The following is a 67,025-nucleotide window of genomic DNA, read 5'->3' on the forward strand; positions in this document are numbered from 1 at the left end:
CCCAGACTTTGCTGTCCGCTGGATGTAGCCCCATGGAATCACGGAATTCTGTGTTTGGAGGAGACTTACAGTAAGCCCAACCACACCGCGGACCCAGCCGATGCACTCGAGGCACGCCGTGTCCGGAGGGACCCCAGGCAGCCGGGCAGGGTGAGGGAGGTGGGGTGCAGCACGTCCCGCTCCCTCACCCCGCATCTGGCTGAGATATGGGGCCAGATGTGACAGCGAGGGGTGGGGCACGGAGGAACGAGCCCGCTGGGATCATGGAAATCTCCCCAAGGAAGAGCTGGGGCAGAATCCGGCCCAGCCCCGCCTGGCTCCGGGGGCTGCCCTCGGCTCCTGCCTGGACATGCCCGCCTGGGGGATGAATCAGCCCGGGCTGGGCGCGGGACCCTGCCCCGGGGAGGACGAGGGGGAAAAGCCGTAATTCCTCAGGATGCTCGATATTATCAAGTGCTAATGAGGCCTGGATGGGGCTGAGGTGCTTTGCAGGCCATTATCCCAAATTAACCTGACAATGAAGCCGGGGAGCGGTGTCTGAAGGGCGGCTCGGGTGTGTATTGGCTGTCTGGGCTGGGGACTGGGGGATGCTGTCCTCTGCCTCCCCCCGGAGCACAAACCAAGGGCCTGGGGTTTGCTGGGGGAATTTTCCACTGCATGAACACAGAATCATGGAATGGTTGGGGCTGGAAGGGACTTTGAAGACCATCTCGTTCCACCGCCTGCCATGGGCAGGGACACATTCCACTGTCCCAGATTGTTCCAAACCTGTCCAGCCTGGCCTCGGACATGTTGAGTGGGCTCCTGGGGAGGTTTGGCAGGCAGGAGACAAAATGAGGTGACAGGGATGGAGCAAATGGGGACAGACGTCTCTTCAGGCCAGCGTTTGGGACGAAATTCTTCCATGAAACTCGCATGTTCCTAACTTCTGTCCATCTCATGCTGCTACTGACACCGGGCTCTGGCAGGGGTCCTTTGGGGGTGGCCTGCCCTTGTCACCTGGAACCCGGGCTCCCCTTGCTCTCCAACCCCCTCAGAGTGCAGGGTGCTGCCCTCGCTCCCATTCTCACCCAGTCTGGGGCTGTCGGTGGGACCCTGCGCGGTGCTGAGGATCCAGGAGGTGACTTGGATCCTCCTGCAACAGGACAGGTGGGATTTGCCAAGAGCAGTCGACTCCAGCATCGTGTTCTGGAGCTCCCTGCAGCCCCCCGGGGCCTGGCTGAGGGTGACAAAGCTGAGGCAGGGTGGCTCCTCGGCACCCACTTCCAGGTGCTCCCAGCGCACAGAGCACCCACGGTTATTGCTGTTAGCCAGAGGAATTTATGTTTTCTGGGCGTTACGGTGAAGGAACAGGAACGCATCCGTTACCCTCTTTGGAGAAAACCTGTGCTCCTCTTCTCACGGCAAAGATGGATCCCCACTCCCCCCTGCCTAGAGCATTCCGTGGGATCCAGTCTGGAAAGGGGCAAATCACCAGCTCAAGGAGCCACGGGGTTTGAGGACATTCCTGATTGCCCATTACTGGTTTATGGATTATTATTTATTGGTACTGTGGATTAGCACAGGAGAAACCGTTGCAAAAATCTGACATGAGGCCAAAATCTGGTGCTCAGAATCCCATTTTTAAGGCAGTTTTCATTAAAAGACATGAGCTCAGGATTTCAGCCCACTCAGGTTGGTGGTGCCGGGCCAGTTACCCTGATGAGCAGGAGCTCGGCAGCACCGGGAGCCCGGGATCCATCCTCCCCCTGACTGAAAGGATGCTCCCGATCCAGGCGGTGTTTCCCCGCCGGCAGGAGGACTCACGCCTCGGATTACAGATGCACCAAATCCCCGTCACGTTTTCGCGTGTGCTTGCTGTGGGTTTGGGGAAATTTCCGCCACCTCTTTCGCCCCGCTGGGATGGGTTTGCGGCTGGAGGAGGGATGGAAATGGAGCCGGGCTCTCCTCACCGGCGGAGAGGCGAGGTGTGAAATTTCTCATGGGCAAACAAGTGAGAGCTGCGGGGTGCCCAGAAGAAGGGGGACAGAAAAGATGAAGCGGGGAGGGGGGGAATGAGGAGGAGGAGAGAAAGCAGCAGCCAGGGAGGAACAAAAATCCCTAAAGCACCAACCTGGATTGAAGAGTGGGGCGTTTTCTATGGGGGGATTGTAAAATGCGCTCTCTCTTTCCCCTTGGCAGGGGGGAAAAGGGCCCCCCCTCTATCTGATAGTCATTAGCATCAATTAGCCCCGTTTGAAGTAGGCAACATCTTTGTCTCTTTGCAAAAAAAGAAATAAAAAAACCTTTCAGGGAGCCCATAATAACATCTGGAGCAGGAGAGGCTGAACTCGAGTTCCCCACTTTCATCTCTTGTCGAGGGACTTGGAATGTTAATGCAGCCTCATTCTTTAATGGAGTTATCAGGAAATGCTTTTCACCTCCTTCCCTTTGCTCAGGGGGGATGTTTACAAAGGGCTGGGGGCTTTTTGGGGGGCTTTTTTGGTTGTTGTTTTGTTGTTGGGATTTTTTTTTTACCCCTTCCCTAAGAAATTCCTCCTAAGAGACTCTCCCTCTGCCCCTTTTATTTTCTACATTCTTGAAAAACAAAACGGGAATAAAATATAATGAATAGAATACAGTGAATAAAATAAAATAAATAAAATAACTACCACCAAAAAACCCAAGAGGATCAGATCCCATCCTTTCATCTCCCTTCTCTGGAGGTGCTGGGGCTGGTGGCTGGAGCTGGTGTGGGCAGGGGAGGTGGGGGTCCCGGCCCGAGCCCCCCGCTCTGCCTGGCTGCTGGGTGCTACATTTCCCAAGTCATTACCAGCGGGTGAAAAGTTCCAGCTTTCCCACCAAAATGCATTAGCTGAGCACACAGCACTAATGGGAAACAGGACGCATCATTAGGCAGCGCCTGCGGCCGAGCAGGAGAAGCCGAAGGGAAAAGTCAGCTGGGGTTTGGCTGGTGGTGCATCCGTCTGTCCACCCCAGCGACTCCCTGTCCATCCCAGCGGCTCCCTGTCCACCCCAGCGACTCCCTGTCCATCCCAGCGACTCCCTGTCCATCCCAGCAGCTCCCTGTCCACCCCAGCAGCTCCCTGTCCACCCCAGCAGCTCCCTGTCCATCCCAGCGACTCCCTGTCCATCCCAGCAGCTCCCCGTCCACCCCAGCAGCTCCCTGTCCATCCCAGCGACTCCCTGTCCATCCCAGCGGCTCCCTGTCCATCCCAGCGGCTCCCCGTCCATCCCAGCAGCTCCCTGTCCACCCCAGCGGCTCCCTGTCCACCCCAGCAGCTCCCCATCCATCCCAGCGGCTCCCTGTCCACCCCAGCGGCTCCCTGTCCATCCCAGCAGCTCCCTGTCCATCCCAGCGGCTCCCTGTCCATCCCAGTGGCTCCCCATCCATCCCAGCAGCTCCCTGTCCATCCTGGCAGCTCCCTGTCCATCTGTCTGTCCACCCATCCTGCCAGGGGGATCCATCAGCACCCCTGCCCTGCCCTGCCCGCCCATCCCAACAGCCTCAACACAGATCCTTTAACAACCGCAGCAGCTCTGACATCACTTTCAGTGGGAGTCACAGCACCAGTCAGGACTCATTATAATGAGCAAAAATCATGAATTGATTTAACAAGCTTTTAATAAAACAACCCAAAACCTCATCTAATGACACCAGTGTTCAATCCCACACACCCTCTGTGCCAGCAAAGCCAAGAGCTGTGAATCTCCAAGGATTTTTTTTTCCAAGGTGTCTTGTTTTTTGGGAGAGGCTTCAGCACTCGCCCAGCTTTGAACGTGTGATTCCAATTAAGGCCGTGGTTCCACGGCAGCAGGATCAGAGCTGCCTGTTTGGATAGGGAGCAATAAAGCAGCAGCTGTATTTATTCACTTATTTGGAAGCTGCTGGGGAAGACAGGATGCTAAAAGGCAGGAAAAAACGTGTTTTAAAGGCAAACTTAAGGGACTCTTTTGTCTCCTGCAGGCATCCTCCTCCCCGAGGATCCTGTAGCCATCACCAGGGTGCTTCCTCGTGAGCAGGATAATCCTGCCTGTGTATTCCCATCTGCTTTGAAATGCTCAAAAATACAGAGATTTTGATAATTATTTCTATGGATTGTGCAGGGAAAAGAAACTTTAAATGGCATGAATCCCTATTTAAAGCAGGATTTACTGGATATGGCTCGTGAGCCTGTGCATGCAGGGATGGTTAATGCTGGGTTATTAAACCACAGGGGATTTTTGCTCTGTGTTTATTAACCTGGAGACTCCGGGATTTCTCTGTGTTTGCAGACGCTGGAGTGAATTTCCAGTGAGAATTTGTTGGGATTTGAGCAGGAATCCCACCTGGGAGAGGTGTCTGTGCCATCCACAGCTCCCCATCAGCCGGCGCGGCTGTGCCTGGCTCCGCGGGTGTCACACAGGGACGGCACCAGTTCCATTTCCAGAGCACAGTCACCTCGGACCCTCTGCGAGCTCCCGAGGTGCTTGTCCATATCCCAGATATTCCGACACACTCCGGCACACCTGGACAGGTACAGACACATCCCCCTTGGCACAGGGGCACGACGTGCTGGCACAGCGCGTCCTGGGGCCCATGCCCTGAGGAGTGTGGCTGGGGGATGGTGTGGGGGCTCCTGTGAGGCCTGCGGATATCAGGGCCAGTTTGGGAATGGGGCCTGGGGGATACCGTAGGTGTCCCTGTGGCTGTCCGTGGGGAAGGAATTGGTGCTGGTGTGACGTGTCCATTGGGAAGGAGGTTGGGTGTTGTTTTGGATGTCTCTGAGGAAGGTATTGGTGCGGGGGTCCATGAGGAGGGAACCGTTATCCGTGGGGCAGCCATGGGGAAGGAGGCAGTGTTGGTGTGGTGGTCCACGGGGAAAGAGCACAGGTCACTGTAGGGGAAGATACAGGTGTCCACATGGTGACAGTGGAGGTGACAGCAGGGAAAGAGGGGTGTCCATGGGGGTGCCAGGGTGGAAGCAGGGGTGTCTGTAGGGTGTCAGTAGGGAAGCAGGGATGTCAGTGGGGAAGCAGGGGTGGCTGTGGGGTGTCAGCATGGGAGCAGGGATGTCAGTAGGGAAGCAGGGGTGGCTGTGGGGTGTCAGTAGGGGAGCAGGGATGTCAGTGGGGAAGCAGGGGTGGCTGTGGGGCGTCAGTAGGGGAGCAGGGATGTCAGTGGGGAAGCAGGGGTGGCTGTGGGGTGTCAGCATGGAAGCAGGGGTGCCTGCGGGGTGCTGTGGCAGCCAGCGGGGTGTGCGCAGCCCCCGCCGCCCCCCCGCCGCCGCTTTGCATAGGAGCGCGGCTGTCCCCGGCCCCCGCCCTCCATATAAGCGCTCGGGGCGGCGGCGGCCCCACCGGCCCGGCCATGCTGCAGAGCCCGGCGCTCCCCCGGCCCGGGCCGCCGCCCCCCAAGACCCCGTTCCACATCGAAGCGCTGCTCGCCCGGGAGCCGCCTCGCCGCGGCCCCGCCGCCCCTGTGAGCCCCGGGCCGGCCCCGCGCTGGCCCGCGGCGGGTCCCGCACCGGCCCCGGCCCCGGCAGCGCCACCGGCAGCGGGGCTGGCGCTGGGGCCGCTGCCCGGCGCCTGGGGCTGGGGCTGGGGCTGGCCCGGTGCAGGTGAGCGGGGTCCGGCCGGGCGGGGGTGCGGGGCCGGGCGCGGAGCGGGGATGCCGCGCACGGGGAAGGGATGCGGGAGCGGCCTCCGGGAGCTCGGCCGGCACCTCCCGCTGGGAAGCGACGGGGTCGGGGCCGCCGCAAAGCGCTGCGTTCCCCCGCTGCCGCTGCAGTTCAACTCCTCGCAGCCTCCGGAGCAGCCCCGAGCTGAAGCGCTGGGCTGCGGCTGGGGGACATGGAGAGGGTGGGGGAAAACTTTCCTTCGAGGTTTTTTTCTCCTCTGTAAGTGATCAATATAGCGGGACCAAACAATGAACGTTTTATCTGGGGGGGGTTGTCTGTTTATTTGGGTTTTTTTTTTATGTTGCGAGGCAGTTTCTAACACACCTGATGTCTCTGAACACTGAGAAAGAGCCTGTGGTTGATTCCTAAAGACGCGACGGGATTTTACTAATCCATCATTCAGTCCCCAGCCCAGAAACTGGTGCAGAATATCCAAACTCACTGTTTATATTTGAGATGGAGACAAAAACTTGGACTAGATTTAATAGTAAAGTGACAGTAAAAAGAGTATTCCAGCGCCTGGGCTGGTGGAAGGTGTCGGAGGTTGGAACTGGGTGATCCTTAAGGACCCTTCCAACCCAAAGCAGTCTGTGATTCTGTGAGGTTTACACACACTGGCATTTATTTCTGCTTTCATACATCAGGAAGGCACTTCACTGACAGACTTTTAATCAAAACCCTGCTGTAATTTCCCAAACCCTCACTCCAAAAATTAATTTCTTCACCTCTGCTGTTGTGTGGGTCCCTCTTCTCCCAAATTTGCCCTGATCCCTCTCTAATTTTCCTTTCTCTGCAATTTTTCACTCACAGAAGTGAAACTGCCAAGTGTTTTGTGGCACCTGGCTCTCAAAACTTCATATTTTTAGTGCAGAATCATCTAAGGAAAAATGTGTTTGCTGATCTGTGGGTAAAATTTACAGTGTGGTGATGGATGATACTGCCTGATCCATCAGGCTCTATTTTCATTGTAACTTTGTAAAGACAACCATCAATTGATTTTAACAAAATATCTCTACTCAGAGTATTTTTTTTGAAATTAAGTATTCCTTTTTAGCATTCAGAGCGTGATCTTGCTGTTGTCCAGGCAAAACCTGCAGCCAGGCCCATATTCCATATGTATAAGCAACTCCAGATTTGATCCTGATGCTACAGTATTCAGATACCAAAAGTATTTGCTGATCTTTTATTAAGTACTTAGCACAACTATTTTATATATTTCTTTCACGAGACAGCATCTGCAGAATTGTGTTAATCTTTGTATTATATCAAACATACAGGTATGAAAACACAGTTAAACAATTCACAGAGCTATTTCCACTCAGCATTTCATGTTGGAAATTACACTTGCCATTATCCCAGTGTTAAAATAGAAACAAAAAGTGATGGGTGAAATGATTTTAATGATGAAAATAGTTTTAGGTGCAATTACAGCTGTTAAGCTGTCAGGTCTCCATCCCACAAATCCTTAAACACACGCAGAACTTACACCCAATTAATGAAAATAAGTAGGTCAAGGTGCAGGTTTGTGCCTGGAGAACGTGACAACGTCAGTCATTAAAGGAGAGATAAGTAGCAGGTGTGAATGGGGATCATTATGTGCAGTATTTCCATAAAATTTAGAGCAACCTGGCTGGCCACAATATTTTGGAACAGCAGAGATGGGGAGCCCTAATGGCCTGGTGCTGCCAGTGTGTTCGGTGCTTTCCACAGGGAAAATCCCACCGGTTCTTATTAGTGGATTATCTTAAAGTGAATCTGTGGTGCCAGCAGTGGTGGCCTTCCCTGCCTCCTAAACCCTCCACGCTGTGCTGTGAGCCCTGGAGGAGTTCTCCAGCACAATCACCTGGGCATGGCATCAGAATGCTTGGGCTTGGAAGGCATCTTCAAGGGCCAACCCCTCTGCAGTGAGCAGGGACATCACCTGGATCAGGGAGGATGAGGGATCGAGGAAGGGGAGACGCCACTGCTCTTAGTCAGGTGCCAGCTGGTGCCGAGGTAGTGCTGGTGTTGGATTGTATGTTAATTTATGCTAATTACGGTTATCCTCAGGCCACAGCTGGAGAGGAGATGGAGGCCAGATACACTTGTTAGTCCTGCTAAATCCTCAGCACGCTGGGAACTTTATTGGGAACAGAGGTGCAGGATGTGGTCCTGCATGAACGCTGGATCCTGGACACTGAGCCCATGTGCCAAGGGAAGGGTAAAATCAGGGGACAGTCTGGGGTAAACTCCCCCAAACTTTGAACATTTGTGATTTGGGGCTTCATGAGACAGAGATGGGATTTTTGTTCTGCAGCTCTTGATGCAATTTATTATCCTGTTACAAAGATCCTGAGCAGGCAGAGGGCAAATTCTGCCCACCTCACTGAGTGCAGATTTCTTTGGGTCTGGTGGCATGTCCAGGACTGTCCTTGGTGGACCCTGAGGGTAAAACCATAGGACAGACCCTCAAAAGGTCTTCTGCTCCAGCTTTTCATGGGAAAGGGAGCCTAGATGAGGTTATGTAGGCAGGGACAGGGCAGGGACATCCCTGCTGGTTTTGCTGCTTTCTCCCAGCTCCTTTAGTGCAGACCCCTTCAATTTTTTCTGCTTTCTCACAGGTCTGGAGCTGTCTCACTGTGTCGGGACCAACTCGCTGGGCCCCGCTGGGCCTTGGAGGTCGGGGGGGCCCTGCAAGATGAAGAGGGTCCGCACAGTCTTCAAACCAGAGCAGCTGGAGCGGCTGGAGCAGGAGTTCCTGAAGCAGCAGTACATGGTGGGCACGGAGAGGGTGGACCTGGCTGCAACTCTGCATCTCACAGAGACTCAGGTAAGGGATGTGGGAGCTGGGCTGGCGAACTGATCCTGGGGCTGCTCTGTGGTGATGTTCCTGCTGGGAAGCGCGGTGGGAGGAGGACACGGTGCAAAGTGACCCGTGGGACACCCTGCTGCCAGGTGACATTGAAGAGTTGTGCCTGGAGTTTGGATGGTTTCTGGATAAGATTTCTGAATCCATGAAGTGGAACAAAAAGCATCCAGGAACACAGCCCTGCTGTGCTTTAGAGTTCGAGCTGGGTTGGTTGATGTGTCTGCATTGTTACGATCCTCTGGAGACTGTGTTTCAAGGGTCCTTTCATGACACTCGATATAATTATTTCCCTGCTCTTCCCAAGGAGTTCCTGCTCCTGCCACAATAAACTGCTTGTTTAGTATGGAAAGAACGAGCCAGGTGATCTTCCACAGCGGGACCTAAATTCAGCTGGGGAAAAGGGAGAGCAAAGCAAGGCCAGTTCTGGGGGGACAAGGGATAATTTTCGGCGGTCTCATCATGTCCTCTGGCAGCTGCAGTCCTGGGGATGGGTTCAGGGGCTCCTTAGGGAGCTGCTGCCTTCACTTCCCTGGCCAGAATCTCCTCAGTGCAGCTGCATCCCCCTCTCCCCTGATCCTTTCCAATCACCGCTCTGCCCTCTGTAGTTTCACCTCCTCCTGTTCTCATTCACTATTCCTTGAGGGAATAATGCATGTCTCCATTTCAAGGAACTCTGCTTTTTGGGGATATCCACCACAGAAGCATGTGGTATTGGAAAAGGGTTCCTGGAGCCCTTGGATTAAGCTGTCGTGCCTTTCTCATCCAGGTGAAAGTCTGGTTCCAGAACCGGAGGATCAAGTGGAGGAAGCAGAGCATGGAGCAGAAGGCAGCAAAGCTTTCACAATTTGGGGTGATCCAGCCTGCCAGTGCCGACTCCACGGACAGCAAGGAGCACGAGGAGGACACCGTGGACGTGGAGCTTTGAGCAGCCGAGGAGATTGGGCTGGTTTTTGATGCCTGGGGATGTGTCTGCGCTGCTTTGGTCCAAGCGAGACTCATCTGAGAGCTGGAGCTACAGGACTAAACTGCAGCCAGCTGGAGGGAACCCCCCTGAATTTCTTCGGCTGCTGTTTGGTAGCCCTGTGCTGTAACTCCTGGGGCTTCATCACTTGATGGCAGGTGATCTCCTGTTTGCTCTTGAAGCACCAAGACACACAAAAAAATTCCAGCAGAGAGACTGGGGTGGCAATCAGGGTATCTCTGGTGCTGGGGTGACAATCAGAGGGTGACTTTGATGTTGGGGTGATAATCAGAGAGTCTCTGATGCTGGGCAGACAATCGGATGCTGTCTCTGATTGCTCTGAGCACAAGGGCATTTAAAACCAGGGTCACATATGTTATGTGTGGCAGTGTGCTCTGAGGAGTGAGGAGAATCTCGCTGATTGCTTTTCCTTAACTTGACTCCCGTGTTTGATGCTCAGAGCAATCACAACCAAAAACCCCCAGACTGGGGAGCCCTTTGCTCCCACCCGCAGACCCGTTGCTCCTGCAATGCGATGAGCAGGGTCTGATCCTGCCCTGGAGCAGAGGTGCCTCCTCTTGTCAGTGCCTTGGTTTACCTGTGCCTTTTTTACGGCTTCCCAAACCCAGATTCAGAGCCCAGTGGTCTCTGTCCCCTGGCACTGCTGTCCTTGCCCGAGGTGTGTACGCTGCTGCTGCTGCTGCAGGGACCAGGCCCCGGGCTGGCCGAGGTGCAGGGAGGGAGGCTGCTGTAAAAACCAGCTTCCCAACACCTCTGCTGCTTCAGACGACCCCCTGCCCCGCATCCAGATGTGCCATTCTGGCCAGACGGCAGCTGCTCTGTTCTCTCCTCATTATCCGTGCAGGTGCCCTGGGACACAGCACCTGGAGTGCTCGGAGCACATCTGCAGCGGCCCGATGCAGTTACCAGCTGGATTTCTGGGGGGCAGGGAGGGCTTTGGGGGGTCAGGACTAAGGACTCAGGCTGTCACCTTGCCTTCCTACGGCTGCTCAGGGTAGCAGCCACCACAGCCCATCAGCTCAGGATAATTCTGTCTCTTCCTGACCTAGAACACTGTATATCACTCTACTCTTATATTGTTATTTATAGAAATATCTTCTTTTTTTTGCCTTAATAAGTGTCACTTATTTATTTACCTTAATAAAAATCAAGTTAATTTTAAAAAAAGAGATGGAATGAGTGCCAAAAAAAAAACCAGAAGGAAAAATTTCCAAGTACTCACTTTAATGTTCAGTTGAAATTAGTAAGAAAAAAGTGAAACCAAATGTATTTTCATCCTTCTCAAAAGAGTTGGAGGATTTTTTTTCTTAATAAACTGTTTTGGACAAAAGATATACTAAAGATCTTTTTTTTCAATTGACTGATGACCCCATATCAAAGTAGATGAAGGGTGTTATTATCTCTGGGCTGGTTCCTGCAGAGATAAAACTACATTTTCATTAAGACAAGTCGTGCCCGGTGAGTATGGGGTGCTCAGGCTCCTGGAGAACAAGGACCTGTGTCTGCAGGTGGATGTGGCCAAACCCTCTCTGCAGCTCCTGCTCTGCCAGCCTGAGGGGCTGGAGTCCAGGAGGGGAACAGAGCTGGGAAGGGGCTGGAGCTAGAGCGAGTCCAGGAGGGGAATGGAGCTGGGAAGGCTCTGGAGCCCCAGGAGCGGCTGAGGGAGCTGGAAAGGGGCTCAGGCTGGAGCAAAGGAGGCTCAGGGGGGACCTTGTGGCTCTGCACAAGTCCCTGACAGGAGGGGGCAGCCAGGGGGGTCGGGCTCTGCTCGCAGGGAACAGGGACAGGAGGAGAGGAATCACAGAATTACTGAGGCTGGAAAATCCCTCCAGGGTCATCGAGTCCAAGCCGTGCCCGATCCCCCTCTTGTCCCCAGCCCAGAGCACTGAGTGCCACGTCCAGGCCTTCCCTGGACACCTCCAGGGATGGGGACACCAAACTTCCCTGGGCAGCCCCGTCCAATGCCCATCCCACTGTTTCCATGAAGAAATCACTGTGGAAACGGCCTCAGGTTGTGACAGGGGAAGTTTATATGGGATAATGGGGAAAATTCATTCACAGAAAGGGCTGTCCAGCCCGGGCACAGCTGTCCAGGGCAGTGGTGGAGTCCAAATCCCTGGGGGGGATTTAAAAGCTGTGTGGATGTGTCACATGGGGACATGCCTCAGCTGTGGCCTTGGCAGTGCCAGGGAACACTGGACTCGTTAGTCTTAGAGGGTTTTCCCCACATAAATATTCCATGACTCCCTGAGGATGTAATGGGAACAGGAGTCACGGCAGCATTGTCCCACCTGTGCCTTGTCCTTGTCGCCCCTGCCATGGGCAGTGTGATGGAGAACAGCCTGCGCTGGCTCCACCGGCGCTGGATCCCACAGCACGGCCAGGGAGCGTGGCCCTGGCAGCCTGTCTGTCCCTTGTCACGCGGCCGGGTGGCCGCAGCAGTGTCCGGCCCTGCGGCTACGCTGTGGGTCAGTGTCCAGTCCTGCGGCCGTGCTCCAGCTGCTGTTCTGGGCATGGAGGGGGCAGCTTCAGCCTTGTCACCCGGTGTCGTGTCCCCGCCACGAGCCGACAGTGACATCTAGTGACACCAAATCACTCCCCAAAGCCCCGAATACGGAATCGTCCCAAATTCCCAACCGTGCTCCCGCCGCCTGCTCAGCAAGGCGCGGGGCTCAGCCTCAGCGCTCTGAATTAGTAAATACAACCAAACAGGCATTTCCGTGGACTCCAAGGCTTTGCAGACCCCCAAGCAGGAGGTAGCGAGGGCAGACTGGCCACAGTAGCGTGTTTTGAAGGCTTTTTTGGGGAAAGTCGGGCCAGTTTTGGGTGCGCAAGGCAGTGGGCGATGCCTCCTCTCTCCACGAGGGGAGACCTCAAGTGAGGGGGCAACTTGTGTTCCCGCCTGACAGGGCTGTGACGGCTATTCCTCTACCATTAAATAATAATTAATAATAGGGGAGAAACAGCAAACTCTTGTACGATTAGGGGCGGCAGTGGGAGCGTCCCGGCCCCGTTTTGGGGCGTTTTGACGGTGTTTTCAGACGGTGGCAGGGGCTTTGAAAGGGGGGGCCAAGATGGCCGCCGGCCCCCGTGCGCCCCGGGGCTGAGGGGGGCGATGGCGAGCGCGGGCCCCTGAGGGGCGCAGGGGGCGGGGGAGGAGGAGGAGGAAGAGGAGGAGGAAGAGGAAGAGGCGCTGCCCGGCGGGTCAGGGCGGGGAAGTCGCCGCCCGAAGATGGCGGCCGCGGCGGGGGGACACGCCGGGGCTGCGGCGGAGGCGCGGTTCATCAGCAGCGCCAAGGTGAGCAGCCCGCGGTCTCCCCTCCGTGAGGGTCCCTCCCTTCCCGCCCAGCCTGGGGGGACAGAGGGAGTCGAAGCCCACAGGGTCCCCTCGGGATGGAGCGGTTCCCTCAGCCTCCGGGTATGACTCGGCTTCGGGCGCGTCCCTGACCCGCGGTTGTCCCTCGACAGGGGAAGGGCTTGTTCGCCACCAAAAACATCCGCAAAGGGGAAACAGTGTTCGTGGAGAGGCCGGTGGTGTCATCCCAGTTCCTCTGGAACGCCCTGTACAACTACCGAGGTGAGCGGCTGGCGCTGGTGGCACGTCCCCATCCCTGTCACCTGTCCTGGTGAGGTGACCGCGGGGCCCCAGAGGAGCTGCCCTGTACCAAGGGAAAGGTTCGGGTTTGTCTTAGTACCTCTGTAAAGGTGGCCCTGCTGCCTTTTCTACTTTTGCACGAAACTGTTGACAAGTTCAGGTGTTGTCTGAGGGATGGTGACTTCCACCAGCTCTGGAAGAATGTGTCAGGTGCCATCATAGAATCTTGGAATGGATTGGGTTCGGTTGGGTTGGAAGGGACCTTAAAGATCATATTCCACCCCTGCCGTGGGCAGGGACACCTTGCCCTAGCGCAGGTTGCTTTAAGCCCCACCCCCTTGTTCCTCTCTGATGTTGGTACCAGTCTTGTTGTCTTGCCCTGAGTTCTGGCCTCTTTCCTTTCCAAAGGCTTTCCTGTGGCATGTGTCTGTCCATCCATCCATCCATCCATCCATCCATCCATCCATCCATCCACCCACCCACCCATCCTTCCTTCCTGTCTCCCCACAGCCTGTGATCACTGCCTGCGGGCGCTGGAGACGGCGGAGGAGAACGCCCAGCGCCTGCTGGGGAAGAGCTCCCTGGTGCTGCCTCACCCGGAGCAGTGCAGCATCCGGAAAGACCTGCACCAGCAGTGTCCCCGCTGCCAGGTACGGGACTGCCTGGAGCCACCATGGTCTTCTTGGGATCGTTGAGTCCTTTCCATCCAGCCAGGCTCTTGTGCTGTCTGCCTTTCCATGCTATGGGCTAAAGAACCAGGGCTCTGCTGGTCAGGGAGGGGGCACAGCTGGCTCTAGGAGCCCCTTTTCCTGCTGCCACAGCCAATGCCGGTGCTGTCCCTCGCTCTAGGTGACGTACTGCAGTGCAGAATGCAGGCAGGCAGCTCTGGAGCAGTACCACCAGGTCCTCTGCCTCGGCCCATCGCGGGACGACCCCACGCACCCCCTCAACAAGCTGCAGGAGGCGTGGAGGTAGGGCCTGACCTGCCTGCTGCTCCACAGCCAGGGGAGGTGGCTCTCCTGGGCTGGCTGGTTGGGTGATGGGGTGTTGGCAGCCCAAGGGTTTGGACACGCAGCTGAGCACTCCTTGTTTTTCTCCCAGTCAAGAGCTACAAAGCACTGAGCTGCACATCCCTCACTCCTGCCGTTTCATGGTGCTCCTGCAGATCTCCACCCTCTGGGAGATCCTCCTTGTAGCGTCTCATGGGCCCATAAATTTCTGTCCCTGCTTTCAAAAAAAAATGGCCTCAGAGGGGATAAGCAACATCCCTGACCCAAACCTTGTCCCAAGCCCCAGCTGAGTTACCAGCATGGAAGGGGATTGTTTGTATGGCTGGAGCAGGAAGGTGGCTGCAGGTTCCTCTCCACTGGATCCCCACACAGCGGTGCTGCACTGACCACTTTGGTGTGATGGATCAGTGCAGGCCTGGCCACACATATAGCAGCTGCCTCTGCCTCCCTCCAGCTTTTCATTCCCATGCCAGCCCTGACCTGCTCATCTCTTCTCCATCCTAATCCCACAGAAACATGCATTATCCCCCGGAGACTTCCAGCATCATGCTGATGGCCAGGATGGTTGCCACCATCAAACAGGTACAGTGGGTGGTTTTGTTACCTGTTGTGGAAGTTATTCCCAAGGCTCTGTTTCCTTGGCCTGGCTTTCTCAGCATTTATTCTGACAAATCTCCCTCTCTCTGGGCTGTGGAGGAAAGTGGTGTTGGTGCAATGCCTCTGCTTGATTCTTTTGTCAGGCTAAAGACAAGGAGTGGTGGATCAAGGCCTTCTCCCAGTTCTGCAGCAAGACAGCGAATGAAGAAGAGGAGATTGTGCACAAGCTGCTGGGGGACAAATTTAAGGTAAGACCCAGCAGCTCTTGAATCCTTGAGCCTTCCTTCTCCTGCCTGTGTCTGTGAGCCCACAGGTGCAGAAGCCTCATTGCAGCGGGGATGGGAAACACTGGGAATTCCAGGCTTGGAGGGAGGGCCCTGCCAGTGGGGAAGCGGGCTGCTTAGAGGGCTTTGGCCTTGTGGTGCTCCCATGGGATGTGCTGCTCCTTCCTGTGGGGGAGATGTTCCTGCAGTGGGCTGGAACAGTGTGATATTTAGCTGCTGAGTAGGTGGCTTTTGCTGCTAAAATGGGTGGATTTCACGGCTGTGAGGGCAGCAGCCTCCAGCCGTGCAGGGCAGGCCGAGGAGCCTGAGTCCTTCCGGAGCCTCTGGCCTGTGCTGGGCTCAGCCTCAGCCCGGGGCTGACGCCCACAGCACCTCCCACCCTGACCGTGCTGCCACGTCCTGCCAGGGCCAGCTGGAGCTGCTGCGCTTGCTCTTCACCGAAGCCCTCTATGACGAATATCTCAGCAGGGTGAGTGCATCTGCCTCCCAAATAGCCCAGGAGCATTGGCCAGGGCTTGCTTCCCCCAAAGCTCCCTGTGGCATTTGAGGCATTGCAGAGCAAGGTGCTCCTGCAGGCCGGCCTGGACTCAGTTCCTTTGTGCTCTCCCTTGGACAGTGGTTCACTCCAGAAGGCTTTCGATCCCTCTTTGCCCTCGTCGGGACCAATGGCCAAGGCATAGGAACCAGGTAATGGGGCTTTGTGGGCGCTCCTTGCAGGGCAGTGGAGATGTGGAGTGTACGTGGCTGGGTTTAAGAGAGCGGAAAGGAGAGAGAGACTTAAAAACTTCATCCTGGCTGTGTCCCACCCTTTCACGCCCCTCTGCCAGACCGTGGCTGCTCAGACCCACCTTGGATCCTCTCTGGGAGGTCCAGCTGTGTGCTGACAGCACTGTGGGACTGTAACAACATCCCACTGCTCCCTGACAGCATGATGGGACTGTAACAGTGTCCCACTGCTCCCTGACAGCACGGTGGGACTGTGATGGGTCCTGCTACTCCCTGACAGCATGATGGGACTGTGATGGGTCCTCCTGCTCCCTGACAGCACTGTGGGACTGTAACAATGTCCCACTGCTCCCTGACAGCACGGTGGGACTGTGATGGGTCCTGCTACTCCCTGACAGCATGATGGGACTGTGATGGGTCCTCCTGCTCCCTGACAGCACTGTGGGACTGTAACAATGTCTCACTGCTCCCTGACAGCACGGTGGGACTGTGATGGGTCCTGCTACTCCCTGACAGCATGATGGGACTGTGATGGGTCCTGCTGCTTCTGACACCACTGTGGGACTGTAACAGTGTCCCACTGCTCCCGACAGCACTGTGGGACTGTGACAGTGCCCCTGTTTCCCAACAGCTCCCTGAGCCAGTGGGTGCATGCGTGCGACGCGCTGGATCTGCCCATGCTGCAGCGGGAGGAGCTGGACGCCTTCATCGACCAGCTCTACAAGGACATAGAGAAGGGTGAGGCTCTGTGGGAGTGCAGGGACAGGACACGGAGCCTTGGGATGTGAATCTTTGTCCTCCATCCCCTTCCAGTGGGAGGGAAAGGCTCTTGGGAAGTCACCCTCCAGCACCCAGTCCCAAAGCAGTGCTGGCTGTGGGTGTTCCATGCTGATGGACATCCCTTTGTGCTCGTGTGTGGAAGAGCTGGAATGGACTATGCAAAGCTCTAACCCCTCTCTCTGTGCTGCAGAGTCGGGAGAGTTCCTCAACTGCGAGGGATCAGGGCTCTACGTGCTGCAGAGCTGCTGTAAGTAACACAAGGACTGGGAGGAAAACCAGTAGTGAGGGGGGAAATGTCCTGTGCTAGGCTGGCTGTCTTTCTTACAACCCCTGGAGAAAGGGTTTGTGCGTGCCATCTGTGGGATGAGATGGGATGGAGTGCATGTGATGGGTGCTGCTCCCTGTGTCCTCTGGCACCTTGCCCAGCTGTGGAATGGCCAGTCCTGCCTTGGATGCACTCAGATGTGATGTGGGTTCCAGGAGCCACTTAGGCATTTAGCAAAGAGATTGTATTGCCTGTAGGTAACCACAGCTGCATCCCCAATGCCGAGACATCCTTCCCAGAAAACAACTTCCTCCTGCATCTCACTGCTCTGGAGGACATCGAAGCAGGAGAGGTGAGACAGCAGGGCCTGGGTGACATCACACTGTGGCATCTCCCCTGTGTCCCCTCCATCCTCCATGGACCCCAGCCCCAATACCTCCTGTGTCCAGTGTTGTCCTGGCAGAGGAATTCAATCCCCATCCTATGTAGGGGCTGCCAGACCCCGTGTTTCTGCCTGCCTCTGAGAGGGACTGGAACAAATCCTGCTGCTTTGGGATCATGGGGAGTGGTTCTGAGCCCAGCCCGTTTCTGTTTGCTCACAGGAAATCTGCATCAGTTACTTAGACTGCTGTCAGAGGGAGCGGAGCAGACACAGCCGCAACAAGATACTCAGGTAGGGGCTGCCCGGAGGTACCTGAGGGGGAGCTCACACCCCTTTACACCCCAAACAGTCCATCAGGGCAGCACCCCCACCCCGGGCTGTGTGTGCCTTGGGGTGTGGCTGTGCACCAGCTGTGACCTTCAGTGGGCTTGTGACGAGGGGTGTGTGCAGCACATGGTGCTTGTGGTGCTTTGAGCTCCTTGTAAAGTGTTGTAGCCTTGGGGACCAAGGATTTGGGATCCCCCCCTCTCTGCAGGAGTGAGCTGCAGAGTGGGGTAAGTCTCAAGGGTTCTCTGCCCCTCAAGGGTAGAGGTTCCTGCTGGTGGTCACTGTCCCCATGTCCATCACCCTTGTCCTGAGCCAGCAGGATGGAACCCCAAACTCCTCTGGGTTTGACACATTCAGCCCCTTCCTGGCTGTTCTCTTCCCAACCCCCTGCCCAGCAGCAGTGTGGGATCGTACCTGTCTCAACACCATCCCTCTGTCTCCTCCTGCCTGGCCACTTTCCAGGGAGAACTACTTGTTTACCTGCTCGTGTCCCAAGTGCCTCGCACAAGCCGACGATGCCGATGTGACGTCGGACGAAGAGGAGGAGGGCGAAGGAGAGACAGACGATGCCGAGCTGGAGGATGAGATGACAGATGTGTGACCCTGGCCCCGGGCAAGAGGAGAGGGAAGGGACAGGAAGGGAAGGGCCTGGGGGTTCCTCCAAGAGACAGCAGCTTTAATTCTAGAACAGGGTTGTGTTGTGGGGTCGGGTGGGCGCCACGTGCCGGAGGTGCCGGAGTGGGGCAGCCGGGAGCCGGAGGCAGGCCCTGCTCCCGCCTGTCCGTGTTGTCTGTGTGTGTGTGTGTCAGGCTGTCCCCCGTCCCTGTGAGGACAAGCTGTGAGCTGGTGGCCCTCCACCACATCCTAGTTCCTGGCAGGGCTGGCTGGTGCTTGCAGTGGAGGCTGGAGGACAGTGGGATCCAGCCAGCCCCTGGACACCTCGCTGGTCACCTTTTGGCCACTCTGCCGTGTCTGTGCCGGCCGTGGATGCAGAGGAGCTTGTCCTTCCCACCCTGCAGGGACCAGGGGAACGTGTGGGTGTGTGTCTGTGTGTCTGTGCACAAGGGGTACTATTTAATGTCTATATTAGCACTATCTACACACACTGGAGCCGGGGCCCTTATATATCCTCCATCCCATGCCTTGGCCAGCACGGAGGGGCAGGGGGATCTTGCAGGGGACCCTTAGAGGGTGGCTCAGAGCTCAAGTCCAGCAGGGAGAGCGGAGCTGACCCTGCAGGCACCTCCTTCCCAATTCAGCCTCCTTCCACGACACAGAGCCCCAGGCAGCGACTGCAGGCCCGGCCCGTTTGGGGATGAAGAATGGCCTGGAGCTGACATGGGCTGTGGTGTCATCCAAAACCCAAAAGACATTCTGGGTTTTGCAGAGAGGGAGTTGTCCCTCCCTCCAGCCGGCTGTGGGATGAGGATGTGCCCTTGTGGGAGCAGCCATGCCCAGGGATGCTCCATGTGCTGGGTGCTTCCCTGTGCCCGGTGGTCCCACACGGAGATGTGCCAGCACCAAGTGGTCCCGCTGGACATCCCTTGTCATCCATCCCATGCTGCCACCCTCAAGGCCACACCACGCTGCGGTGTCCCTGCCTGCAGACCATGTGGCTGGAGGGCCAGCACGGCTCCCAGCGACAGACAGGCAGCAGGTCAGGGATGCACCCGGGGTTCTTTCCTTCCTCCGTGGATTCTGGGGAGCTGTTTTCCTGCCGCCCTGTCCATGGCAGCTGGATTGTGGGACCGAGGGTGGCACACCTGTGACACTGCTATCACTGCCAGCCCTGCCTCCCACTGCTTGTCCCCAGCCGTCCCGGGGCCGCGTCCCCTTCGGTGTTCGCAATAAACTGAGACTGGTGACAACTGGGGCCCTGTGCTTTGTACTGGTAAACTGGAGGGTGCTGAGGGCAGAGAGGGCTGTGACCCTGGGACTGGTCCCAGGGGGACACAGGTCTGGGGACGAGGGAACAGACACCTATGGAAGTGTGGGCTCTGGATTTGTGACCAGCTCACCCTTGGGGACAGCTGCTGGAGGCTGTGCTGTCTCACGAAGCTCTGACTGAGCCCTGCCCCAGCTGCAGGAGGCACTTGGGAAATTTTACTAGGAAAAAGTTTGAGGATGAGATTTATCCCTTCATCCACTGACTGCTGGAAATAAAAGAGAAACTTCCCTTTCTCTAAAACTTACTCAGACTTCATTAGCTCAGACAAAAATATACAGACAACAGGTGAGCCCTGCTGATACAGATCAAGCCTGTGTCACTCTCCCCCCCATCCCTGCCAGTCCTGCATCCCTCCAAATCAGCAGCACAAGGTCAAATGTTTCCTGGGAAGTGCTGGCCTGCTCTGGGCCTTCACCTCCCTCCCACACAGTCACGGTGCAGTGCCAGGCTCAAGGCTCCCCCCTGGCACTGGTGTTTGCCCTTGGCCACACGCTGGTCCCAGCAGAAAGATCTCCCCGTCGCCGAATCCAGCGGGATCTCTGGAGCACGTTGGGATCCTTTCCTCAAACCTGGTCCTTAGGGTGAGATCCTGGGATCCACCAGAAGTCCTCAATCTGCCACGGCCTCTTGCTGCTACCAGAAGGTCCAGGGGGGCTGCATCATCTCGTAGGTGGGAATGCTGGTGACGTTGACAGGAATGGAGATGACGGCCCAGGGGAGCCCGTGCTGCTCCAGGGAGCGCCTGATCATGTACCTGGAGGGAGGAAGGGGTGACAGGTGTTCCCAAGCTGCCAGGGCTGGGAGTGCAGCCACACCTGAGCACAAACCACAACTCAGCTCAAACTCTGCCAATTCACCAGGACTGAATCCCTGCAAAATGTGGCTCCCAAAGCCCGGCAGGGCCACGCTGATCACTGGGACCTCCCTGTTGTGAGGGCACAAGGCTGGCACCCGGCCATTCCTGTGAGCTGTCCCACCCCAGGAAGGCAGCCCGGGCACGTACCCATCCCTGCCCAGCAGGAAGAGCGCGGGGATGTCGGCCGTGCGCCGGGAGCTGTCCTGGATCATCTCGATGTAGAAGCTGTCGTTGTCGTAGGCGTTGTCGGCGATGATCACGGCCCGCCCGCCGTGCTCCTGGATCACTCGGGTCTTGGACAGGAAGGAGCAGCCCCTGTGGCACACGGTGACCACACAGTGACCAACCTGTGGTGGCCACACGTAGCACCAGAGTCTGCACGTGCCAGAGCTTGCCTGGAGAAACCCAAACGAGGGATTGTCTCCCTGATTCCACACCTCTTCCAAACCCTGCTCCTCTGAGTCTGTATTTTAGGGAGAAGCTACCCACGCTCCTAAAAAAATACAAAATCGTGGAAGGGTTTGGGTTGGAAGAGACCTTAAAGCTCATCCAGTTCCAGCCCCTGCCATGGGCAGGGACACTTTCCACCATCCCAGGTTGCTCCAAGCCCCATCCAACCTGGCCTTGGACACTTCCATGGATATGACGCATCCAGAATTTCTTTGGGCAACCTGTGCCAGGGCCTCACCACTCTCACAGGGAAGAGTTCTTTCCCACTGTCCAATCTAAACCTACTCTCTTTCAATCTGAACCCAGACAGGGTTTCTTCCACCTTACCACAGGCTAAAAGATACAAGATGAAATGCTCCAGGGTAGGAACCCCCTCACATTTTCTTTGTTTACCCACATGGGGAAAGCCACAGGAATAATCTGGAGGTGATGGGGAGATGTGCCCAGGGCTCCCCTCCTGCCTGAGGGTCCCCGCAGCAGCTCCCATGACACCAGACCTACCCCCTCTCCACCAAGGCGATCTGGTCCTGGATGAAGACCCCATTGTTCAGCTCTCCACAGGCTTCCGGAGGATCCGCTGGGACCAGGTGGATCTGGTCGTACCTTGTGTTCTCCGAGGAGACAGGCAGGGTGAGCCGGGGGGGATTGGAGCTGCTTCCCCTCCCCAGCCCCATGCCCTGCTCATCCCTGAGGGGGCTGGTTTTGGGGAGATTTTGGGCTCCCAGGTCCAGGGACGCTTGGAGCCAGCCCTGGGGCCAATCCCTGCCTCTGGAATCCTGCTGAGGCCAAGGATGCTCATGGAAGAGCAATGAGCTCCATTTTTATCAAAACTCCAGATCACTGAGCCCCATCAAGGAGCAGTATTGGGATGGAGGGGCCCAAGGTGACAAATTCAGTTTTTAATACTTACAAACACGCCACCAAAATCCTTGGCTGGGGTGGCAGTGAAGATGTAGCGGATGTCTCCGGGGCTCAGCACTTGGAAGTACAAATACTCATGGATGCGTAAACCTGGGGGTGAAAGGACAGAGCTGAGAGGCAAGGGAAACTAAAGGCAAAATCCCTGAAAAAAGGGGAAAATTCTCAGTTATCACTCCTGAACCATGGGGGAGGGAACACACCCTTCAGCAATGCCAACTCCTGGCTGGGCCCAGGACCCAAAATGCCCCAAAAGTTTTGGGGTGTCCAAGGGCAGATGCAGCAGTTCCCAGGGGCTGAGAGGGGATGGGGGCGGGAAAAGCACCGGGATTGGGGTGCACAAGGGGAAGGGGAAAATGCTGTGGGACCATGGAGGGGATAGGGGAAATGCTCCCGGATCACAATGCACCAAGGGGAAATGCACTTGGATTAGGATGCAGCAGGAAATGTGATGGAGCTGGGGCGCAGTGACGGGAAAGGTACCTGGATCACAGGGCCCAGAGGGGAAATACAGGGGGGGTCAGAGTGCAGCAAGTGGAAATGCTGCTGGATTGAGGCGCTGGATGGGGAAGTGCAACTAGGTCGAGGTGCACCGAGGGAATTGCACCAGCACTGCGATGCAGAAGGGGAAATGCACCCATGTTGGGATGCAGGAAAGGAAATGCATCCGGATTGGGATGCAGGAGGGGAAAGACACCCGGATCGGGATGTAGGAGGAGAAACGCAATTAGGTGGGGGCGCTCCGAGGGGAATGCCCCCGTACTCCGATATGGGTACAGGAGGTGAATCGCAACAGCGACGCGGTGCCGGGAGGGGAAATACACCGGGACAGAGACACAGGAGGGGAACCGCAATGGGGCCGGGGTGCCGGGAGGGAAAATATCCCGGGATCGCGGCACGCCAAGCGGGGAGGCGGCCGGCCCGGGATGCTGGGGGTGTGTGCGGGCTCCGGGTGCGGGGTGCCGGTCGGTGCGGCGCGGGCCCGGCCCTGTCCCCGCTCCGTCCCTCCCGTCCGTCCGTCCGTCCCTCACTCACCGCGGGCCGGGCAGCAGCAGACGCAAAGCCAGAGCCAGAGCCAGCGCAGCATGGCTGCGCCACGCCCCGCCCACCGGCCCGCCCCGCCCTCCCCATTGGTGGACGCCCCCGCCGCGCTCCTTCCTATTGGTCTGCGCTGCCATCAATCACGCGCGAGCCGGCGCGGGCAGCTCGCTGTCACCGCGGTGTCCGCTGCCAAATAAAGCTCTATTCCATTTCCCCACCGTGCGCGCCCTCTTCCCTCCCTGCCAAATAGTGCTCCCGCCCCGGCCCGCCCCCGGGAAGGTTCTGGGCGTGCGCGGTGCATTGTGTGGCGGGGCCGGGAGCCAGCAGCCGCCGCGATGATGGTGAGTGACCCCCGCGCCGCCGCCATCCGCCGCCATCCGCCGCCGTCCCCGTGTCCCGCCACCCTGCACAGGCCGCGGGGCCCCCGGCGCCCTCCGGGGACCGGGTGTGGCGGGGTCTGGGCGGGCTGGGCCGCGAGGATGGAGCCGCCCCGCCGCGCAGGCCTGGCGGTACCCGGGATGTGCCGGGGCGGGTGGCGGCCGCTCCCCGCCGGCCCCAGGCCGCGCTGGCTGCAGGGGCTGGGAGCGGGCAGTCCGGAGCTCCGTCCCGCGGCCTCCGCCCCGTTCCGGCTCTGGTCCCCGCAGCCGTACGGCCTCGGCCCTGGGTCCCCTGCGGTCCCGGCGCTCCCCGGCTCCGAGCCCCGCGGTGATGCGGGAGGTGGATGTGTCTCCACCCTCGTTTCCCTGGGGATAAACGGTTCTTTTTCCATTGAGATTCCTGCTCTGCTGGGTGTGGGAGGAGGCTGTACGTTTTCTTCTACAAGATCTTTCCAGGTTTCAGGGATGACAGAACAGTCAGGGCTGGAGATCACTCAGTTTAGCCCCCTGCCCAGGCAGGGTCACCTGGAGCAGGTGACACAGGAACGCGTCCAGATGGGTTTGGGCTGTCTCCAGAGGTGAACACTCCAGGCCCTCCATGTGCAGCTGTGCCAGGGCTCTCTCATCCTCCATGAAAGAAATTCTTCTTCATGTTGAGGTGGAACTTCTTGTGTCTTAATTCCTGTCCTGTTGCTGGGCACCACTAAGAAGAGTGGCACCAGCCTCTTGGCACCGCCTTGGAGAGATATGTGTGGATTGATGGGATCCCCTCTCAGCCTTTCCTTCTCCAGCCTAACCAGGCCCAGCTCCTGCAGTCTCTCCTCATGTGAGAGATGTTCCAGACCCCAAAGATGCTCTTTGTGCCCATCACTGAACCCTCTCCAGTAGCTCCTTGTCTTGTGCTTGTGACCCCTCAGTGCGACAGCCAGAGTTTAATTCTCTTCTCTGCCTGCTGGCAGCTGTTCCAAACCAGTGCCTCCCAAAGTTTGGTTGTGTTTGGGCTTTGACTGAGCTCTGCCTGTGATATGGTTGCAGCACTCATGGAATGGTTTGGGTTGGAAGGGCCCTTAAAGCCCATCCAGTGCCACCCCTGCCATTGCTCCAAGGTTGCTCCAAGCCCTGTCCAACCTGGCCTTGGACACTGCCAGGCATGGGGCAGCCACAGCTTCTCTGGTGCTTCCACCACGCAGATTTGTTTGGTTCCTCACTGTCTCTGTAATCCCTACATGTTCTGTCTTCTCCAGCCCAGCATCAGAACCTCACTGGGCAATGCTGCCCCAAGGAGCCCCCCTTATTTTTGGGACAGTTACTGTGTGGTTGCAGAGCCTGTGGTGGAAGCAGTTGGGTGAATTCCCAGTGCTGTGGGAGCAGTGGGAGTTGGAAAGCAGCTGGGCTGTGTGGAGCAGAGGAATTACAGCGGGTGTAGGTTTGGCCTTGTTCTTGCACAGTTGTGTCTCTCTGGGCTGTAGAGAGTTTGCTGCGGGTTGCTGGGATGGGGGTAACAGCTGTGCCGTGGTTCTCCTGCAGCCAACTCCGGTTATCCTGCTGAAGGAGGGCACGGACACCTCGCAGGGCATCCCGCAGCTCGTCAGCAACATCAACGCGTGCCAGGTGATCGCCGAGGCCGTGCGCACCACGCTGGGCCCGCGCGGCATGGACAAGCTCATCGTGGATGATCGGGGTAGGCACGGGGCCGGCAGCAGTGCCCTGGGAGTCATCTCCCGGGGCAGCGGATTTGCTTCATCTCCCTGTCAGTTAAACCCAGCATCTGCATGTGTGTAAATGGCAGCAGCCTCACCTGAGCTAAGCTTGCCTCTCACAACAGAGGTTCACTTTCAGTTTCGGTGTCAGCCGAACACCTCGATGTCCTCTGTAGAGCAAAGGACAATTGCCAGTCCTGCCTGAGGATTCCCTGTTTGCTGCCTGCCAGCCTGGGCTGGGGCACCTGGGGAGGTCCAGGGTCAGTGGGCTTGGGTGTATCCAGTGTGAGGCTGTGCCAGACGGGAGAAACAAAGAGTCCGAACCTGTCTTCGGGTATTTTTGGCCATCTGTACTTATTTTTAAATGAGGCTCATGATACCTGTGGAGTTACTCAGCAGTTGTGGCTGAGTGTGAGGTCAGTGGATGTTCCTGGCTTGATTTTTAATCTTTTTTTTTGAGTGTGATTTAGAGATGAGCTTTGCCCTCACTCTGAAAAGACTTGTATGAAGTCACCAAACTATATATTGTATTTTTTACTGAAGGGTGGGGTGAAAAGTCTTAGTATTGTCTTTAAATAGTTTTTACAAATAGGAACTGTAATAAATCCTTGTTCAAAAGGATAATTGGATTTAAATTTATCTAACGATAACTAACACAGTTTCTAGGCTCTTTCTTCATGTGAGTGTCAGACTAGAATATGGTTTTATCTGTCGGGGGAGCCTGTTGAGAAGAGACAAATTAATTCCAAACCTTTGTTGCAATGGAAAGTTGTTCTGCTCTCAGACTGGCTTCACTGAACCTGCTCCAAAATGAGCTGAAAAGACTCAGTTCTGGTGGAACAGACGAACCTGCTGAGATCTGACACCCCCCAGAGACAGGGCTTTACCCCTGGTAGTGTAAAACTGCCTTTAACTTCCTGTTCTCCATCACCCCCAGGCAAAGCCACCATCTCCAACGATGGGGCCACCATCCTGAAGCTGCTGGACGTTGTCCATCCGGCCGCGAAGACCTTGGTGGACATCGCCAAATCCCAGGATGCAGAGGTGGGAGGGGAGCCTGGCTGTGCCGGGGAGCGTAACACGGAGCAGCCTGAGTGTCAGGGGTTCCCTGGGCTTTGTGGTTAATTGTGGTGGGAATTGCTCCAGGAGTGCTGGGACTTACTCTGCCTGCTCTGGAGACAGCCTGGGAGAGCTGGGAATGTTCCCCTGGAGAAGGGAAGGAGCCAGGGAGAGCTGCGAGCCCCTTGCAGGGCCTAAAGGGGCTCCAGGAGAGCTGCAGAGGGACTGGGGCCAAGGGCTGGAGGGACAGGAGGCAGGGAATGGCTTCCCACTGCCAGAGGGCAGGGCTGGATGGCAGATTGGGAAGGAATTCCTGACTGAGGGTGGGGAGGCCCCGGCACAGGTTTCCCAGAGCAGCTGGGGCTGTCCTTGGATCCCTGGCAGTGTCCAAGGGCAGGGTGGACGGGGCTTGGAGCACCCTGGGATAGTGGAAGGTGTCCCTGCCCTTGGCAAGCGGTGGCACTGGCTGGGTTTCAATGTCCCTTCCCACCCAAACCACTCTGAATCCCTGGGGAATTCAGCCACAAATCTGTGAGCAGAGAAAATCCTGAGCTCTGGTTTCCCTGGAAGCCTTGGAGTGGTTTTGCAGCTGCTGTCAGGGGGTCTCTGCGGCGTGGGGGTGACCCAGCGTGGGGGTGAGGGTGACACAGTGTCCCCTGTCCGTGTAGGTGGGCGATGGCACCACGTCCGTGACCCTGCTGGCGGCCGAGTTCCTGAAGCAGGTGAAGCCCTACGTGGAGGAGGGGCTCCATCCCCAGATCATCATCCGCGCCTTCCGCACGGCCACGCAGCTGGTGAGGCACGGGCTGGGGGGATCGCTCCCCGGGGCGCCTGGGCCAGCTCTGTGCCAGCCACAGCGGGATAATGACACACTCCAGGGAAAAGCCACTTGGGAATGGGCGTGGGCAGTGCCAGCAGCGATCTGCTCCTGTCCCCCTGCAAGCAGCAGTGCCTCTCCCGGTGCCTGTGCCTGCTGTTACCAGTCTGTACCTCTGGAGCGCTGTCGCTTCCTTTGGGTTTTTTCCCAAGGAAGAATGAATCAGTGGAAAACTCATTTCCCATTCTGCTGTTCTCTGCTGCTCCTTAGTAAACCGTGTGTCTCCTGGAGCCTGTTGGTCCCATTAAGCTGATTTTTGGAGGTTCACTCCTCAACAGCCCTTTGATTCCCAGGATCTCTGCTGAAAACAGCGGAGCAGCTCTGAGCCTCTTCCTGCTCCTCATATATTGGTGTGTTCCTTGGAATTACTGCACTGGCAGGGGTGGAATAACTTAAACACTTGAAACTTCAGTGGTGTTGAAGCAGAGAACAAAAGATAAAATACAGAGAGAGAGGTTGAGGATCTCATCAGCTCAGGAGCATAAATCATTAATCCAGCTGTTGCCTTTTTGCCAGGCTGTGAACAAGATCAAAGACATCGCTGTCTCCGTGAAGAAGGAGGATAAAGAGTAAGTTTCCCTCAGAGATGACCTGGTTGTGTTCTGGGCTCCAGTTAAGTGCTGTGAGGGTGCTCCTGAGTTCTGTGGCTCTGGCTGAGGTGTCCACATGGGATCTGGAGCTGCAGCTCCCTCTGGGGTTATTCCCAATTTGCCTGGAATTTCCTGCTCCTGCAGGGGCAGCGCTGTGTTCTTGCTTGGCTGCAGGGAGTGATGTAGGGCAGTGTCTCCCAGTGCTCACGGAGGAAGCTGGGCACCAAAATAAATGGCCTGATTTCTTTTCTGCAGCAGTGGAGTCTCGCAGCTCCTGCTGCAGTCAGTGGCAGTGTAAATCTCAGCACTTCCCTGAGGATCAGATCCCTTTTTAGCTGTCACACACCGGGGTAGATAGCTCCTAGCAGTGAGGAAGTGATCCCTGCAGCTGAGGGGAGAACACTGGAATTCCTTTTCTCCCTGGATTTTAAGTTCTTGCCTACTTGACCTTGCTAATACCTGCAGTCAATCTCAAGTATCTCAACTGCGTAAGCATCTTGAGTAAATCAAGATGGGTTGTCCAAACCAAATGCTGAACAAAGGCTGGAAAAAACCCCAAATATGGTCCTGTGATGGGAAATAGAGTGGTTCCCATGGTCAGCAGGGACTGGGGGATAGAGCCTGGCAGCTGGATCCACACATCCCTGGTGTCTCTGTGTCACCTACTCTGCTGCACATATATTACCTGAGTTAGTGCTTCAGGGCATGTGCTGCCTTTAGAGGGTTTCAGAAACATCCTCCTGCCTTGGGATGAGGAAAAGGACCTGCCCTTTTTTGATTTTAGGTGCCCAAATCAGTCTGGTCAGTGCTGGGCTGATGCTCGAGCTCTGAAAAGGAGGCCGGGATTTGTCAGTTTGGGATTTGTGCCTTGTTCTCCCTGTGGAGAGGAGGGAGCTGATCATTGCCCCCACCAGAGAGGATTTTGGGCCCCTCATGACAAGGGAGCGCTGGAGGGGCTGGAGCATGTCCAGGGAAGGGAACGGAGCTGGGAAGGGGCTGGAGAGTTCCTGAGGGAGCTGGAAAGGGGCTGGAGAATTCCTGAGGGAGCTGGAAAGGGGCTCAGGCTGGAGCAAAGGAGGCTCAGGGGGGACCTTGTGGCTCTGCACAAGTCCCTGACAGGAGGGGGCAGCCGGGGGGGTCGGGCTCTGCTGGCAGGGAACAGGGACAGGAGGAGAGGGAACGGCCTCAGGCTGGGCCAGGGCAGGCTCAGGGTGGGTATTGGGGAAATTCCTTCACTGCCCAGGGCAGGGGTGGAGTCCCCCCCATCCCCAGAGGGATTTCAAAGCTGTGGGGATGTGGCACCTGGGGACACGGGGCAGTGATGGCCTTGACAGTGCTGGACTCAATGATCTTAAATGTATTTTCCAGCCTAAACAACTCTCTGATTAACAAAGCCTCACATGGTGTTTGGAGCTTGTGAAAAGATCTGGCAGGTGACCAAATCCTTGTTTTCCCTCTCCTGCAGTGAGCAGAGGAGTCTCCTGGAAAAGTGTGCAGCCACAGCCCTGAGCTCCAAGCTCATCTCCCAGAGCAAGGAGTTTTTCTCCAAGATGGTTGTAGATGCTGTGATGATGTTGGATGACTTGTTACAGCTCAAGATGATCGGGATAAAGAAGGTGCAGGGAGGAGCTTTGGAAGTAAGTGTTGTTGGAGCCTTCCTGAAGGGATGGGAGACAGGGATCCCAGCTCTGCTGGGAGGTTGGCTCTAGCAGGAGTGCAGCCTGACTTGACAGCGCCTGTCAGGGAATTCCCAAAGTGGAACAGAGCTGTTGGTGTGAAGAGAAAGCTTGGCACATAGGGCTGGATTTCTTTTCCATAGGTAGAGAATCTGTTTTTTGAGCTAAATACACCCTTCACCTCACTGCCCTCTGCAGCAAAAGTTGTTACTGGTACAAATTCCATTTATCTCTCTGCGAATAATGATTTTTTTTTTTTGGTGGGAAATCTTTGTTACTTCTGGATCCAAAAGTCCTGGGTGTATGTAGGATTACTGGGTTGGGAAAAATGCAAGGAAAACCTCATGAGGAAGCTGGTGTAGTGGTGGGCAGGGCAGGTGGGATGTGTGGTTTATGCCACAGTGCTGAGAAACCCGTTGTGTCTGGGGCTGCACCTGGGTACGTGGTAGGGATTGTTCCTGGCTGTGGGACAGCCCCTGTGGAGAGGGAGATTCAGACCCTGATTTCTCTTCCCCCAGGATATTGAGGAGCTCATGCCAGGGAATGGTGTTGGGCAGGGCTGCCCTGCTGCAGAAAGTCTGGGAGCTGGTGATGGAACTTGGAAAGACAAACCAGAGCAAAAACCAGTCCCCAGTGGGGCTGTGGATGAGAAATATCCAAGTTCAAAGGGGAGGAATGGGAAAGAGATCAGGGAGAGAACCGATTGCTCCCCTCCTTGATCTTCAGGTTGTGTGAGGAGTTTTTGGCTGTGGAGTCTTGAGGGGTAGAGAGGAAGCTGCTTTTGTGAGCTGAAAGAAATCCTGGCTGCTTATTTCCTCTAAAAGTGGGTTAATCAAGGGAGGCAGTGCTGGGAAGGCTTTGTAAATGAGGCCTCTGGAAGCAGGAAGGGAAGGCTTTGTAAATGAGGCCTCTGGAAGCAGGGAGTGTCCTGTGGGAGTTGTTACTAACCCTGTGCAGAAAACCCTGGGGGCTGAGCCTGAGGCAAATCCCTGTGTTCCAGGACTCCCAGCTGGTGGCTGGAGTTGCCTTTAAGAAAACCTTCTCCTACGCTGGGTTTGAGATGCAGCCCAAGAAGTACCAGTCCCCCAAAATCGCCCTGCTCAACGTGGAGCTGGAGCTCAAAGCTGAGAAGGACAACGCCGAGGTCAGAGTGAACACAGTGGAGGTGAGAGCCACAGGGGAACCTGGCCTGCTTCCTATCCCTGGGACACCTGGGGGCTGCTCATCCAGTGGGGTAAGGGGGAGGTGGGAGTGCTATGGATGTGCTGAGAGCCTGGAGCCAGGCTGGGACAGCTGGGGGTGTTCACCTGGAGAAGGGGAGGCTCCAGGGAGAGCTCTGAGCTCTAAAGGGGCTCCAGGAGAGCTGAGAGAGACTGGGGACAAGGGCTGGAGGGACAGGACACAGGGAATGGCTTCCCAGTGCCAGAGGGCAGGGATGGATGGGATATTGGGAAGGAATTGTTGCCTGGGAGGGTGAGCAGGCCCTGGCACAGGGTGCCCAGAGCAGCTGTGGCTGCCCCTGGATCCCTGGCAGTGTCCAAGGCCAGGTTGGAGCAGCCTGGGACAGTGGAAGGTGTTCCTGCCCATGGCAGGGGTGGCACTGGATGACCTTTAAAAGGTCCCTTTGCACCCAAACCATTCCATGGTAAATGAGTTTGCCTTCTGCACATCCTTCACCTTTGGAAACACCTGGTGGGTTGTACAGCCCCATTTGGAATGCGGGTGCAGCAGCCTGGGAATCCCAGCAGGTTCAGGACACGTTTCTGAGCTGTCACTGTGCCCCAGCTGGGCTGGGCCACCAGCTCTGCAGTGGCTGCCTTAGGCCTAGCAAGTGGCCTTCCAGGGAAAGCTTATCCAGCAGTGCTTGGCATGCTGCAAGAGCTCCTCAGGTTTGAGCAGGCATTTGGGCAGTGCCATAAAACAGGGCCCTCCTGACTGGAGTGCTTGGAGCAGCTCTGTGCCAGGGCTGCACGTGGGGCGTTCCCTGTCCCCTGGCACGGGAACACCTGTCCCTCTCTCCTCCCTGCCAGGACTACCAGGCCATCGTGGATGCAGAGTGGAACATCCTGTATGACAAACTAGACAAAATCCACAAGTCAGGAGCCAAGGTGGTGCTGTCCAAGCTTCCCATCGGGGACGTGGCCACCCAGTACTTCGCGGACAGGGACATGTTCTGTGCCGGCCGCGTCCCCGAGGAGGATCTCAAGAGGACTATGATGGTGAGCTCTCCTGGCTTGGAGTAAAGCCTCTCTACTCAGTTCTGACACCCCCAGGCTGGTCATTCCCAAACAGCTGCTCACAGATCTCACTGCTCCTTACAAGGATTCGAAAGGCCAAGGCTGTTCCTTGGTGGGATGAACAGTCCCACACTGACTGCGCCCGTGCTGCTCTTTCTTTCTCTGGTGGTGCTGTGTATAAAGATCTGATCAGTGCATCAGTAGAGGTTTATTTTCCCGAGTTCTTCCCTGTTCCATCATGAGTGTTTTTTTCCTGAGCTTTCTTTGTGTATCTCCTGCACTCTGGAGCCTGTGAGTCAGCACTTTGAAGCTGCATGATCTTACTTTGCTGTCGAGGGTTGGCATGGGTCCGTGAGATGGGAGGGAGGAGAAGGGTTTTCCTGAATCTGGCTGCAGGGTGGGTTTGCACCAAGTCAGCAGCTGGGCTGTCCCTGAAGAGTGGAGCCTGCTGGGGTGTGGATTGTCAGCACTGGTAATTCTGTGTTTGTCTCCATTCCCTGCAGGCCTGTGGGGGATCCATCCAGACCAGTGTCAATGCCCTGTCGGATGATGTGCTGGGCCGCTGTGAGCTCTTTGAGGAGACCCAGATTGGGGGAGAGAGGTAAAGACACCAGCTGCAAACCTGCAGTGCTGGGCAAGCCCTCTCACAGCAGGTGGAAAAGTTGGGGTAAAAGCATTGGCCGGTTCAGCCTCTCTCAAGGTGTTGAGATGAAAACAAGGCTGTTACAAAATGTATGTTTTATTGTATCCAAGAGCTGCTTTTTGAGGCTGAGGGAGGGGCAGGAGCAAGATTCATTGAGCTCTTCTTACCTCTTTTAAATCCTTTTAAAAGTACGTGTGTGTGTATTCTGCAGTGCCTTGCAGAAAGCACGGTGGTACTGTTGCATTTGTGACGGAAAAGCAGCACACTTTGGGGTTGGTTGTAGCACTTGTCTGACACCCCACAGTGACACTTCCCTGTCAGGGCAGGTGAAGCTGGGCACAGTACACTGGGGTCCTTCCTGTTGCTGGAGGAGCAGTCCTGTTCGGGGCTGGCTGCTGCCTTCTGTGCTCCTGCCAACTGCAAACTGGGAGCTCCAGTTCGGAGTGAATCCCTGGCAACAGGAAGAGAGTGGATTTTCCTGGGTCAGCTGGAACTTCACTTCTGCGTTCCTTGGCTCTGCTCCTCCTCAGCCCAGGATCTGCTGGGGCTGTGAGGGGGACAGGGCTGCAGGGTTGGCTGTGTTCCCACATTGCCTGTCCAGCAGCAGCTTCTCCATCCCCAAACCCTCCCTTTTCCAGGTACAACCTCTTCACGGGCTGCCCCAAGGCCAAGACGTGCACCATCATCCTGCGCGGCGGCGCGGAGCAGTTCATGGAGGAGACGGAGCGGTCGCTGCACGACGCCATCATGATCGTCAGGAGAGCAATCAAGGTGAGCCCGGGGCAGCCTCCCCTGCACTGCCAGGGGACCCTGGCACAGCCAGGACTCTGGAAACCTCCACACGCACCAGGGCTTGGCCAAGGGCTCTGTGCAGAGTGAGCAGCAGCCCATGGGTTCGCTCGAGTGCTGTTCCCTGGCCAGCTCAGCGTGGCTTTGGCAGCATTTCCAGCTGCTTTCCAGGCACTTTCCTGGGTTTTGCCTGCACTTCTGCACAGCTGTGACTGGTGCTTGCTCCATCCTCCACCCTAAAGGGAACAATCTCCTGGCTGTGCTGGTTGCATCTTCAGGAGATGGAACAGCAGGATTGTTGTCACATGCCTGTCCATGCCCTTAAAGCCACCCATTCCCTCTCTTGGTGCCCAGTCCGAGGGGGTGACAGTCCCCTGGCTCTGAGGGCAGGCTGGCAGCACCAAGGCCCCTCTGGATGTGTGTTTGGTCCTGGGTGGCGCTGTCAAGGTCAGGGTGTTTCTGGGTTACACAAAAATGTGTCACTGTAGGGATGGCTCCTGGTTAAAAACAGCTCTGAGGCTGCATGTCCTGAGAGGCCAGGAAGAAGCACGTCAGGATTTTTGGAGCTGTGGCTTTAGAAAGAACGTCCTTATCTCTCCTGAAAAAACAGCAGAACTGATCTGCCAGGTGCTGCTGCCAATATCTTTAGTTTTGGATGCTTTATGGAAGTGAGGGAAGTTTCCCTGGCCCGAGTGGGCTGTGAGCTGCCATCCCTCCCTTGGTACAGTGTCCCCAAACCCCCTATACCCTGTGCACAGCTGAGATGAGCTGCTGGAGCTGCCACTGGCGATGGTTGGTGTGTCCCTGCCGCTGCCAGCAGCGCTGTCAGACAGTGCCAGGGGCGGCAGCAGCCGGGGCTGTGGGCTGCCCTGGGCTGCAGGCCTGCAGTGCCCTGACAGAGCCCTTCGTGCTGTCCCCTGGTGCCACGAGCGCTCCTGTGTCCCTGCAGAACGACTCGGTGGTGGCGGGCGGCGGCGCCATCGAGATGGAGCTCTCCAAGTACCTGCGGGACTATTCCCGCACCATCCCGGGCAAGCAGCAGCTGCTGATCGGGGCCTACGCCAAGGCCCTGGAGATCATCCCCCGGCAGCTCTGCGACAACGCCGGCTTCGACGCCACCAACATCCTCAACAAGCTGCGAGCCAAGCACGCCCAGGTAGGGCCCCGGGGCTCCCGGGGCAGAGCCGGTGTGTCCGTGATTCCTTCCTCCCGGGTGTTCCTGCTGGAGCCTGTCAGAGCCCGTGTAACTCAGCCAGGCTGTGTTGACGCTGTGCCCCTTTGATTAAATGCTGTGTTTGTTTCAGATCAGGGGTGGGCTCAGCACAGGTTGCTATAAATGGAAAGGAGCCGTTTTCCCTTTGATCCCAGCTGTCGGGTGACTTCCTGAGCTGGGAGTTCTGATTTGCTTCTTAAAAATGCATCATTTGTCAGGAAGGAGCTGCTGTGTTAAACATGAAAGGAATCAGTGCAGGAGCCAGCTGAGCCAAGTGCTTTACACAGGAGCTGCAGGCTGAGGGTCCCAAGTGCTGATCTCGTGTAGATCCCAGCTCCAGGGCTTGGAGGTTGCCCCTTGGATTCTGTCACTCCCGCCACGTTTCACCCTGCTGCTGATGGTGGGGTTTGGGGGAATGCCCCAAAACGAGCGTGCAAAACCCGGGCAGTGAGGCAGCAGCACAGGGGGAGTCAGTGCCGTGAGGCTTCTACGGCTCCATGGCAGGGGCTGCCCAGGGAGGTTTGGAGTGCCCACCCCTGGAGGTGTCCAAGGAAGGCCTGGACGTGGCACTCAGAGCTCTGGGCTGGGGACAAGGGGGGGATCGAGCACAGCTTGGGCTCGATGGTCTGGGAGGGCTTTCCCAACCTCAGTGGCTGTGATCCTAAACTGGAATGAGCCTTCTCTTCATGAGGCATTGCTGGCACGGGTGGCTGAAAGCAGAGACTGCTCAGTTTGGGTTTCGTGTGTTTTCCTCAAACGCTTCCTTCCCAGTGGAATGGGAGGGAGGCTCCAGCCTCTCCCTGCACCTTTGCTTGTCCTTCCCTCCCAGTCTTTCCCCAAGTCCCATCCAGCCCTGAGAGCAATCCCTGTCCCCTCTGTCCCTCAGGGCAGGATGTGGCACTGATCCCTGTCCCTGTGTCCCTCAGGGTGGGATGTGGCACTGATCCCTGTCCCTCAGGGCTGGATGTGGCACTGATCCCTGTCCCGCTGTCCCTCAGGGCTGGATGTGGCACTGATCTCTGTCCCTCAGGGCGGGATGTGGCACTGATCCCTGTCCCTGTGTCCCCTGTGTCCCCCAGGGTGGGATGTGGCACTGATCCCTGTCCCTGTGTCCCCAGGGCTGGATGTGGCACTGATCCCTGTCCCTCAGGGTGGGATGTGGCACTGATCCCTGTCCCTGTGTCCCCAGGGTGGGATGTGGCACTGATCCCTGTCCCTCAGGGCTGGATGTGGCACTGATCCCTGTCCCTGTGTCCCCAGGGTGGGATGTGGCACTGATCCCTGTCCCTCAGGGTGGGATGTGGCACTGATCCCTGTCCCTGTGTCCCCAGGGCGGGATGTGGTACGGCGTGGACGTGACCAACGAGGACATCGCTGACAACTTCTCGGCGTGCGTGTGGGAGCCGGCGGTGGTGCGGATCAACGCGCTGACGGCCGCCTCGGAGGCCGCGTGCCTCATCGTGTCTGTGGACGAGACCATCCGCAACCCCCGCTCCACCGTGGACGCTGCTCCCGGCGGCCGCGGCCGCGGCCGGGCCCGGCCCCACAACCACTGAGACCCCCGGCACCGCGGGGCCGAGAGCGGGTCAGTAATTAATGCCCGCGTTAATTAACGGCCGTTGGCTGAGGCCGTGCCGAGGGCTCGCAGCAGCCCCAGCCGTGGCAGCCGCAGCCCCCTGCGCTGCCCTGCCCTGCGCTGCCCACCCAGCACCGCTCCGTTCCCTCGGGACGCTCCCCTCCTCGGGCGGAGCCAGCGCGGGGAGCGGGCTCGGGGCCTATTTATACTGGGTTATTTTTGTTCTGCTGGGCGCTCTGAACCCAGGCTCCAGCACAATAAACCGAGTTGGTCTCAGTGGCAGGTTGGGCTTTCCTCTGTTCTCTGCTTCATTCCACACGGTGGGAGCTCAGGGTTGGGGTTAAAAAAGGAACTTTTCAGGCTGGTTTTTTGCCCTGTTCCAAAGCAGGTGCTGTGCTGGAGAGCGGGACAGACTCCAGGCACATCCCAGGAGTGCTTCTAGGGTGGAGCACCCACCACTGTCTCTGTGCTTGGAGCTCTCAGGTATTGCTCAGTGACATTTAAATTGTCTTTTGCTCAGTGGGGCGTTTACATTTTCCATTTGCTTCATGGAAGGAGGTTTGGGGCAGCAGCTGTGTGACAGCTCCAAGGGGCTTCAGGGATGGATCTAGGCATTTGGGGGGACTGGCAGGAAAATCCTGCCAGGAGAACATGGGAAAACTTCACTCTGGGGAGTTGGAAGGGACCATAAAGATTTTCCAGGGCCACCTTGCACTATCCCAGGTTGTCCCCCGCCCTGTCCAGCCTGGCCTTGGATGCTGCCAGAGATCCAGGGGCAGCCCCAGCTGCTCTGGGCACCCTGTGCCAGGGCCTTACACCCTCAGTGCTCCCCCCGTGCTGCCCCTGTGTCCCACTTTGTCCCAGTGCCCTGTGATGCCAGACCAGTGGAGCCCACGGACCTGCAGAGGGAGTCAGGAGGATGCTTCCAGTAAGCCCCAAACAGCAACTGGTGTCACTGGTGTGGTGCTGGTGTGGGTCCAGTATGGCCGCTGGGAAAGTGAAAACCCAGCTCGATCTCCAGAGTCTTTATTCAACACTGAATCATAAAATAGCTCTTTACACGCTTCGCTGGGGGTTGTTTCTCTGTAATTCTTTAAATACACATTGTTTACACTTGCCAAAGTTTCAAAGCAACAACATCAAAGTGCGTCTACAGGTGAGAGTTCCAACCAAAGTGCTAAAAACACGGACTCCTGGCTGGAGCTGGGCCCTGCTCCCACCACACCCCCGGAGCCTCCCCTACCCATGCCCGGCTGCAGCCCCGTCCCAGCGCTCCCCCCTTCCAGGACATCATCTCCAGCAGACCTCGCCCCAAGGGCCCGGTTTAGCATCAAGGGACCACGGGATGGGGGGGAAAAAGGGATGTTTGGTTCTCCAGACACTGGCACATCGCTGCGGAAAGACTAAAATAGACCTAAATTTATATAGAGTTAAAAAAATAACTTGGGAGGCCACGGGAACCTTTGGGGGGGGAGGTCGCTGTACAGGGCCCCTCGGGCTCTGCTCACGGAGCTGCTGCCGCCGTGCAGGGCTTTAGGGAATGATTCCAGCTCCTGCATCGATATATCTCTATTCTCTGCACTGATTATCTCCTCTGATTATCTCGAAGCAACTGTGCATCACCCCTTCGCTTCCCAAAAACTGCCCCACACCATTGCACCCACTTGTCCCCGGCCCCAACCTGCCTCGTTGCCCTCCACGGGGCTCAAGCCCGAGGCTGCATTAGAAAATCCCTTTTTTTCCTTGCTTTTGGGCAGTTTTCCCTCCTCGCTGCTGCTGCAGCTTTTCCTCAGTGCTCTCCCACCCTCCCTGGGGATTATTTTGCCTCCCGCTCATGGGGAAGGCCCATCACCACCTCACAACACCCTGCAATGCTTCAGTCACAACAAACCGTCTCTGCTTCCCAAAATCTCCCTGCTCCCTGGGACTTTCTCCCTTTTAAAGCATTTTCTCATTTGGCACCAATTCCCAAATGGTTTTGCTCCACCCCAAGCTGCTGTTTCTCACCCCAAAATGAGGATGAAGCAATGCTCCAGCTCCTGGGCTGGGGCCTCCCCTAAGAGCTGAAGGAAAACATGTTAGCCACTTCAGGAGCCTTCACCAACACTTCTGGGGGTTTTTTTGTTCTGTTTTCCCTAAATCCAGGCTCTTCTGGAGGATCCAGCCAAGCCCCTGCTGTGGCTGTGCCCTTGGTGGCAGCAGGGACCAGGACACACGTCAAGAACTGGGATAAAGAGGTTTAAAATCCTCCTTGGACAGCGTCAAATTGGGGGTTCCCATTTCCCTCAATCCCTGACACCCTGGAGCCCCAGACCAGAGGGATAAGGCAGGAGGAGGCAGCTGATCCCCAGAGCATTCCTGGCTCCTGGGGGCTCGGAACGTCGGAGGACGAGTGAAATCCTACATGAGGGAGACACAAAACCACGGATTTAGGATAGATTTGGCCCCCGAGCTGGCTTTGGTGATGTTGTTCCTCTTGAAATCCCTGACCAGCACCCAAATTCAGGCGAAGGGGAATGCTGGGAATGTCGGCCATGTGGAAACTTTGGGAAAACTCGTTAGAAAAAGAATGAATCTCCTCAAAACTGGTCCTGCAGGAGCCAGGCTCAGAACCCCTGTCCATCCAACCTCTGCCAGCTCTGGCCATCCCTGTGACCCCGATCCTCTCCCGGATCCATGGATTTTACTGGGGATTGTCATCGCAGAGCCCCTCTGGCACTTCTCATACAGGGCTGAGCTGAACGTGCTGTGCAATTTCAAGGCTTTCCCAGGAAATTTGGTATTTCTGTGTTCCCATCACTTCCAGAAGCTCCGTGACCGAGGCGGTGGCTCCACGGCCGTGGGCAGCGTGGCCGGAGCATCCCGCAGGGGCCACGCACCAGCAGGAGGGGGGAAAGCAGCAGGGCAGGATCCATCTGACATTTCAGAGCTGTTAATGAGCTCATTAACAAGCCAGGCAATTAGGAGCCACCAGGAGAGCCCTCGTTCCTACCACTCCTGTCAGTGCCAGCCGCCTTCATCCCCAGCTGAGGAGGAGGAGGAGGAGGAGGAGGAGGAGGAAGGCATCCATTCAAGCCCCAGTAAGACAGGGAGAAACCCCCACTTTCCATCTTCCAATCCTTGAACCTGCTCGAGGCCTTGTGTCATCAGAGGATTTTGTAGAAAGGTGGCTTTGCTGAGATGGGTTCTTGGGGAATGCCCCGAGGGGAGGCGACGGTTTGATCTGGTTTGGGGATGCACCAAAGCACCGAATGCAGGTGAGGGTCCTGCCGTGACCTCCAGAGCCCTGGTGGCAGCGGGGCTGGGCAGGTCACAGAGCCACCCACGCCCCAACACCACCACACACACGGCCACCGCTGGCATGGAAGGTTTCTCTGAGAATCCTCAACACCTCCCCTCTTTCCATCACTTTGTCCTCACCTTCCCCTCGGCCCCAAGGAGCCAGGACAGGGTCCAGGCACCGAAAAACCGGGAGCAGCCATCTCCAGGCTTGGGCCACGAGAGTCTTTAAGCGTAGAGTGTATAAACATGCTGAGTATATAATTTTCCTTTAAAATCTTTTTTTTCCTTCTTCTCTTTATAGAAATAAATACTTACTTTGTTTTTGTTTCTGTTTTTTGTTTTTAAGGGAATTTTGCAAGTCCCTGCACTGTGGTGGTGACATCTCCGCTGGGCCACGCTCCGGGACGGGACCGGATGGTCCCCGGGGGTTGTAGCTTTGCTGGGTGGTTTTTTGCTGGTTGGGGCATCCCTTGCTCCTCTTGCCCCTGGATTAGGAGTGTCCCAGCCTCCCCGGGGTGGAGGTAAACCCACGGTGGGCATGGCAGGGAGCTGCTCCCGGTGCCGGGGAGCTCAGCCGTGGGGACGGGGTGGGATGCAGGAGTTTCTCGCAGGCATTTTCGGGCTCCCACATTTTGTGCATTCAGGGAGCAGCCTTCTCCTGAAAGCTGCACCAGGAGGGGGAGCAGAGGCGCTTCCCTCGGGGTTATGGCCACAAAACCCTGACCGTTTGAGAGCAGACAGCGCAGGTGGGATGAAGGGTGGGTGAAGGATCTCCTGAGGTGGGGTGGAGATGCAGGAGCTGCCTCCAGAGCCCCACCAGCCTCAGCGATTTGGGGGTGATTTTCCTTCGTCTGGGGATCCCCACGGGCTGTCTGGCAGCCCCAGCTGAGGTCAGCAGCTCTTGTGCCATGGATGAGGAATGTGGTGCTGGATCTGCAGCCTGGCTCCTCCTGGGGGACGCTCCCCGTGAGCCGCCCATGGCTCCGGGAGGGCTGGGGAGGGGACAGGCGCTGGGAGGGGTCTCCCCACAGCCACTCCGGCCAACGGGCACCGAAACCTCCAGCGCTGGTCCACAGAAGAGGGAAAAGCCCCAAATCCACTTTCCCAGTCAGTTCCTCTCTGCTCAGCCTGGTGGGTCCAAGGACACGGGCTGGGGCTGTGGGCAAGGCCGGGGCGTCCCCACTGCTGGCAGTGCTCTGATGGGTGTCCCCAGCTCCAGGGACACCTCCTGGGACTTTCCCCCAGGGGGGAGGATGGAGATGCCTGACCCTGCTGGATGCCTTTCCAAAACCAAGGGTATTTTGGGGATGATGATGCCCTTGCAGGCAGAGGACACTCGGAAGAAAACTCAGAAATAGACAATGGTGGCCGTAGACAAGGGTCAGCCAGGGCTGTTGGTTGGTGCTTTCCCCAGGATGATTTCAGGATAAGCTGGCCACGGTTTCTCCTTCAGGCTGCTCCGGAAGGCGATGGGATGGCAAATGTGGGTGTCCCGTGCCAGTCTCTCTCTCCACATGGGACAAGTGACCCCGGACAGAGTCCTGGTGGTGGGGACAGGAGCGTGACCTGTGTTCCTGGTGGACGAGGATTTTGGAGATGGTTTATTGCCTTGGCAGGAGGGTTTTGGTGGAGAGGAAGTGAGGCCAGAGACCTCTGGAAGAGCGCCCATCTCTCCTGGCATCCTCTCAAAGCCCCTGAGGAGCAGCTCTGCCCTCGGGCTTGTGCTGCAGGGGCTGCTGGTTTCTGGGGGCGTTCCCTCTGTCAAACACGGAATGGAAACGAGTGGAAACCCCGCGGGAAGGCCGGGCACTGATTCCTGGGGAGGAGCAGACCCCTCCCACCCCACCTCCATCATCCCACGGAGAGGCCAGGCTGCAGCAGCATCAAGAGCCCCCGGAACGGGCCGAGCCAGCCTCAAATGGGCAGAGATCCCCCAAAACAGAGTTCGACAGAACAGCCATCCCCAAATGCGGATCCGTGGCGAGGAGCAGCCGCAGGGGTTCAACGCCATCTTCCCTCCTGGGAGAGAGCCTGGCCCTGGCTCTTGGGGCAGCCAAAAAATGTCCTTAAGTAGCACCTTCTCGCCCGCGAGCGGCCCCGGGATGGCCCCGGCTGCCGGTCCCGAAGCCTGCGAGAGTTTGGGGTTCCTTGTGCACGAGCCGGGGGGTCCCTGCTCCGGCCCCGGCCGCGGAGGAGCGGCCCACGCTGGGTTTGGTCTCAGGGGCCTCGGGCTCCGCTGGGCAGAGCAGGGAATGTGCTTTGGGTTCCCTGAAGGGCTAACAGCCTCCTTCCACCTTGATGTGTAAAATCTTGGAGAAGCCGGGTCTTTTCCTCAGGGCCTGGAAGAAGAGCAGAGAGTGGGGTCGGGGGGGAGCCAGCAGTGCCACTGCTCCATGGGGCCAGGGAGGGAGAGGGGGAGCACCTCCAGCCCCTGCCTCGGGAAGGACACAGGTGAGAGAGAGAGAGAAGGGAATCCCTGCCACTGGAAGGACACAGGGCAAGGGAAGGAGAGGGGGGGATATCTCCAATTATCTCCGATCCCTGCCTCAGGACAGACATGGGGTGAGCGAGGGAGAGGGGGGAACATCATCTCAAATCCCTGCCACAGGAAGGAGAGAGGCAAGGGAGAGAGAGGGGGAACATTTCTGATCCCTGCCAGGGCAAGGACGCAGGGCTGGTGACACCCCTGTTAGCTGGGACTGGGATCCTTCACCTGGAGTTTGTTCACCATTTCTTCAAACATCTTCCTGGCTTCGGGGCTGTGGGGCTCCTTGAAGTAGTCCACAATCCCCACCTGCACCACGATGGACTTCAGGTTCCGGCACACACCTGGGGGCACAGACACCGCCTGGATCTCCACGCCTGGGCACAGGCAGCCTCCCCAGGTCCCACCCTGTGCTCCTCAAGGCCTCTGTGTGTGGGGAATCCTCACCCTGAACGTGGGGGAGCCCTGGCCAAGGTCCGTGCAGGGATGGGCCATGGGCTGTCTCTGGCTGCTCTGTCCCAAATCAGTGTCCTCCCGCTTCCTTGGGAGTCCCTGACTCTGCCATCCAGAGGGGTGGGCTCCCAGCAAGTCCAGCCACAGTCACCTGAGCTGTGGCCACCAGGACAGACCCTCCTGAGGCTGTGGACCTCCTGCCCTGGCCAATGACTTCAGCAAACGCTGTGACCCCAGACTCAGGTTTGTCACAAGCCTCAGGCGTGTCACAAACTTTGAGGCCTTGGCTACCCCAGGGGGACCAGGGAGGGAGCAGCTCCATCCTCCCTGCAGCCCGGGGCAAGATCAGCTCTCCTTGGCCCGTCCTTGGCAGGGGATGTTGGATCCCCTCTTAGACACCTTCCACCACAGAGCTCCCAGCACCCTCCAGCGCCAGCAGCTCCCGCGGGTGGGGCTGGAGGGCCGGTCTGGCCCATGGGTCTGGGTCCCTGCTCAGGGGCTGCTGGCCCCGGCATCGCTACTCACTGTTGAAGTGCAGCAGGGCTTTGGGGGTCACCGGGGTGGACGTCAGCACCAGCATCTCCAGCCCCTTCAGCCCCTCCCGACACACCTCGGCAGCCACTTCCTGGTTGATCTCAGCCACGTGGTCCAGCTCCAGCACCTGCAGCCTCATGCAGTTTCGGGCTGCGGGGACACAGCATCCCCTGTCAGCATCCCACGGGGAAGGGACCAGAACAGGCAGGGGGAGGGGGGGTGGGAGGGATGGGTGGCACAAGCAGGGGCAGGGAGCACCCATGGACCTCGGGGTGGGTGAGCTTCTCCACGGAGATCCCCACAGAGCATCCCCCTGCCTACAGCAAGGGCCCACTCCTTGTTCCATCCAAGAAGGAGGGAGGGGCTGCCCAGGGGGGTTTGGAGTCCCCACCCCTGGAGGTGTCCAAGGAAGGCCTGGACGTGGCACTCAGAGCTCTGGGCTGGGGACAAGGGGGGCATCGGGCACAGGGTGGACTCGGTGGTCCCAGAGATCTTTCCCAAGCCCAGCGATCCGCGCTGTGACCCCGGCACCCCGAGCGCTGCCTACCTAAGGACGCCAGTCCCTGCACGCCGCAGCCGGCCCCTCCGACGCCGAGCGCCCGCAGGTGCGGCCAGCAGCGCCCGATCATCTGCAGGCAGCGGTTGCTGAAGCGCGTCGGCTGCTGGCTGGGGACACGAGGGACAAGAGCTGGGGGTGGCACGGCTCAGCCCCCGCCCCCGCGGGCACTCCTGGGAGGGGTGCGGGATTGGGAGCTCTCCCACCCCACCAGCCCGGGGTCACCCTGGGGGAGGTGTCCCCATGTGAGCAGCACCCGGGGCTGGGCTGCCACCGGGACAGGGCAGCTCCGTGTGCCCAGGGCCCCAGCCCTTGTCTGGGAGCAGCTCTGGCTGCCCCTGGATCCCTGGCAGTGCCCAAGGCCAGGCCGGACATTGGGGCTGGGAGCAGCCTGGGACAGTGGGAGGTGTCCCTGCCATGGCAGGGGTGGTGCTGGAGGGGCTCTGAGGTCCCTTCCCACCCAAACCATCCCATGATTCTGTGATTCCAACCTTGGAGACCCAAACCAGGCCCTGAACTCTGCTGCTCGCCCAGATCAAAGCAGCAGCAGGGCCTGGACCTCTGGCCCAGGTGGAGAGGCTGAAGTGCCCGGTGCTGCTTCCCCAGGGCACACAGGAGCCACCCGGCCCTGGCACCCGGCCCTGGCACCCGGCCTCTCCTGCCCAGCCACCTCCCCTCTGTGGTGACACTGCCATGAACCTCCCAGACAAGAGCAATGCCCAGGGGACATTCCCAGGCAGGGAGCTGTGTCCTGCTGCGTGAGCCATCAGCTCCTGAGCACGCAGACATTGTGGGGAGGCTCCAGCAGCATCTCCCCCAAAATGCTGTCCCAGAATGAGAGCAACTGCAGTGACACCCTTCCAACAACGACCAGGCCCTGCAGGGCTGCTGCTGCTGAGCAGTGAGAGCTCAGACAGGCCTTTGATGTTCAGTGCCACCTCCCAGACCCATCACAGATCCCTTTCATCTCCGCAGTGAGCAGCCTCCCTGGGAACATTCCCGGCTCAGCAGGGAGGGGCAGACACCCAGCAGCACCCAGTTTTCACCGGGAGGGATGAGGCTGAGCTCCTGCTCTCCCGGGCTGGGCTCCAGGATTGCTGCTCATCCCATGAAAACCCTCCCTAAGGAAATCGGGTTCTGGCACCCAATTTCTTTCCAGCACCTCACACTCAATGGCCTCCTCCAGACACAGTTCCATCCCTGGCAATGTCCCAGGCCAGGCTGGACACTGGGGCTTGGAGCACCCTGGGACAGTGGGAGGTGTCCCTGCCAGGGCAGGGCTGGCACTGGATGGGCTTTAAGGTCCCTTCCCACCCAGCCCATTCTGTGATTCCATGCCTTACCAGGGATGCAGGGGTGCGACCTGGAGGGAGATGATGTCCCTGCAGCCTGCTCCAAGGGCCCAGATGACTTCATGGCCCACGGGGTCCGTGGAGCTCCTGAAACAACACAGGGAACACGTGGTGGCCCCACCAGCAGCGGTGCTGCCCCAGCGCTGGGTCTGCATCCCCCAGGGAGCTCCCTGGAGCAGCCAGAGGTCCCCATCTGGTCATTATTTACAGCCCAGGACCTGCCCCTGGAGCAGCCAGGCCCGACACCAACCAGTGCAGGAGGTTGGAGGCATTCCCGTCGGGAATGCTGCCTATGGATGTGCAACGGCAGAGCAGCGCAGAGAGTGAGGCTGAAGGTGAGGAGGGGGAGGGCAGGCTGGAGGGGAGGTTGAACACGGAAGGTGAGCTGGAGGTGCATCTTCCAGAGGCAAAGGTGACAGGGAGAGACTGCCAGGCCGGGTGTCCCTGCAGGGCACACTGGGCTGGTGTCCCTTGCCACCTGCCCAGCCTGGATGGGGACGGTGCCAGGGGCTGGGAAGGGTCCCAGCCAGGGGCAAGGGCTGCTCCGCGGGCTCTGACCCTGCTCTGCGGTGGTGCCACCGTGGCTGTCGGTGGCTCTTGGCCACGTGTCACTGCAGGGGTTTGCTGTGGCTCCTCCTTGGTGCCTTTGGAGGTACCAGGAGAGGCCTCCTGGGATGCTGCTCGACCCGGGCAGCGATTGGGGCAGGTGTGGGTTCATCGTGAGCTGGGGTGGAGCTCAGCAGCGAGGAGAGGTGTCAGAGAGCACCATCCTGGTGCCACCAGCCCAGACAGAGTCCCTCGGCTGTCCCACCACACCAGGAGCCTTCCAGGGACTGAGGCTGTGTTTCCCAAGTCTAAACGCCCCACTCCAGAACTTCAAGCAAGCCTAAGAATAAGGCTGGGTGTTATCTTGAGTGCTTCACACATCTCTGCTGGAGCAGGGTGCCAAGAGCAGCAGGTTCATCAGAGCGTGAGTCACAGGCACAGCTCAGGACGCACCAGGAGCACTTGGACTTGATCCGCCGCCCTTGGAAGAGCTGATGGAGCAGCCTTGGAGTTCAACCTGGCAGCTCTGGGCTGTCTCCTGTCTCGTGGTGTGGGTCAGAGCTAGGTCTGGGCTCCTGGAGTCCACACCAGGGGAGTGGCTGGATGTGCTGTCCCACCTGGAGGATCCTCTGTCCCGCCTGGGTGAGGAGCAGGTGGAATGGACACCAAGGCTGAGGTGGTTGTCTGCAGGTGCAGCAGAGCAAGGACCATCCTCCTGGAGGGTGGAGGGAAGGCCAGTCCTGTCTCCATGGGAGGCAGAGCCTCTTCAGAAGGTGGCCAAAACTGAGTGGTCAGTGATGTCCTCCAGGACCTGTGACCTCCTCCAGGACCATCATGGGTCTTGTGTCCTTGACTCAGGCAAGGTGTCCAAGTTGGCTCTTCGCTCTCCCACAGCAGAGCTGTTCCTCCCTCCCAGGAGGGAGGGACCCCGAGCCTCCTCTCCCCATTAGAATCCTTCATCAGGGTGTGACAGCCAGGGGGGACCTCACTGGCACCTCCTCCTCACGCTTCTCTAACACAAGGTGGTGTCTCCTTGCCAAGGCCCCGGTCACGCCTCCAGCCGGGATGAGATTGCTAACAGGACACTGGGAATGGAGCTGGAAGTGAAACACCTGCATGGGGACAACCTGGAAGGGGATGGGAGTTGCAGGGACAGCTGGCACTGGGGACACTGGGGTGGGGCTGTGGAAAGGTGGGTCCTTCACACCTGGACAGGTGGGCTGTGCTCTGCCAGGGAATGGGGGCGAGCCCCGCACACCCCGTGGGCATTCCCGGCCTTGTCCCAGTGCTGTGGCAGGCGCTGGTGGCCGTCCTTACCGGTAGGTGACCGCCTGCAGGGCCCGGCAGTAGCAGCTGGCCAGCCAGAGCGAGCGGTCGGTCAGCACGTTGGGGCAGTGCGAGATGCGCAGGATCAGCAGGTTGCTGCCCGTCGCCTTCAGCAGCGACTCCAGCCCCGCTTCCAGGCAGCCCCTGCCAGGACAGAGGCAGGGTCAGGCACAGAGGCCCACGTTCACCCTCCCCAGGGCCTCTCCAGGACGGTGACACGTCCCGTGGGCATCCGTGGCTCCAGGACGCCCAAAACCCACAGCCGGAGCCGGTGTGCGTTGGGGTCCAACATGGAACGGGTGTCGGGGCTCGTGGAGCTGCAGCAGCAGCCGTGGGGAGCAGCAGCTCCGGCTGTGGGAGGAGGGACACGGGGACACGGGCACTCACCGTGTGCTCTTCATGTAATCCTCTTTGCTCTCCTTCTTGCCCCGCTGGCGCGGCTTCAGGTTTTGGAGGGTGAGGGAATGCATCTGTGTGCACCACTGGGACAGCATGGCCAGGAACTGGGGCACAGGGGTGGCTGTCACTGGCAGGGACACCCCAGCACGTCCCACCCCTGGCTGCCCTCACGCCTGACAGAAACGTGTGAAGAGGCACATACGAGGCCATGGCAGAGCGTGTGCCACAAAATCATGGCTGTGACCACAAAATCGTGGCTGTGACCACAGAAGCACATGAACACCTGTGCAGGTGGGAGCTCCTGCCCTCGAGCATTCACCTGTGCACCTGCACCACCTCCAGCACCAGAGCAAGTGCCCCCCCGTGTCCCCCCATGACCGTAATGGCACAACCATCCTGACCACCAAGGAGATGCTTGCACAGCTCTACCCTTCTGGAAGAAAGGCCTCCCCCCAGGCAGTGCCGCCCCTCCCCAGTACCTTGGAGGACACCCTGGCGTTCTCCAGCAGCACCCGTGTCCACACGGCCGGGTGCCGGGCCACGAACTTCCAGTCCTTGCACACCTCGGCCGCGCGCAGCAGGGTCTTGGTGTCCAGGTAGGTGAAGATGCAGAAGAGGGCCGCCCGCATCTTGAGGATCTCGGGGCTGATGACCTCGCTGGAGTGGCCCGGGCTGCCCCGCTCCAGCCGGCACACCTTGCCCCCGGCCCCCTCGGGCCTGCCTGTGGGACACCCGGCATCGGTGGCCACTGGTGCACGGGAGAGCAGCGGGTAAGGGAAGCTCCATCCCTGTTCCCAACTTCCAACCGCCCCACCCTCCGCCTCCCGACCTCCCCACCCTCCCACCCCAAGAAGACCCCGCTGTGCTCTCACCCGTCAGCCGGCAGCTGCCAGGGGGCCGGGGCACGGCGGATCCCGGTGCCTCCGGCTCCCAGCCCTCGGCCTCCGACTCGGTGGTGCGGGAGCCCACGTCGGACACGTCGCCCTCCTCGCCCTCGGTGCTGTTGCGGTAGGGCCGGCGGTGCCAGTTCTGGATGGCCTGGCGGCGCAGCCCCGAGCCCCGGGCGCCGTCCCGGGCCGCGTACGGGTGTCCGTCGGCCGTGTCGTCCGTGGGACACGGCTCCGCGCTGTCGCTGTCGTAGCACCCCGAGCTCTGCGACACGGCCTTGGCCCGGCTCGAGGCCCTGGGGACGGGGATGTCCGACCTCAGGGCTCGCCGGGGTGTGCGGCCCCCTTCCCATCATCCCGTTAAAATCGCGAAGAGGCGGCAGGGACGGGCACTCACCCGGTGCTGGAGGAGGAGCGCTGGTTGGACACGCCGTAGGGACCGTGCACGGCCACCCCCGGCCCCGGGTGCCGCTCTCTCTGCAGGGACAGGGGACAAGAGGAGCCAACGTGGCACAGCCCGCCGTGTGTGAGGGAGGGGACCCCGCTAACCCACCGGTGCCGGCTGCGTGCCGGGGGACACCCTCACCCAGCGGGATGCAGAGCAGCATCTCCAGCACCGCCCAGGCCACGGGAGCAGCGACCCACTGAGAAGCAACTTCCCTTTGGGATCCCCCACCCGGGATTACCCATTTCCCATGGCGAGGAAATGGGGCACCTACACCGCCCCGCTCGGCCCCTGGCAGAGGAGAGCCGGGGCCGCATTCCCGAAGCCGAGGGTGAATTCCTAAAGCCGGGGGCGCATTCCCGAAGCTGCGAGCGCACTCCCGAAGCCGAGGGCACATTCCCAAAACTGAGGGGAGATTCCCGAAGCCGCGGGCGCGTTCCCGAAGCCGTGCCCGTGCCTGTGCCCGCAGAGGTACCGGTCGGGCGATGGCCTTGGTGGCCGGGGTGCCGCAGCGCCCCAGGCTCCCGTTGGGGGTGGTGCCGCAGCTGCTGCTGATGATCTGGAGCTGCTTCTCGGCGCGGTCGGCGCGGTCCAGCAGCTCCTCGATGAAGTGCTGCAGCCGCACCTTGGCGTTGGCCTCCCGCGCCGCCGTCTCCTTCAGGAACTGGTCGATCTGCAGCACCTCCCTGGCGGAGGGACCCGCGGTGACACCCCGGTGCTGCCCACCCCTCCCTGCTCAGCACCCCCGTCCTCGTGTCCCAGCTGGGACCGGCGTCAGGAGTGCTCGTGGACACCCGGATTGTTCCATCCTCAGCCCGCTCCGGGCCAGTGCCAGCCCAGGGGCTCCCGGGGTGGGCTGGGGCAGGGCAGGGGTGAAGGGATGCTCCCAGCAGGCGGGGAGGATGTTGCCGCCTTGTTTTAGGGGTGAGGTGACATCCCCTGCACCTTGTCCATTGCTCCCAGGACTGGAATCAGGCTCCTGAGCACGATGGAGCAGAGGGAAGAGGAGGATGATGGTGTGGCAGGGCGAGGGAGGAGGATGGCAGTGATGTCCTGCCTCACTCAGGACAGACTTAGGAAAGTCCTTAAGGGCAGCCTGGCACCCCTAAATGCTGCTCAGCCCTAATCCCTGTTCAGCCCAGTGGTTGTGGGGCCCCGGCTCCCTCATTAACACATTAATTAGCAGGTGCTCTGGAGCTCCGAGCTTGCAGAAGGGCTGTTTCCCCCAGAATGTGGCCAGCCCTGGGGTGCGGTGTGACAGCAGCTCCATGACCCAAGCTGACCCCACCCCACCGAACACCTGGGTGAGCACATGCAGCCACAGGCACAGACACACCCCTGAGCCCACACTGCCCAAAGCACACGCGGCCACCACACCCCTGCAGGTGCATGTGCCCCGTGAGCACCCAGGCACGCACCAGGTACACACACACAGAGACCCCTGTCCTGCACACCTGAGCACCCCACACACCTCCAGGAGAGCACAAATCCAGCACACAGCCGGGCACACACAGCCAGGCAGCATCAGGAGGGTGGGCAGGCCCTGGCACAGGGTGCCCAGAGCAGCTGGGGCTGCCCCTGGATCCCTGGCAGTGCCCAAGGCCAGGCTGGACACTGGGGCTGGGAGCAGCCTGGGACAGCGGGAGGTGTCCCTGCCCATGGCTCACCCACGGGATGAGCTTCAAGGTCCTGTCCAACCCAACCCATTCTGTGACTCCATGCCCACCCACGTGCCCTCCCCTGGCACAGGCACAGCTGCTCACAGCTCACGCTGATGGTGCACACACACACACACACACACACACACACAACTGCTCACACCTCCCCTCAGCAGCCCCTGGAGAGGCACAAACACAGCTCTGCACGTCTGTCTGAGGCACACCTGACCTCGGACACGGGACCACGCACACCTGGACACAGAAACCCGGCCACAGAAACCCAGCCACTCACACCTGACCTCGGACACCTGATCACACACACCTGACCTCTGACCCCTGGCCACTCACACCTGACCTCGGACACCTGGACACAATGATCTGCTCAGAAGCACAAAGGAAAAGGAGGGGCAGCCCTTAGTGACATCATTCCTGCTGCTGGCTATCAATTACCAATTAATCACCAATTAATTACCAATTAATTTCTCCCCAATCTTCCACTTGCAGGCTGAGCCTGGGAGCTCTGGGGATGCTCTGGGAAGGCTCCTGGAAGGGGCCCCAGGGGATTTGGAAGGCAAATGTGGAGCTGGGCAGCAGCTGTAAGGTGATGCTGATGGTTATCACCTTCGTCTCTCCCATTCCCATGGGCTGGGTGGAAAAACACCCCTGGCAAAGGAAACGGAGCCCAGCAGCCAAGGGTCTCCCAGGAGGACAATGGCTTCAGGGTGTCTTGGAGCTGGCAGGGCTGGGAAATGCCCCCACAGTGTTTTCAGGGAAGGCTTTGCCGATTCAAACAATTTCTGATAACCTCCCCACATCTGGGGAAAGCCTCCTCTCACCATCAGTGCTTCCCACACTCTCCCTGCAACCTCAAAAGGGAGTTTGTCCCTTGGGGTGGAGGAGTTTGGGGACTGATGGGGACAGTCGAGGGGCAGGAGGGTTTCCCTGAGGAATGGGAGGCCCAGGAGGCAGTTTTGGGGCATAGACCCAGGGTTTTAGGTGGTAACAATGTCCAGGCTCCACCAAGAGACATTTGCCCCTCTATTTACCCTGTCTGGCTGTCTCCAGGCCCTGCTCCAGACTCATCCACACTGGTGTCCCTTGTTCCACCACCACATATCCCCAAGGTGCCCCTGGACAACACCCACGGGGCAGCTGATGGCAGCCCCCAAACCCCCCACTGCCTGTCCCATAACCGTGCCCCCAAACCCGGAGGTGTCCTTATCCAGCCCCAGGGTCACCCCGCTCCTCACCCGGGACATCCCCCCACCCTGGGAGCCCCGTTTCTGAGCCAGGTCATTCTTTTGGAGTCAAAGTCATTCACAAGCATGCAGAGGATGATGGGAATCAAGACAATTCCTTGAGGAATCCCAGCAGTGCTCCCAGCCCAGCACAGCCACGGCTGTCCCCCACTAACTCCTTACTGACCTTCTGGGCCCCTCCAGATTTGCTAAAACTCCTGAGGAGCAAGGTCTGGTTTGCTTGGGCAGCACTGATGGGCAGAATGACCCAGCGCTGGACTGGAGGGAAACTCGGGAGCAGCGTTGGGGTGGGCAGGGGATGTTGGAGGGGAATATGGGATGGAAATGAGGATGAGAGTGTCCCAGTCTCAACAGCAAATGGAGGTGGTACTGCTTGGGCTGCCCCACGCTCCCTCTGGGAGAAAAACGTGGAATTTGGCATGGCCACGACAGGGGGTGGGAATGAGGTGGGATTTAAGGTTCCTTCAACCCAAACCAGTCTGTGACTTGGTGATCCCCATCCTGGCCATGTCCTGGAGCACCAGGGGCTCTGGGACAAGGTCTGGCTTGTCATGACCCAGCCATGGAGGGGCCCAGGTCTGTGTGGGCACTGAGTGGGTGGGAGAAGAGGCAGAACCTGCTGAGGGCTGATGCTGCTGGGCATCACCAAGGGGCTGTGCCTGAGCCCTGGCCCTGAGGGTTTGGGGGTGACGCTGGGCTCCTCTGGACTTATGGAATGGCCTGGATTGGAAGCGACCTTAAAGCCCATCTCATTCCACCCCCTGCCATGGGCAGGGACACCTTCCACTATCCCAGGGTGCTCCAAGCCCTGTCCAAGCGGCCTTGAACCCTCCAGGGATGGGGCAGCCCCAGCTTCTCCAGGAGTCACTGCCAGGCACCCCTTTCCCCCCACCCTGCGGCTGGGACAGGGACAAAGGACTCACTGCTGCTTCCGAGTGAGCTCCTGCTCCTTCTGCACCAGGTCCTGCTTGAGGGACGCCAGCATCTCCACGCTGACGTCCACCTGGCGGGACAGCTCCGATGCCCGGTCCTCCAGCTCCTGCTTCTCCCGGCTCAGCCGCAGGCTCTCCTGCTTGGCCTTCTCCAGCTCCGAGCTCTTGCGGTCCAGCTCCACCTGGAGCCGGCCCACCTGCGAGGCGATCTTCTGCTCCACCTCCTCCGTCAGCTTCTCCAGCCGCTTGTCCACCTCCAGCTTCTCGAAGGCACGGATCTTCAGGCGGGCCAGGCCCTCCTCGTAGGCCGTGTCCATGGTGGCTGGCGGGGCGGGCGCGGGCGCCACGGCCTTGCCCCGGGTGAAGATCTCGGTCAGCGGGATCTCGATCTCGTGGACATAGCGGGGCGAGGGCGACGAGGACGGGGCCGGCTCCAGCTCGTCGGCAGGGACCAGGTCGCAGGAGAAGCGCTGGTCCTTGCCCTGGAAGGAGGTGCTCTCAAAGTAGTCCCTGCGGGCGGCCGGGGTCAGCAGGGCCCCGTCGGCGGCCAGCGGGAAGACGGCGGCATCGCAGATGCTGTTGGTCTTGGAGAGCACGTAGAGGGTCTCGTAGGTGTGGTTGTACTCCAGGTGTGCGCGCAGCGAGGACAGGCTGCGGAAGCGCTTGTGCTCGCCGCAGCGCGGACACCGGTACGGCAGGTCCAGCGAGGCCATCGCTCAGCTCTGCTCCCCGGCGCGGGGCACCCGCGGGGCCCCGCTCATGGCACGGCGCAGACGCTCCGGGGACACGCGGGGGACGCCGGGGAGCCCCCGGCAGAGAGGTGGCGGCTCCGCCGGGACATGGCGTGGGGACGGCCCGGGATGGAAGGGGATCCGACAGTCCTCGAGGGGATCCGGCAATCCTCAGGGGGGTGTCAGCGTCGGGCGGTGCCGGGCGCTGGAAGAGATGGGGGTCAGTGCTGTTGGGATGGGGGGCCCCAAAAATCCCTCCTTGGTCCTTCCTCTGGGTCCCCTCTGTGCCTCCATCCCACCCCCTCCTGTTCCTCCCACCCACACACATCCCTTGGGAGGGCACATGGCTAAAGAAGGTGCAGAGTCCCTGGGAATGGGCAGAACCCTGGGAATGGGCAGAACCCCTGGGAAGCTCCAGAACCACTGGGAAGCTCCACAACCCCTGTGAAGACCCACAGCTTTTGGGAAGCTCCACAGCCCTTGGGAAGGCCCGCAGCTCCTGGACTCAGTGACCTTAGAGGTGTTTTCCAACCTGAATGATTCTGTGGTTCTACGAACCCTTGGGAAGATCCATAAGGGCTGGGAAGGTCTCCCACCCCTTGAGAAGGTCTCCCACCCCCTGAGAAGGTTCACAGCCATTTGGGGGGAACACAGCCATCAGGAAGGTGCACAACCCATGGGAATCTCTCTCCATCCACCCGAGCTTGTCTCACAGGAGGTGGCAGAGGTGGCCCTTGTGCTCTCTTGCCCAACCACCGCCCAATGAGCCCCTGCAGTGTCGGGGGTCTCCGAGGCCCAGGATCATCCCTGTGTCCGACACCGGGAGCAGGTGCTGGGATCCACCTTCTCCAAGCAAAGGGTGACCCATTCCTGCTGGATCAGCCCATGCAGCCTCGGAATGGGATTCGCCCCCAAGAGTTCTCATCCATCCCTGGGCCCCCCATGCTGTCCGCTGCAGGGGACATGGTGGCCTCTCCTGCCAGGGCAGGTGAGGGTCCCCATGGGACCTGGTTCATCCCCCCCTCACAAAATCCTCCACGACACCAGTGGGGGAAACCCCACCCTTGTGAAACGGGATAAGCCAGTGAAAATCCAGCCTGGGAGGCTCCCACAGTCCCCTCCAGCCTGGGGGGCACAAACACACCTCAGGGCACGGTTTTTTTGCTTTTCATTCATTTTTCATTCAAAAATGAACGCTGCAATGCTTTCACCCCAGAACACTGAGGGCGCCCATGGGTGGGAGTATCCCTTCCTCATCCCCCTGCAATATCCCACAAACAGCCCTTCCCACCACCCTCGGAGCCCTCCTGCATCCCATAACCACCAGCTGGTGAGCACGGAACTGCCACGGAACCTCCACCCATCCCTGCTGGTCCCCAGGGCAACATCCCTAGAGGCTCAGCGTCCCCTCGGAGGGACAACCAGGCCACGAGGCTGGGAAACCATTTTTTAAGGGAAAAATCAGCAAAGGCAAGAAATCCATGCAAGAAATCAAAGTAAGATGAGCCAGGAGGGTCCGTGACCTGCCCTGCTGTGTTTGGGGTCGTTACCAAACACACCCTCGCACATTAACCCCACCTGGGCGACCACCGGCTCGGCCCGGCCGAAACCCGAACCCCGGCGAGCACAAAGCACGTCCGGCAACTTCGGCCGCTGCCGGGGGGATGAGAAAGCGCTTTTCCAGCGCAGGGATCAGGAATCGTGCCGTGGTGCCTCAGGCCTGGATCCCTGCCCGCGTCTCCCGGGGCACCCGAGCAGCCTCAGCCCTAATTCCCCGGCCAAAATCCAAGGCAGGATCCGGCCCAGGTGGATCGGGAAGCACACAGAGCCCGCTCCTCGTCCTGGGCAGGTCCTGCTCCGGCCGCAAAACCTCTCCTCCCTCCCATCTCCACGGCAACAGCCGGGATTTGAGGGAATTGTTCGCGGAGTCATTACTACGGCGGCCACGCTAATAAAACCCACAGGCATCCGGAGCCGGGAGCCGCTCCCGACCGCCGGGATTGCAGCATCCCCGGGCCGCTCCAGCGCCGCTACCTGCGATTCATCATGGAGCCTTTCTTCGCATTGTTTAACGCTTTTCCTGCCCACCCACCCCCCCAAAAAAATATTACCAGCAGGCAGCTCCCCTGCCTGGTTGAAGAGAGAAGGGGGGGATGGAGAAGAGAGGCGGTGGGGGATGCTGCCGGGGTGGAGGGTGCTGCCCGCGCCGCTGGTCCCCATCCTTCCCCGGCGCTCCAGCGGGTGGGAAGGAGCGGGGTGGGAGCACCGCGGTGGGCGAGGGCGGCTGGGGCTGAGGCTCAGGGGGCTCGGGGGAGGTGGGCATGGAAATCCGGATGCATTTTTTGCCGCCCAGCGCCCGGAACAGGGAGCGGCGGGTCCGTCCTCGCATCCTGGCAGCGGCTTTGTCCCCACTGCGTCCCCCTGCTCCCGGGGGCCCTGGGTGAGGAGCATCCTCGGGAGAAGCCACCACCTCCTAGGGCACCATCCCCTCTCCATCCCATCCCCTGTCGCCCCATACCTGCTTCTGGCCGCCGACCTCCCGCGCTGGGCTCCTCCGGCGAGGGCAGCATCTCTCCCCGCTCGCCCGCGGGCCACCCCCGAGCCGGGGGGTGCGGGGTGGGGGCCGGAGCCCGCACAGCCGCTCCGCCGCACAAAGGAGGAGGCTGCCGAGCGGCTCAGGGCTGCGCCGAGGCGGGGGGATGCGGGGCACGGGGGATGCGGGCACAGGGATGCGGGGCAGGAGGGATGCAGCCCGCGGGAAGCACCCAGCTCCCTGCGGCCAGCACCTCCATGCCAGGCAGGCCCTGGGGAAGGAGGGAGGGAGGGTGGTGGCTGCGGGGTGGGGGGAGGAGGAGGAGGCGGAGGAGGAGGAGGAAGGAAGGAAGCAGAGGCTGAAGGCCCCGGCGGGGTGCGGGGAGGGTGGCGGTTCTGGGCACCCTGGGGATGGCGGGTCCCCGGGGCGCGGGGGGCTCAGCGGGGGCTCAGCATGGCGGGGGAGGGAGGGACGGAGGGATGCAGGGATGGAGAAAGGCGGAGGGCGAGCGCCGGCAGCCGCCTCCTCCCCTGCAGCCGGAGCCGGGGCTGTCTCGCTGCCGGTTCTCCCGCACAGCTCCCTCTGCCTGTCTCCCCACGAACACGGCGGCCCGGCTGCCATGGCACCCCCGGCCCCCTGACCCCAGACCCCCCTGTCCCCACCGCTGAAGCCCCTGCCCCTGGCAGCTCCTGGCCGGGGTCACCCGGAGCATCCTCCCCGGGGGATGCAGTGCCGGGTGCGCGGCCGAGCCTGTGCTGCTCCTGCCCCAGCCCGAGCTGGACACACGGGTGCCAGGACACGGGATTGGTCCCGGCACAATCCCTGATCATTCTGTCTTCATCCCTGGCTTGTTCCTAACTGAGCTCCCGAGTATTATGCCTTGGTCCTGATCCAGTCCCTGAGCACCCTGCCTTGGTCCTTGGCTTGGTCCTGAGCTGGTACCTGATCATCCTGGCTTAATCCCAGGCTTGATCCTGATCCATTCCTGAGTACCCTGGCTTGATTCCCAGCTTGGTCCTGGTCTGGTCCCTGAATGCCCTGGTTCGGTCCCCAGCTGGTCCCCAAGGCCCCTGATTTGGTCCCAACCCAGGCACGGATTACCCTGGATCAGTTCCCAGCTTGGTCTTGGTCTGGTCCATGGCTGCCCTGGTCAATCCCTGTCCTGGTCCTGACTGAGTCCCTGAGAAGCCTGTTTTGGGCTCTGGCTTGATCCCAGATGGTCCCTGGGCACTCTGGTTTAATCCCGGGCTCAGTCCTGATCCAGTTCCCGAGCCCCGTGCCAGAGGCATCCGGCACAGCCATGTTTCCTCTCTGGGGTGGGCACGGGAGGGTGGCAGTGCTGGGCCCAGGGTGCTGCTGGCACGGGGTCAGGCGGGTGTCCCCATCCCCTGGGACTCGGGGTGCCACTACTCCTGCCCTCCTGCACATGTGCCCAGTCCCACCCCAGGCAGGAGCAGCTGTCCCAGAGGCTGTGGGGTGGCTGTGGGGTGGCCGTGGGGTCTGTCCCATCCCTCCCACCTCCCTGGCAGTGCTGGCTGGAGGAGCAGAGAGCCAAGGCTGGAGCGGTGCCTCTGCAGAGCTTCCAGGCTCAGCATCAATTATTGATGACTTCCCGAGGGGTATTAATCAAGTCCTCCTGCATCATTCATGGCCAGCGGTGCAGGGAGAGCCTGGCTCTGCTGCCCAGGGGATCTGACATCCCCCGGAGAGGGGCCCTAACCCAGCCCCTTCCCAGAGGAAACCTGAGGTCCTTGTTGGTGTCTCCCCAGAAAAGTGGTGTCATCTGGGTCATCTGGGTGTCATCTGCACCCCTTGCAGTGGTCCTGGCTCAGGATTAGGCTCCCACACCCTGGGAGGGTTCACCCGAGGGTCACGAGCACCCTTGGGCGCTATCGGGGTGTGAGATTATAGGGACACATCTGAGGGCAAATTTGGGATTTCCCCCTCAGCCAGGTTTCCTTCTGGCCCCTTCCCACATCCCATCTTTACTGTCATCCCCTCCATCCCCTGCCCAGCCTCCCAGCCCAACTCCACAGGGTCTCTGACCCCATGCAAGCTCAGATGCTGCTGGGATACCTGGGACACTGGATTCTGCTGGGATTACTGGTGTTTAGCCCCAGAATGCTCCAGCCCACATGTTGACAAACGGCTGAAGGGCATGGGGAAGTAAGACGGGGTTACCTCTCTCTCCTTCACAGTATGGCTGGGGGGCAGATCCCCCCTCTCCAGGGCTGCTGAGGGGACAAAATCCATCAGAAAAGGAAAGAGCAGATTACAGCCGTGTCCCTTCCCTGCCTCAGTTTTCCCCTCTGCAAGGAAAGGACCATCACCCCTCAATCACCTGAGCATCGGTGACAAAGGGGCCCTGGCCCCGCTGCCTCCATTCCCACAGGCACCTTCTCCTGATTAACGGAGACCAGAGCTCGGCACGCCTCATCTGAGCATCTCCCTCTGGAAGGATGAGATGTTGGGATTTCGTGATGGTAACTGATTTTTAACCAGCAGGGGAGGGAGGTTCTTCCGTGGAAGGCACATTCCTGGCTGCAGCAGCGTCTCCTGTGCCACCCGGCCCCCGGCCATTCCCGGGAGAGGGGAACCAGCATCCCTCCACCATCTAAAATTCCAAAAGGCAGGGAGCAAACCGCCCCCCCCTGTGCAGGGGTCCCCATCCTGCCTGCCTGGTGCTGCCTGGATCTCTCCAGCCCTGGGGCTGAGCCAGGTGGGAAATGGGGAATGGGGATGTCTCTGATCCCATTTCCTGAGGGTGAAGCCGAGGGCGTGTGGGACGTCCACACCCCACTGGGGACCAGGAGCCCAGGCTGGGGGCTTTGGGCTGGGCTTTGGGGTCCCCAAGGGAGAGGGGCAGATTCCTCCAGGACTCAGCCCCATCGGAACAGACCCGGAGCCACGTCCTGCGTTTGGAGGGAGATGCAGCAGCAAGGAGCAGGGATCCCTGCTCTGCCCCAGGACAAAACCCTTCTCCTGGGATGAGCCCCCACCTGGGATTTGGGGCTGCTCAGGAGGTGTCACCAACCACCCCGCTGCACTGACGGATTTTTTTCTCCCTGTTAATTATGGAAGCACCTTTTTTCCCCAAAATGCAGCAGCAGAGGTCAAAAACCCAACAGAAATACAGGATGGAAAGGCAGAGAGCAACCTCAGCGAGGGCTTGGATCAGCTCAAATCTTTAATTAGAAAAATAGACACAAATTTGAAATATTCCTGATAGAGGCCTTTTCTTTTTACAAACCGAATGATAATAATAATATTAATAATATTTATAATAATATTATTATTAATAATAGTAGTAATAATAATAATAGTAATAATATTGAAACCACCTTTCCCAAAGGGCTGTTAGCACCGTTTGCCAGAGCCCGGTGGCGTCTCTCTCCCTGGGGAGAAAGGACCGGAGCAGTCGCAGCCCCAACCGCGCCGGCCGGAAAATCTCCAGCCAGGAACATCCTGCGAAGTGCTGGCTTGGGAAATCACAGCCCGGGCGCTACGAACGCAGAGTGTCCAAAAAACCCACCTCGGTGGTGATTGCTGTCTGTACACGGGTTTTCCTTTCCCCTCCTTGGAACAGGAGCTGTAAAATGGCTCAGTCCCTGCGCTTCGGAGATGGCTCCGGGCGGCCGGGGTTGCCACATCCCATCCCCGCAGGGAGCGGTCCGGCCCCGCGGCATCGCCTCGCCTCCCGCGGGCCCCTCTGGTGCCCGGCACGGCTCCGCCGCCGCCTCTCCTCCAGGGCCACCCAGGAGGGAATTCCCACCCCGGCTCTCCCGTGAGACGCTCGGGGGACCTCGGGAAACGCCGCCTGCCAGCGCTCAGGTTGGAGGCTCAGAGTGTCCCGAAGGAGAGCCCCACGGAGAAGAACCCCAAGCCCTTGAGCTTCTCCTCGGTCCGCGCTTTCTGCTTGAGGTGCACCTTGCTGTGGCGCTTCTTCTCGTCGCTGCGGGCGAAGCGGCGGCCGCAGGTGTCGCAGGAGAAGGGCTTCTCGCCCGTGTGCGTGCGGATGTGGGTGGTGAGGTGGTCACTGCGGCTGAAGTTGCGCAGGCAGATGCGGCACTGGAAGGGCTTGTGGCCCGTGTGGATGCGCAGGTGCCGGTTGAGCTCGTCGGAGCGGGCGAAGCTGCGGATGCAGTTCTCCACCGGGCAGGCGAACGCCTTCTCGTGCGGCTTGGGGCAGAAGCACTTGGAGGAGCACTTGCTCCGGCGCGTCTTCTTCTTGGGCTCGGCCAGGGCGGGAGGGGTGGCAGGCAGCAGGGAGGGGAGTGAGGAGGACGCGGGGTGGCCCAGAAAGTCCGTGGGGGGGACAGAAGGAGAGGGGTGAGGATGGAGGAGCTCGGCGGAGCTCATCAGGCCCGGCAGGACCTCGGGCTGGGCCAAGGAGGCGTCGAAGTCCGGCATTAATGGCGCGGGGATGTTGTGGATCTTGGTGTCGGCGAAGTCCCCGCGGGCTGGGAAGTTTTCTGGCTCGCAGCCGAAGCCCAGATGGGTTCCAAAGCAGGCAGCGTCCTCTGCCAGGCTGCCGAGCTCCGACTGGCAGCTGACGGACAAGACGCTCTCCATCTTGGAGCCCAGCGGGTGGAACAGCCCCTGGCCGCTCTCTGCGGCCGGGAAGCCTTCGGGAGAGTGGAAGCCAGCGGGCAAGTAGGCCTGGTGCTGCTGGGAGATGGGCTCCCACTGGGCACAGGAGGCTTTGAACTTGTCCAGGGGTGGGGAGCCGGAGGACAGCTTGATGTCCTGCTTGGTGTCCAGGAGCTTGGGCTGGAAGAAGCACTGGGAGGAGTTTCCCAGGGCGGGCTGTGCCTGCAGGGGCTGAGCCCCCTCGGCCGCGGGGAAGGCGCCGTAGCCCTGCTCCGGGAACGGGGCCGGGCTGGATCCGCTCATCTCGGGCTGGCAGGACGAGTACAGGTCCAGCTGGCTCTGAGCCACCTCGGGACAGGGGTAAAGAGCATCCAGGTGCCTCTGGTGGCCCTCGGAAGAGGCGAAGGGGGAGATGCCCAGGATCCCCGACATCAGGTTGAAGAGGGACTCCTGATCCTGGGGGTGCTCCGGTACCGCCTTGATGAAGAAGCTGCCGGTGTAGCTGAGGGAAGGGGAGGGCTGGCTGCCCAGCAAGGAGTAATCCACGGCCCCGCCGCTGCCGGGGGCACCCAGCAGCTCACCTGGAAACAGAGGAGACGGTGGTGAGGGGGCCGGAGGGATGCGGGGCTGGGGGCGGGATGCAGGCAGCAGCGGGAGGCTGTTGCGTCACTGCGAGGTCTCCGTCCCTGGAACCGCACAGGGAGCCCTGGGATTCACCCCCTCCCCCAGCAGGACCCTCAGGACCCCCACCCTGAGCTAGCGGGGGACTGTTGAACCCCCAGCCCGGGGCTGAGGGCAGAGGAGGGGAAGGTTCCCGATTCCTGGATGCAGCGATCGCTCCCAGTGGAGTCCCTCACCCCTGCCCGGCTCCCTCCCGCCCTTACCTCCAAGGAAATCGGCCTCTGCCAGAAGTTGCTGCTCAGGCTGCCCCAAGCCCTGCAGGTCTCCGGTTTTCATCTCGCAGCTCTCCTCGTACTTGGAGTAAAGCGGATCCGGGCAGGAGAAATCCATAACGTTGAGCATCTTCCCTGGAGACGCGGCCTGAGCGGGGCGGGCGGGCTGGGACGAGCCAGGAATGCTCGGGGAGAGCCGGGAGGCGCTCGGGGAGAGCCGCGGAACGCCCGGGGAGAGCCGGCGGATGCTCAGGGGCGAGGCGGGAGATGCTGCAGGAGAGCCCGGGGATGCTCTGGGCGAGGCGGGCGATGCTCTGGGCGAGCCCGGGATGCTCGGGATGAGCTGGGAATGGTGCCCGGACCGATCCGAGGGGTGCTCGGGGATGAGCCGGGGGACGCTCGGGGTGCCCGGACCGATCCGAGGGATGCTCGGGGCAGGTGCCAGGGACCCTGCAGGTGACGCTCCGGGGTGCTTGGGGCAGTGCGGGGGGTGCTGGGGCGGGGGGCCCGGGCGCTCCGGGGGCGGGCGGGGGCAGGGCCCGGGCGGGGGGGGCAGGCAGGGCCCGGCGGCGGCGCAGCCCGAGCGGACACCCGGAGCTCCCTCCCCGCCGCCCCCTTTATAGCGGGAGCGGGGCTGCTCCGACCTTCCGCCGCAGCCATTTCTGGAGTCCCCAGTGAGGCTGCCGTGACGTAAATGCCCATATATGGACTCAGGATGTAGGCTAGGGAGTCCCAATAAGGAAATCTCTCCCGTGACGCGATGCCCCTACCCTCCCCCTTCCCTCCTCCCCTCCCCCTTTTCTCTCCCTCTGTTTTTCGTTTTTTCCCCCCTTCCTTCTCTCTTTTTAACTAATAATCGCGATATTTTTAACAAATCTCTGCTGCTCTGTGTGCGTGTGTGCCCAGCATCCCCTCCCGCAGCCCGGCCCCGCACGGGTGTGCCCACGCGTGTGCAAGACCCGGGTGTGCAGGGACGAGCCTGCGCTCGCAGCCTTTGCTTTCCCCCAGGGTCGCTCGGCCCCTGCGGCTCCCACGGTTTTTGGGAGGCTGCCGGGCATCCCCGCGGCTCCGGCCCCTGCTCCGCAGCCTTGGCTCCTGTCCCACCGTGGGCCGCTCTACCCCCACATTTGCATCTCCCCAGGCTCTCCTTCGCCCCGTGCTATTTTTTCCCCGTGAATGCCTTTTGTAGCTCCTGTTCCTTCTAGAAGCGCAAAAGGTGCCGGGGTTGCTCCTTCCCTTCCCTTCCCTTCCCTTCCCTTCCCTTCCCTTCCCTTCCCTTCCCTTCCCTTCCCTTCCCTTCCCTTCCCTTCCCTTCCCTTCCCTTCCCTTCCCTTCCCTTCCCTTCCCTTCCCTTCCCTTCCCTTCCCTTCCCTTCCCTTCCCTTCCCTTCCCTTCCCTTCCCTTCCCTTCCCTTCCCTTCCCTTCCCTTCCCTTCCCTTCCCTTCCCTTCCCTTCCCTTCCCTTCCCTTCCCTTCCCTTCCCTTCCCTTCCCTTCCCTTCCCTTCCCTTCCCTTCCCTTCCCTTCCCTTCCCTTCCCTTCCCTTCCCTTCCCTTCCCTTCCCTTCCCTTCCCTTCCCTTCCCTTCCCTTCCCTTCCCTTCCCTTCCCTTCCCTCCCAGATTTTGCGATACTTTCTGCTGGCATTTCGTGTTTGTTGGATGTGGAGCAGGAGGTGGATGCCGGCTCCTCCTGCGGCAGAGCTAGTGGCCAAGAGGAGAAGGCAAAGGCTGTCACCAGCTCCCTCCCTCTCCAGATTCAGTCATCCCAGTTCATGGCTCCCACCCAGGCTGGCGTGTGGCAGGCGCGGAGTTGGGCCGGAGAAGGCAGATCCATCCTGCAACCCCCACCATCTTCCAGGGGGAAGCTTTCAGAGCGGGCTCAGCACACGCAGGGATCCGGAGGGATCCTGGCAGCGCGTCCTCCCCTGAGCATCCTCCTGACTCCCAACCTCTGCCGGGGGTGAAGCCTCTGTGGGGAGCGAGGCTGGGCCGTGCTGCTTCCCCTGGTTGGCTGTCTGGAGATTTCCAAATCTCCAGCATTGACTTGGAGCTGATCCTTGCTGACCAGGGATGCTTTGGGGAGCACATTGTCACTGGCACAGTTTGGGTGGGGAGAGGAAGGTTTTCTCTGGGTATTTTGGCTGCTGGGCTCAAACCCCACCGTAGAAGATGTTCATACCAATATTTGGGGTACAAATCCACTGTTGTCAGCACAGAGCGGCTGAGAAGGTGACCTCGGTGTGCAGGAGGGAGCTGTGGGATGCAAAGGAGATGGGAAGGAGGAGGTGGCCTCCCCTAAATGCCTGTTTTCCCTGCCTCCAAGTGCCCTCAGCCCTGCTGGAGGGCCAGATGTGCTGGGGCTGTGCCCCCGTGCCCACAGCCATGCCAGGCGAGGCCCCAGCCGGGAGCAGCAGGTGAAGGGGCCCTGCTCCCATGCTATTCCTGGCTCCAGGATGAGTCACGGCGTCACCTTGGGCAGAGCACTGGGATTTGTGTCTTGAAGCACCTCCTCTCACTGGGGGCAGCTGCTGCCTCTGCAAATGCACCCAGAGCGCAGGCACAGAGGGGCAAGGAGGCACCAACCCCCCTGGGGATTCAGGGAATGAGCCGTGAGGGCCAGGCTGAAAACAAAAGAGGGGCTGGAGAGATCCAGGCAATGACCAGAGTGTGGAAGTGGGATCCCACCATTCCCTGTCTGCCGCCTCACAGGAGATGAGGGGAGCCCAGGGCAATGGCCAGACCGTGGGTTTCAGTAAATCAAAGGCAAATCTCACCCTGCAGTGCTCAGTGATGCTGGAATTTGGAGCTTCAGGACATGAGGAGGAGCAGGACGGTGACCAGGTTTGAAACGTTCCACCTGTGGCCACTGAGCACCAGCCCAGCCTGCTGTGAGGGATGTGCTGGATGCCGGTGGGACACGACCAAGGGATGGACCTGGGGGTCCTGGATCTCCTCTCCACCTCTCCTGGGCTGCATCACTGGACCCACCCGGCCTCGGTCGCTCTGGTTTTATTTGGCTGTGCCCATTTTGCCCGTCAGGAATGTCAGGCTTTGGGATGTGTAGGATCTCCAGTCTCCGAGCTGGAGTCAGGATCTTTGCTGTGCACACCTAGGACAGCTCTGCTGCCAGCACATCTCCCAGACATGGAAAATACTGTCCCTCCTTTTAGGCAACACCTGGGAGGTTCCTGCCACAGCCACGGGTCAGGGGCTGCTCTCATAAACCTTCCCTCAGCCTCAGAGCTGATCCTAAAATAGCAGCAACTGTTCAGCTCCCCAGGTAAGAAAATCAACCACCATTCTGTGGTTTATAAACCTTCATCTGCTTGTGCAGGAGTGGCTGTGAAGGTCCTGTCTGATGTCCCCACCTCCCCTGGATGAATGCTTTCATCCCTTAAGCCTGATAGAAACAGAGATTTCTATTAAAAAGCTTTTTATATTACATTTCTAAATGCTAAAACCCAACCCAGTTTAAAGTGACCCTCTAGGACGGCACTGTCCGTGGAGGGAGTGTGGCTGTGGAGGTGACACCACGCATGAGGTAATGGCAAACGTGACCACGGCCGAAGCCAAGCTCTGGATCAGGTGCTGGCACCGCATTTCCCGTGCCAGAAGGGGCCCTTGGCTGCCGAGGAGGCGGGATTGCCTTCCTGGGGGGAATCGTGTCGTCACAAGGAGCAGGGAGGAAATCCGAGCCGTGTCCAGCTCCCCCCGCCGCTCACACACCCCGGGGGGACCAGGCTCAGGCTCTGCCCCGGTTTTTGGGCTCTCTCTCTTTCTCCGGTCCCTTGAGGTGCTGCAGGAGGCTTTGCACGAGGTGTTTGGAGCTGCAGTGGTCTGGAAAGCGCTGGGGCAGCTCCCCGGGTGCCCGTGGGTATCTCCCCACCAAGGGTCAGCCAGGCACAGGGATTTGGGGTCCCTCCGTGAACTGGGGGTGTCCTTGGGGCAGCAGAACGACCCCAAAGCAGGGGCTGGTTCTGCCTCACTGCTGCTGGGAGCTGGGGGTGTCTCTGGGGGTGTCTCCGGGCTTTCCAGGGGCTCAGGCAGCTCCAGCCCCTCCGAACATCCCAGGGGCTGCCAGCCCGGGGCTCCCCCTGGCACGGCCATCTGCGCCCGCCTGGCACCGGCCACCCACCCTGGGCTCCTGCCCACGCCCAGGGTCCTGCCTGGCCAGCTCCTCGCTGCTCCTGCTGCTCCACCCCGCTGATTCCCCCGGAGCCGCGACCAGCTGGGTCCCAGGGCCACCTCTGTCCTGCCACGATGCCACCAATCCACTGCAGTGGCTCAGCAGCCTCCTTCCCTCCCAGTTCCCCAGTCCGTGCTCCCAGCTGGGGTTACAGCATGGAAATCCAGCCTCAGTTCTCGGCTTCGTCTGGTTTCTCCCCTGGTTTTCATCTTTGGAGGCTTGGCTCGGCTCTGCCCCTTAATCTGGCAGGTTTTGGCAGGGGGTGGATACTCTCGGGACTCACAGCCCTGTTTAAGGGAGAAGCTGCCATGGAAAGGAGGAAAATCATCCTCTTCCTCCTGCCTTGCCTTGCCACAGGCAGAGAGAAGCTGGGGGAAGGTCTGGGAATAACTTCGCCCACTGAAACACAAGGCAGGGAAGAGCAGGCAGCCCCAGGCAGGGGCCAGGGCAGAGATGGGCAGCGCTGATGTGAGACTGGAATTCATTTTTCCAGAGGGATGGGCTCAGGGTTGGCTCATGGCAAAGCTCCTTTGGCAGCCAAACTCGGGGCTGTGTGCCCAGAGCCCACAGGCAACTGGGGAAAAGTGCAAGTTCCAGATGTCTTCTCCAAGCTCTGAACGTTCATGGCACCTCTGCAGCACCTGGTGCCCCACATTTAGTGCTCCTTGGGGGATTTTTCCACTGATGCCTCTTGGAACCCTCTCCATTTCCTGTGCTGGGAGATGATGTCAGTTTTAGGTGAAGAAATCCCCGTTTCCGTGCCTTTGGAGCCTTCCCAGTGTTTCCAGCCTTGCAGGTTCAGAAGAGCCCCCGAGCAATGGGTGTGTGATGGATCCAGGGCTGCTCAATCCCCTCCTGCTGGGGAGCAGAGACCCTCTGTGCCGATGGGCAGAGCTGGGAATTCCCTGCTGGGACCGCCGACCCCTTCCAAGGCTTCTCCCACGGATGAGAAAAGCTCTGTTGGCTCTGATCCTCAATACTCAAGAAGACACTTCTGGAATTCCAACGTGGTTTTTGATTCTGGAAGCTGAGGGAAAGACAAGAACCCCCCAGCACTTCCCACTCCCCAGCACTCCCATCCCTCACTGCCAGCAGTGTCCCTGGGAATCCCTGCCCGTTGCTCAGGTTTGCTGTGCAGCGGGGGCGGAGCAGCCGATGGAATTGGGAATGTTAAAGGAATCCCGCTTGGAAGTGCTGCTGATACCTCTGTGGCACAGGGGGCAGGGACAGGGTGGGCACCCAAGGGCGGCTGCCCTGCAGCACCCACAGCTCCCCAGCTGCTGTGTGGGTGCTGCACCCAACCCTGGAATTCTCTCCCCACCTCCAGATCCATCTCCTTTGTACCACCCCCACCAAAGCCACACCAAAGCCAACCCCAGAGCCCAAATTCTTCAGCAACCACCCCAGAGCTCCCTCTGCCAGGTCTCTGGGATGGAGAAGGGAGCAGCATTCCAAGCTCTTGGAGCTGGCAATGGATTTCCCAGAGGCTGGAGGGCACGGTGTGGCTCAGCAGTGATTCCTGCTGGGATGGCCACAGGAGAGAGCCCAAGGGATGGAACACTGGATCAGGGAATCCCAGAATGGTTTGGGGTGGGAAGGACCTTAAAGCCCATCAGGGACAGCTCCCACTGTCCCAGGCTGCTCCCAGCCCCGTCCAACCTGGCCTTGGGCACTGCCAGGGATCCAGGGGCAGCCCCAGCTGCTCTGGGCACCCTGTGCCAGGGCCTGCCAACCGCACAGCCAGGAATTCCTTCCCAGTATCCCATCCATTCCTGCCCTCTGGCAGTGTGGATCTCATCTCCTTGCCCTCCGTCTCCCACTCCGATCGCTCCATCCATCTCCCCTTCCAGAAGAACGCAGAGCTCGGCATTTCCATGGAAACTGGCCCAGGCCCAACGGCGCCGTCTCCCTGGGTGCCTATTCCTGGTGCCTGCAGAGGATGCTCCGGAGGCACAGGAGACAACCTGGAGAGGTGGGGCAGGAGCTCAGCGCCACCTCCCGCTGTCCACCAGCCCCAGGAGGAGAGGGGCTGCTCCAAGGATCCTCTCCAGGGAGGATTTTCCTCAGGCATGGCCGGGCAGCCCCAGCAGACTCAAGCAGCACGTGAGGCTCTATGAAACGCCTGCCAAAAGGGGCTCCTTATTTTTAATTCCTGGGCACGAGGCTGGAATTTCAGAGCCTGGGCCAGAGGAGGTCAGGGCCGATGGTTATCTCCCCCCTGGTTTTAGGTTGCTGCACATCTCCACATTCTCCGGGTGCTCCACTGGTCACCGCAGCTCTCTCTGCCCTTCACGTTTATGGATTCCTTTTCCTGCGTCCTTGCTTTTTTACCCCAAGCCACTGATTTTGGGGCAAAATCCCTGGAATGTGGCTGCTGCCTGCAGCTCTGGAATGACACTGAGTACAGGAATGGCAGAGCAGCTTGGCAAAGCCCTGCTCCTAAAAATAGGCAACAGTCAGAAACAATCTCTGCTGCCCCCCAAATAACCAAATCCCACCCCAGACTAAAGGCAAGGCGCTAATTCCAGCAGCTCTGGCAGCAGCAAGAGGGAGCAGGAGCGGGGTTTCTATTCT

General features: G+C 59.4%; 6 protein-coding genes across 6 annotated transcripts; 3 read left to right on the forward strand and 3 right to left on the reverse strand.

Annotated features, from left to right (window-relative positions):
• Nucleotides 1-8,337: 8,337 nt before the first annotated feature.
• Nucleotides 8,338-9,433, forward strand: LOC309573376 (homeobox protein not2-like; the record flags this gene model as incomplete). The annotated part of the gene is made up of 2 exons (XM_082282274.1): nucleotides 8,338-8,469; nucleotides 9,275-9,433. The coding sequence occupies 2 exons, from the start codon at nucleotides 8,338-8,340 to the stop codon at nucleotides 9,431-9,433; spliced, it is 291 nt and encodes a 96-aa protein (XP_082138400.1).
• A 3,234-nt stretch (nucleotides 9,434-12,667) lies between these two features.
• Nucleotides 12,668-19,306, forward strand: SMYD5 (SMYD family member 5). The gene is made up of 13 exons (XM_082281459.1): nucleotides 12,668-12,788; nucleotides 12,959-13,067; nucleotides 13,596-13,735; nucleotides 13,935-14,056; nucleotides 14,608-14,677; nucleotides 14,836-14,940; nucleotides 15,383-15,445; nucleotides 15,593-15,663; nucleotides 16,334-16,440; nucleotides 16,673-16,729; nucleotides 17,005-17,099; nucleotides 17,350-17,420; nucleotides 17,919-19,306. Exons 1-13 carry the CDS (start codon nucleotides 12,723-12,725, stop codon nucleotides 18,055-18,057), a joined length of 1,215 nt encoding a protein of 404 aa, XP_082137585.1. The 5' UTR covers nucleotides 12,668-12,722; the 3' UTR covers nucleotides 18,058-19,306.
• Nucleotides 19,307-19,904: 598 nt separating this feature from the next.
• Nucleotides 19,905-22,718, reverse strand: PRADC1 (protease associated domain containing 1). The gene is made up of 5 exons (XM_082281791.1): nucleotides 22,664-22,718; nucleotides 21,621-21,721; nucleotides 21,212-21,321; nucleotides 20,408-20,575; nucleotides 19,905-20,158 (listed from the first exon to the last, which is right to left on the reverse strand). The coding sequence occupies exons 1-5, from the start codon at nucleotides 22,713-22,715 to the stop codon at nucleotides 20,038-20,040; spliced, it is 552 nt and encodes a 183-aa protein (XP_082137917.1). The 5' UTR covers nucleotides 22,716-22,718; the 3' UTR covers nucleotides 19,905-20,037.
• Nucleotides 22,719-22,907: 189 nt separating this feature from the next.
• CCT7 (chaperonin containing TCP1 subunit 7) lies at nucleotides 22,908-35,688 on the forward strand. The gene is made up of 12 exons (XM_082281629.1): nucleotides 22,908-23,010; nucleotides 24,574-24,727; nucleotides 25,684-25,790; nucleotides 26,474-26,599; nucleotides 27,199-27,251; nucleotides 28,738-28,909; nucleotides 29,949-30,113; nucleotides 30,979-31,167; nucleotides 31,689-31,786; nucleotides 32,467-32,599; nucleotides 33,567-33,773; nucleotides 35,162-35,688. The coding sequence occupies exons 1-12, from the start codon at nucleotides 23,005-23,007 to the stop codon at nucleotides 35,384-35,386; spliced, it is 1,635 nt and encodes a 544-aa protein (XP_082137755.1). The 5' UTR covers nucleotides 22,908-23,004; the 3' UTR covers nucleotides 35,387-35,688.
• Nucleotides 35,689-40,964: 5,276 nt separating this feature from the next.
• Nucleotides 40,965-52,233, reverse strand: FBXO41 (F-box protein 41; the record flags this gene model as incomplete). The annotated part of the gene is made up of 12 exons (XM_082282437.1): nucleotides 40,965-41,027; nucleotides 41,402-41,517; nucleotides 42,152-42,310; nucleotides 42,708-42,826; nucleotides 44,060-44,155; nucleotides 45,932-46,084; nucleotides 46,328-46,443; nucleotides 46,819-47,060; nucleotides 47,212-47,522; nucleotides 47,624-47,703; nucleotides 48,147-48,357; nucleotides 51,512-52,233. The coding sequence occupies 12 exons, from the start codon at nucleotides 52,231-52,233 to the stop codon at nucleotides 40,965-40,967; spliced, it is 2,388 nt and encodes a 795-aa protein (XP_082138563.1).
• A 6,391-nt stretch (nucleotides 52,234-58,624) lies between these two features.
• EGR4 (early growth response 4) lies at nucleotides 58,625-60,397 on the reverse strand (the record flags this gene model as incomplete). The annotated part of the gene is made up of 2 exons (XM_082282442.1): nucleotides 58,625-59,955; nucleotides 60,259-60,397. The coding sequence occupies 2 exons, from the start codon at nucleotides 60,395-60,397 to the stop codon at nucleotides 58,625-58,627; spliced, it is 1,470 nt and encodes a 489-aa protein (XP_082138568.1).
• Nucleotides 60,398-67,025: the final 6,628 nt, after the last annotated feature.

This window comes from Coloeus monedula (genome assembly GCF_965178545.1).
Source record: "Coloeus monedula genome assembly, chromosome: 5".
Lineage (NCBI taxonomy): Eukaryota > Metazoa > Chordata > Aves > Passeriformes > Corvidae > Coloeus > Coloeus monedula.

Excerpts from the sequence above, each read along its gene's own strand:
- CCT7 (XM_082281629.1), top strand. Across the intron at positions 27,252-28,737 it reads GTGAAGAAGGAGGATAAAGA|TGAGCAGAGGAGTCTCCTGG; the intron begins GTAAGTTTCCCT and ends CCTCTCCTGCAG. Across the intron at positions 32,600-33,566 it reads TCGTCAGGAGAGCAATCAAG|AACGACTCGGTGGTGGCGGG; the intron begins GTGAGCCCGGGG and ends GTGTCCCTGCAG.
- PRADC1 (XM_082281791.1), bottom strand. The coding sequence starts at position 22,715 with ATGCTGCGCTGGCTCTGGCTCTGGCTTTGCGTCTGCTGCTGCCCGGCC. Across the intron at positions 21,322-21,620 it reads AGGATTTTGGTGGCGTGTTT|AACACAAGGTACGACCAGAT; the intron begins GTAAGTATTAAA and ends GTCTCCTCGGAG. Across the intron at positions 20,576-21,211 it reads ATCGCCTTGGTGGAGAGGGG|GGGCTGCTCCTTCCTGTCCA; the intron begins GTAGGTCTGGTG and ends CGTGTGCCACAG.
- SMYD5 (XM_082281459.1), top strand. The coding sequence starts at position 12,723 with ATGGCGGCCGCGGCGGGGGGACACGCCGGGGCTGCGGCGGAGGCGCGG. Across the intron at positions 12,789-12,958 it reads GGTTCATCAGCAGCGCCAAG|GGGAAGGGCTTGTTCGCCAC; the intron begins GTGAGCAGCCCG and ends GTCCCTCGACAG. Across the intron at positions 17,421-17,918 it reads AGCCGCAACAAGATACTCAG|GGAGAACTACTTGTTTACCT; the intron begins GTAGGGGCTGCC and ends GCCACTTTCCAG.